General features: G+C 39.2%; 1 protein-coding gene across 1 annotated transcript; it reads right to left on the bottom strand.

The window, feature by feature from the left end:
- Positions 1 to 28,592: 28,592 nt before the first annotated feature.
- On the bottom strand, positions 28,593 to 34,788 carry LOC149210572 (uncharacterized). Its single transcript, XM_089399006.1, has 2 exons — positions 32,889 to 34,788; positions 28,593 to 32,620 (listed from the first exon to the last, which is right to left on the bottom strand). Exons 1-2 carry the CDS (start codon positions 34,786 to 34,788, stop codon positions 28,593 to 28,595), a joined length of 5,928 nt encoding a protein of 1,975 aa, XP_089255132.1.
- Between the last annotated feature and the right edge of the window lie 37,301 nt (positions 34,789 to 72,089).

Raw genomic sequence — 72,089 nt, 5'->3', positions numbered from 1 at the left:
GACCTTCCCTACACACTCAACTGCAAGGGTTCGTGTGCTCAGCTGCGGACTACTAGGCCTCTGCGCACTCAGTTGCAATGCCTTCTCCTACTCTACGACCCACAGAGACACTTTACACTTTGACTCAATAACTTGGACTTCACATGCTTCCATTCTATTAGTTGTTTTATACACTTAGAGCCTCGCTCTATTTACACAATCCCATGGTCCGCAAACCATGGGTAGGTCATTCCAGCTGACAATACATTACAAAAACTAGGGTGGACAACCCTGTGACTCTATTATACTTAATTTGCAAAGCTTTTACAAAAAGATTCGATCAAAAGTTGGGCTTTAAGCCCCAAAACATGCCTTGGGGGGATCCCATGCCCAACAATGTTAAAGGGTTGTGCGTTAGATATAAATCGTAGAGGGTGGACTCTAACGATATCCATGACAGATGTGCAAAGATTCAAAACAGGATGTGAGGACTTAGCTTGTCATCTGGCCCTCCTTCTAGCACCTAAAATGTTGATGATGTTGGACTTGCCAACATGTTAGGGGATCTCCCTGGTAAGAAGTCCCAACTATACCTCAGACCGTTTGGTGTAGGAGTCCCAACAGTGGATAGTACGGTATCACCTTGACCGGAGTTGCGCGCAGAGGTAAGTATGATGTCCTTGTTGGTAGCAAGGGTGTTACCTTTGCAGCAAGTCAAGGAAGGTGCATGAAGGCTCTAACATAAGGAACGGTGGATGAGTGCGCCCCTTAGACACCTGTGATAACACATAGCTTGAAAGGGAACACACAAGCAGCAGGACATCACAATATGGAAATCAAGATAGCCGACGATCCAAAGTGAAGGGTCATACCAACAACACATTTTGATAAGATTCATACGAACATATACATAATATTCCATACATATATGCGTAAATAACAACTACATATATCATTAGAGTAACCAAGAAAGCCGAACTAGAATAAAAACATATGTATGAAATGTGATGCCTTTGTTATATTAAGAAAGTGAAAGATCCAATCATGCATTTAACCATGACAACCACTAGTCTCAATAGTGGAATGTTACATTCATTGTCACCTGCTCGTCCAAAGAGATGTACTAGCTCTACACTGTGGAGAATCCATGGCTCATTACAATACACTCCAAGCTTTCTCTAAGTTATCCCTATAGGAAGCTTGGCTCCCAAAAGCCTATACAATGAGTTATGAGGTTCTATAAATAGCAAAGGGCGAGGTGACCCTTGACATTCCTCGTTTGTGACTCTTCACCTACCATCATGACTCTTCAACTACTACACAACTATTACATTCTATTATTGACACTTGGTCTTTCACTTTTGCAACATGTTACATTAAAATCTGCACATGTACCCATGTGAGAGAAAAATAGGCTTAAGTAAGCCATGCAATACATCACTAAGACTCAGATAGTTGTAGGATGACCAACTCTTCGACATTCTCGCAACGATCGACGATGGTGAACTAATTACAAGCTTGGTAGTCTATGATGGTGTTCGCGTACTCTATGGTGACATCCTTTTGAAAGTGAACTCTTTCTTTTGTTGCATCCGGGTACATTGATTTGGCACCTCTATCCAACTCATCTGATAGCATGTGCATCATGGTCTTGAGTGCGGTTGGACCAACAACATATTAATGCATAGTATATGCACTAATCTCCAAGTATGTGTTGGTGGCTACATGCATCGGCTAATCAATGTACATGTCCCTCTCAAGTCAGTCTTTGTTCTTAATCTTTGCCTTGGTTAGTGTGCCAATGGATGTGATCGTATGCATGCATGCAATGACATCCATACTCTTGAACACCTGTGCATGTGAAGCCTACAAAATGGTGATGAGCTGCAGGAGTTCCTTATAGTTTCATATTTGACTCCAGATGTGTGCCTTCAACTCTACCGCCTTTGGCTTCATCATCTTTGCCAAGTGAAATGGGGCTCCCTTATACCTCATTGTCCATATCTACATGTGATTGACAGTAGTGTGCAAGTATGACAACATGCGTGCTCTCCTAGCACAGTGTTGTTGGTAACCATTAAGATGTACAACCGACTTATGAATAGTGAGGAATCTAAAGTACAACTTCCGCTTGACTGTCTCAAGAGATGATACTTCATCAAGTATTTCTCTCCTCAACTCTGCTCTGGCGGACGTTGCGACCTATTATCTTCCCTGCTTGGCCGCTTGTAATTCCTTAGCCATGTGCTCGCTCTCAACTATCAATAATCTAGCACTTGAGCTCATGGCTTCAGCATATTATTTGGTAGCATCGGTCAACGCGGCAAGATGTCTTTGCACATCAAACACTATCACTCATTCTTCAAATTGCGCAGGAGATACATGGACATCCAGAGTAGACACTTTGCACGACTGTACAACTCTGTGTTGTGACTCATCGAAATATATGTTGTGCATCTATGCTTTCAAATTGTCTTCAAGTATTTATGTGTCTCCTTAATTGCTTGGGACTTGCTCTACTTCCAGATCTGGTGAAGCCAGTGAGGTGACCTCTTAGTCTTGAGGCATGAGATCAACATCTTGATCTAACTTAGGTTCCACCATATCTATGTCCATCTGCTCTAACAGATGTTCAATCTTTTGAGCGAAGTCTTGCTCCTCCGACTTCTCACCCTGTCTGCTCTGTGTCAGCTATTTGGATGAATCTATAACTTGTATGGACACAGTTTCATCAATTTGTGCATGTTTCACCTCCTGATGTACCTATTCTTGTTGCGCTTCCTTCTCTCTTTTGTGTAGCTCCTATTCTTCCTAGAGTTTCTGCTTCAACTCTTGCAACTAGTTTTCTGTTTCCTCCATCCTTTGTTTCACCCTCTACCTATGTGCGATCCTCCTTTCACGCTCTCGCCTCTTAGCCTCAATCTCCAAAGAAGTTTTCATCACAAGTGGATCTGCTTTGAATTTACAGCTTTGCTCTACCTCTGCGTTGTCAACAACCTTCCTCTTGTCTTTGTCACATGTAAGTCTGATATCCTTTGCTGCTGCTGATGATGCTTCTCTCTTAGATGTTGCTGCCTTCTGCTTTGCTAACCACTCTACAACTATTATGATCGATTCATTGAGCCTAGATAAGTGATAGTAGTATCTCCATGGGTCTTCCTCAAGCCAATGACACGCCCGGTGGATCCAAGGATGTTTCACTCTCGTACTGTGGTCTTTCACTAAGAAATGTTGGTCATACGGATTGAAACTTTTGGGCCAGAAGGTGAACCTTCCAAATTCCTCCGTCTGAGCCTCAACATGCTTGAGATTCTAGATCTCATACAACCCAATCTGCAAAGGAAGACCAGGCCAAGGTGCTTTCTTCTTCTTGTGCAGTCTAGTTGACAACCCTATCGATATGTGATATGACACTTCTTGGATGATGAGCTTATCCATGGTAAACATCGATAAAACATGCGTAACCTTATCCACATTGTACATCTGTATAAAGGTGCTAGGGGGTGAGGCATACGAATTTTCTTTGTCGATCAATGCCTCCATTTTTTCCCACGACATGCAAAGTGGATCATGTTCAAAGATCATCTTGTACACTGGGGTGATGAAGTAGCCTGATAAATATATGATAACTCCATGGAAACTACATTTTGATAACAACTTGCAATAAGTGTGCACAAAGGTTTCTGGTGGTGTCCATGTCCAACCCAAGCCTAGGAACTACTGATGGGCACAAATCGCATCAAGTTTGTAAGCAGACATGTATAGCTTCGCTTGTTGACCCTTGGGCGGATGTTGGGCTTTTGTTATCGTTTCCTTCAACCTAAGATCCAACATGTCAGACCAGTTGAAAGGTCTTCCTTCACTTGCCAGTTGATCCAACGCAATCACCCAACTCTGCGGGAAGGTTTTAATGCTCTCTTGGTTGTATAAGCAACATGAAAATATGACCAAGAGATGATATGGCTTCCACAGTATCTTTGTATTGTAGACTTGGCTGGGTGTTGTCCTTAGCTTGGATCGCTCTTTCACCTAGCTTTTGAACATGTCTCTAGAGTTTTCACTGTTGTTAGGTCTGTTGAAGGGTGTATCCATTATCGTCACCGACTGTGGCAAGTGATACATCTCCTGAAGTCCTTCGCCCTGAAGGTAGCAAGTTTTGTTCCACTGATATGCTCAACACCATTGTCTTCAGATCAGTATGCAAGACAATTCAGTGGATCATGTTTGCACATGGAAACGCAGGATACCTGCATTCAATCCGGTACAAACCAGACTTGTTAACGTTGACATAGACCCTGCGGTGTTCAATATCTTCCTCGAATGTGCCCGCGAAGGTGTCATTCATGTCCTACCTTTTCATCTTGATATCCTTGTCTATGAAAAACTTGGTGTCTGCATAGATAGGCAAGCTCATAGACACTTGCTGAACTACGTCTCCAGTTGCACTCTCAACAATGTCCTTTGACCTTGCTCTCTTGGAAGCCATTGTACCTGTACTACTGAGAGACAGACGAACACATGTGATACCTAGAGATAGAGAAAAACTAATGGCAAGCAATTTGTCATTTGAAAACCAAAACAACTTTGAGGACTGACATGCAACATACCCGGGTAACTGACTGGGAAGATTACAATTTTGACCAGGAGGCTAGGAGACTGACTGCTAAAACTACGCAAAGCAAAATCCTGACTATCAACGGGCCGACTGACTGCTGAGGCTGCACAATGAACAGTCCATCCTAGCTTGCTCAGGACTAAAACTGCACAATGCACAATTTCAGTCACCAAGGATTGCAAACCAGCAACTGCATTTGCACAATTTCTGGGGCCAACAAGGCACTGCCTCTTAGAATTTCACATAGCAAGCTTGGATGCTAGTGTTGAGCCTGCTTTGCAAAATTTTTGGAAGGAAGGCAAAGCCTTCACTCTCAGAAATGTGCATTGCTAGCCGAGCAAGGCAAGTTCTGGGCCAAGGCAACCCATACCCGCTAACGTGCAACTAAAAACATGAAACGTTTGAATGCATGGCGAAGCTAAGTGCAAACAAGAGTGAATGATCATGCATGAAATCAATGAGTGCAATATTCAGAAAATAGGAAAAAAATCATGTGTGTGAAGTGAGTTGCCACAACGACGATCGTTAGTACAGAAATAGTGTCATGCATGCAACAGTAGTGAGATGTAATGAAAAATTGAAACAGTGCTTTTACAAGTTAACATGCATCAAAATGATAGCAACCATTCATTGAAACCAAGCACAAAGCATTCACACAAAACGAAATACAAAAAGCAATAGAAAAGCAGCAAAAGACATGAAAAGTGGACTTACTTGAAAAAAGAGGAGTTGAATCTGCTGAATGCTCATAGTTGCGATGTGGGATGTCAGAGCTCCAAATCAATGTGAGGAATGATTTTTGCAGCATCAAATAAATAAGTTTTGATAAGATCAAGGGATGTGATGCGCATGCCACAAATCTAGGAAAAAAACGACACTTGGTCGAAGGTTTCTAAAATGGTTTTTGCATGCAACCTCCAGCTACTAAAAGTGGATCCCTAAAATCAAGGGATTCTTTTTTTCTTTTTACTTTTTTCCTTTTTGGGAAAATCATCCCATGCACGCAAATCAAGATTTCTCAGTCCTGGAGGGTACCGGTCAACCTAAGAGCACTTGCAACAGTCTAAAAGCCTTGGAATGACATTTGCGCAATTTTTGAGCTAATCAAGTCTAGTTGTCAATCATGCATTGTGCAATTTCTTAACTAAAGCCCTGATTGTGAGTGAGAATTGCATAATTTTTTAGATGAGGCCCAGTGTTGGGCTACATTGCGCATTTTCAGAGGGAAGCATGTCTGGTTAGATTGCGCATTTCTGGACCATAGCAAGCACCCCATATGGATTGTGCAATTTCCAGAGGGAACACTGGTTCCCCTCTAGGATTCTGCAATTTCCTAGGTGAGCATCACAACCAGAAAATCATTGAGTCTCGAAGTGTCAGATTGCGGGTGGGAGGCAACCGAGTTGACAAGCATAGGCTAGCAAGCTATTGAAATTCAGCTAAAGCATATGTACTTAGACAATGCAAGACATGCTCCTAACGCTGGTTGGTACGGAGACTCCAAAATGAAAGTAAGACAAAATTTTGGAAGGTGGTTATAGCTACTACAACAATTTGAAATGAGCATTGCTATTGGAGCATTCAAATCTCATGATATCACTAGCATAGATTTATTTTAAGTATGGATTTAACATGAGCCCAGAGATCAAATTTCTTCACTTGCAAACTTTTTTAGAATGCAAAATATAATGAGTTACTTTTCATTGTTTAAATTGTATTTTTGAATGCTAAATAAAATATATATAGGACCAAATGAGAAATTTAACCATAAAAACTTAATTTTTTTCTATTTAAAACATATTTTTTTTATTATTATTTTTTAAAGAGGCAGAGATAGACTTCTGATTCACACATTTTTTTTAATTCTAATTACTTTACAACATATTTATTTTTTTTATTATAAAAAATATTATTTTTCTATTTAAAACATAATTTCTATTTTTTATTTTTATTTTAAGTAACACAAGCTGACACACAAACTTACACATCTCTTTATATTGTGTCATAAAATGAGCCTCTTTATATTGCATCGTAAAATGAGCCTCTAGGCTTGATAATTTTCAACTTAAATTGATTGAAAATTTTGGAAATATTTCGAAATCAAATTATTGATAATAAAATCTAAATAATAAAACAAAAAAATTCTTAATAATAAAATCAAAAAAATTAATGTGATAAATTAACTATACTAATTAGTTAACAGAATATTTCAAAAATCGACAACCTGTTGAGGGCCCGGAAATCGGGTCGACAACAAGGGGGATACCCACCCAGTCTAGAACTTGGTTGGCAGCTCCTTATCCATTTGGTATAGCGGGTCCGATTGGGGGTAATGGGACCAATTTCCCAATCTAAGGTGTGTGTGTGTGTGTAGAGTTTGATGATGTTGATATAGAAGTATATTTCTAAGCTAATTTAATTCTAACTTCTAAACTGACTCTATGCTATTGTAATCTAATAAAAAACAACATATCTAATCTACGCTAACCCGGGGTAGATTTCCTCTATTATGCGATCTAAAAAGATTTCTAACAATAACTGGTAATAAAGATCATTCAGCTATCATAAGAATATAAATCAATTAAGATAAACCATTTTGCATAAAAAGTTAGACAAAACAGTTGTGAACAGCATATTGCATAATAAGTTATTCATATGTCAAGCATAAATAAATGACTCCACCGTACAGAAGTGCCAAATGGTAACCCACACATTCATACGTTAAGATAAAAACAACTCAACTGCATATCACTCTAAGAATATAAGCAGAAATTGGTCAAGAGATAAAAGTACCATTTATGACTGATTTCACTCATAAACTTCAAGCAATAACGATTTATCTCTAGTTGTTCTAATATCTACTAAGAGTATAGAAGTGCAACATCAGTAGCAGACATTAAAATGCAAACATAAATAAATCTTGATCCATCCATTCATCAAAAACCCCCTCCGAGGGTGCAAAAGTGCATGTTCTGAGGACAAGTTTTTTGACAAATTTCCGAACCCTTCTCCAAATGCCATGAGAAGGGTTAAATACTACTAACTAATTAATCTTGATTACACAAATTTAGGAAACGGCTTCAAATGACCGCCCTTTTTCTAAAACAAATTTATTTCTAAAAACTGAATCTAATTTCTAACCGTTTCTGTATTTGCTCCTTAGCGCTGTAAGAAATGCAACGTTCGCCTAGAAAGAGTCGGCTGGTTGTCTTTTCCTTTCGTTCGAGCGATAAAAGTAGAAATAACAAGAGATGGCTCCTCTTTCTGACAAACTAGGAGATATTTTTGAAAATCTTCCTCTAGCTGGGTGTATTCGCTGTGTGTATACTTAGTGTAACCCAGATTTCTTTCAAACTGATTGTGCTGTTGCTATTTCGGTTTCCGGCCGTGCGAATGACTCAATGAGTTAGGGATTTTGTTGCCTGAACAATCTTCTGTATTGAAACTTGTCTCCATTCTTTTTTCCAGGCTTTTCTGGAGCGTCTTCCCTCTTTAGCGTTTTTATTTTTGCTTTACCCAGTCTGAGCTTCAGGATCTTTTGCAAACATGATGCTTTTGTGCGCCTTTGACTCTGAGTCTTGAATAGTCTATTTCCATCAGTATCTGTTGAGTGATACTCTAGAATCCGCGGCCCCACTGCATGCGGCAACCATTTGCGAAGGCATCTCCTCTCTGTTCTCCTAGTATTGGCACTTTCCCTTTTTCCTTAGATGTTTCCTGCATATTGATTTATATTAGTCGCTGCCTTACAGTTTACGTAAAGGAAAAGAAGAATTACGAAAAGATTGACATGAAAGCGTTAAGTTCCAATAAATGCATAATCATGACACTCATAATGACTTGACTCTTCGAAAAACGCAACACAATCACTCTTGGATATTCAGGCGTACAATCATTAATTTCCCTTAAGGTGCGCGCTCAATTTCGGGTTTACAGACTATGTCGAGGAAATCTTGCGATGAGTGGTTTTCGCGATTCGCATCGCAGCATCGAGGATTGTGATGTCAAGAAGTGTCATTGCAGGGATTGATAGTCTCATTCATCGCAGATCGCAAATCGCAGGATCGCAGATCGCAGGATCGCAGATCGCAGATCGCGAGATTGCATTTTTTTGATAGACAGTATTGGCAAAGTCAGCAAATTATAATATCTGTGATCATGATAAGCCGGCTCGTGATGAGACCTCTTATTCTTTGAGATATAGTGTTTTCTCGGATTGTTCCTCTGAATGCTGCGATTTCCTTTAGCAGGGAGGAAGTCATTGTTTTTCCTTAAGAAAGCTCTGGACGACAATAATAGAGTTTGAAAACAGCAGCTTTTACAGAGAATATTTATTTTATTATTGATGATACCTTTCATTGTGCTGACATGAAACAATTTTTTACCAAAGGTTGCTTTCGTCAAAGTTTTTCTTTTAAGGTTGAAACTGACATCATATTCAGGATAAAGTTAACTCTACTTGTCAATAATAAAAATCATATTTTTCGAAAGGTTTTTCTATTTGTACAAGCGGAATCAAAATCTGATAGTGTGCTCTTTCATGAATCCTTTTTGATGATCATTTACAACTGGTTTTATTTATAAGAAAGAGAAAAACAAATAAAAACTAAAACTATCCTACACAAATAGAAGAATGATCTTCTATGGAAAATACATTTTAAGAATCTATCCATTCACAGGCAAAGAATCTCTTCTACCTGCCAAATCCTGCAACACAAACGTCGATGGGCCTATGACTTCTACAATCTGAAAAGTACCAAGCCATAGCTTCTGAAATTTCGTATGTTTGCCCTTTTCTTCATGAGCCTTATCCCATTTTAAAACTAAATCTCCCATCTGAAAGTTTTTTCTGGTCATTATGCTTGAGTCAAAAGAGGATTTTATTAGCGCGTGGTGGTGAGCATGGGTTTTCTTAGCTTGTTCTCGTCGTTCTTCTAGTTTGATTATTTCCATTTGTCTCAGTTGTAAGGAGGAAGTAGATACTTCATCGATGTATTGTACTAAAGACAAAGAGGGGATGACTAAGTGAGTTGGAAGAACCACTTCTTTCCCATAAACTAAATTAAAGGGAGAAGTGCCAATTGAAGCTTTCTTCGTAATTCTATATGCCCATAAATCATTTACCAGCGCTTTGTGCCAATTCTTTTGGTTTTGGTCGACTGTCTTTTTAATAATCCTGATTAGGTTCTTGTCTGTCGATTCAGCAACCCATTACCTTGTGGATAGTAGTTGGCAGAATACTTCAGTTTGAACCCTCTTTTAAGTGTAAACTCAGTCATTGTATTTCCAGAAAATTATGAGGCATTATCAAACATTAAGGCCGTTGGCAATCCAAACCTAGTGATGATAAATTGATCTATGAATTCAATAATGTTTTCAAAATTAGATGTCCTGAGAGGAACTGCTTCTACCCATTTAGTAAAATAATCCGTTGTCGTGAGGATATACCTATGCTGCTTAGAAGAGTGAGGAATGATCTCACCTATTATGTCCAAGCCCCATTGGCTGAATGGTTGCTCGATGTTAACCGGCTGCAGTGGCATTGACGATTTATTTTGTCTCCCTGCAGCAGTCTGGCAGACTTGGCATTTCCTTACGTAATTGTATGAGTCTTTGAACAGCGTGGGCCAATAATATCCTGCACGTAAAATTTTGTGGGCAGTAGCTTCTCGAGCATAGTGTCCACCTGCTGGTCCATCGTGGAGTTCCTACAAAACCTTTTCGGCTTCAGTTTTCTCAAGACACCTAAGAAGTACAGAATCGTAATTCCTTTTAAACAGAACATCATTTATAAGCTGGTATTGTTTAACTTTCAATCTCATAGCTCTTTTCTTGGTGTGGTCCAGGTGTGATGGAGCATACCCGTTCTTAAGATAATAAATGGTGTCAGCATATAAGGATTCTACGTCGTTTAGGCTTACCTCATACGTATGTACCTCTTCAGATGAGTTCTCAGGAATTTGCGATGCTCCAGCTAACATCTTGCAGAAACTTTGACCTCTTACGATGTTTGCTGGCTTGATCTCAAGATTGTATTCTTGTAAGGCGGTAATCCAATTTGCTCTCTTTTCGCCCACATCCTTCTGTATCAGAAGGTTTCTTACCGCTAGAAACAACACTATGACTTTGGTATGGGCTTTAAGTAAGAAAGGTCTGAAATACTTGATCGCTTTGAAAATAGCATATGCCTGTTTCTCCACGTCTGAATAATTGAGTTCAGCACCTTGTAAGTTTGAGCTAAAAAATGCGATTGGAGCTTCCGCCTTCTCTTGATTTGCTTGAGTTAAAATCGCAGCATAAGATTTTTCTGAGGCAAATGTGTATAAGATAAAAGATTCTGAAAAATTTGGGGTCGCTAAAGATGGAGCGTTGATGATAGCTTGTTTGATCAAATTGAATGCTTCATGTTCGTCTTGACCCCATTTAAAATTTGAATTATTTTTTATCATATTTTGTAAAGGAGAAATAATACGTGAAAAATCCGGGACGAACCTTTTTACAAAATTGATTTGACCAAGGAAAGATTGCATGGTCTTTTTGTTATGGGGCATGGATATTTCGGAAATTTCTTTGTTTCTGTCAGGTTCAATGTGAATACCAGATTTCGACACTATGAATCCTAGTAATTTCCCTTCACTTAATTCGAAAAAAGATTTCTTTGGGTTAAGTGAAATCCCATACCTTAAACATCTTTGAAAGATTTGTTTCAAGTCCTTGAGATGGTCGCTTCACTTCTTGGAGTACACTGTTATATCATCCAGGTAAATCACTACAGATTTATTGACTAATCCTTTAAACGCGATGTCCATGGCTCTCTGAAAGGTAGCGCCGGCATTGATCAGACCAAATGGCATCTTCCGATATGCATATGTGCCGCATTTGGTTCAGAATGTGGTTTTTAACTGATCATCGGGATGTACCAGCACTTGATTGTATCCTGAAAATCCATCCAGAAAAGACATTAATTCTGAGCCTGCTATTTCCTGTAATATTTGTTCCATAGGTGGGAGGGGAAAATTGTCTTTTTGACAGGCCTTGTTGAGATTCCGAAAATCGATACAGATCCTAATATTTCTGTTTTTCTTTCTAACGGGCACCATATTGGATACCCATTTGGAGTGTTTGACGGGGAAAATTATTCTGGCTCTCAACAACTTATTTAACTCAGTCTTTATCTGATTTTCTAAGTTGGGGTGGATTTTTCTGATTTTCTGCTGGACAGGTTTTTCATTGTCAATCATAAGGATATTGTGTTGAATGATAGAAGTGTTGTATGTCTTCAGATCATCGTAATTCCAGGCAAAAACGTTTTTGTATTGTCTCAGAAGATGGATATATGCTGATTTTTCTTGAGGGTCCAGGCCGTGGCCTAGATTAACGTTTTGTGGCTTCTCATCGGTTCCTAGATTCACTAATTCATAGTTCAGAGTCGAACTGTAGAGTTTGGAATTGGCAGACCTTTTAAACCGACTTTTTAGATCATATAAGTCTTCTAACTTAACCACCGATTTAGGTATAGCATTATCAGTGCTATTTTGTTGTATTTGGTGATCATGATGGTCTTCGTCAATTATTTGGTTTGAGTAGGATCCTTCAGAAGTGAGGAAGTTTACAATGTCAGGATCGTCGTTGAATACTCTCCAGTTGGTGATGTTGTCAGGGATGGATGGTCTAAAGATTAATTCTATTGAGAATCTATCTGGACTAAAATCTTCGGAGGGAATAAGTCTAGAGGCTACGTTAGCTAACAGGTCTGCGCTCGCATTTTGGAGTCTTGGGATTGACGAAATATTGAATGCTATGAAATGTGCAGTCAGATCTTGTACTAAAGATTGATAGTGCTTCAAATGACTTGATAGGCAATGTATGGTGTTACGTACCTGTTTGACGACGATTTCAGAGTCTCCAAAGACTTGAAGATACTTAACGTTCAACCCGATTGCTTTGTATAGGCCTTGCACCAAGGCCTCGTATTCCGCTGTGTTGTTAGTGCAATCGAACTCAAGTCTGCATGTAAGCATGGTCTTATTTCCGTCTGGACTAATCAGAATGCATCCTGCTCCTGCTCCCTTGTTAGATTTGGAGCCATCAAAATATAATTTCCAAAACAAAGATGTATTTACAGGGTTATCTAAAAAATTAACACATTTTGAATTATCAGTTTGGGAAAAATTTTCAACTTGGGACAAAACTGAATTTTCTAAGGCGAGGTATGAGCATTGAAATTGCCGAGGAAAGAATCTACCGACTAATTGGCTATGATACTCCTGTTGTATGCTATTGCTTCATTCTCTCCTTCCAGTTCCGTCACTATGTATTTTTGGTGCAATTCTCGTTCAACCTTTATTTGATTCAGTTTACCGTTGTAGGGTAACCACATGTGCGACCAGTCGGTTGAGAAATATCCGTGGAGTTTTTCGGACCAATCCCTGCTAAGAATCAAACCATAGAATTCAGGGATATCAGCTACTAGAATGTCGATAACCTGGCATACCTTCGGGTTAGACGACAATCTTATGGTCACTTGATTAAGTTCACCAATCACTTCGACTTGAGATCGATCAAGTTGAACTATGTGCACTGCGGATTTTTGTGGTTGAACATTCAATTTGGCACATATTGATCTGGGTAAAATATTCGTTGAAGCACCAGAATCAACCAAGCAATTGTGCACGTTTTTATTGAAAATTTCATAAGTGAGAAGAAAAGGAGGAGTGTGAGATCTTGATCTTCCTCCAATCAAGGCGATGTCATTTGGATCAATCTTATTGATCGTGTTGGTTGGAGGTCTTCCCATGTTGTGGGAAGCTATGGCTGTAAGTAAGGATGTAGTAGGCACGGCATGTAATTCCTTCATCATTATTTTCTGTTGATGTTTCAATTTACTCAACTCGTAAAGCGTGATATTAGCCCTAGTCTTTTTCATGTCATCGATAATGTTATATTCCATTTCATCCGACACTATCAGTGTTCTTGATGGAGGTGCTTGATCTGATTGGACTTAGGTCGCTCTAGCGGTTGTTTTCTTTGTTGCGACCTTATCTTTTGTTGCAGGGCTTGCACCCTTCTGTTTAGGGGTACTTTGGGGAGGATCAAGCTGATTTTTGCTTCGTGTGCTAACCGGGAATGCTTCTTTATCTTCTTCCTGTGGGAGGATGAAATCCCACATTCCTTGTAGTTCCACAACTTCTTCATCATCGGTCTGCCCTTCAGTGGTATTCTCTTCTTCTTGTTCTTCTTCAGATTCAACGTTTGAGACAACATTGGGTGGTCTGACATCCATGGGAGGATTTCTTTTAAAAGCTCTGTAGGGCTTTTTTGAAGAAGTTTCTGCTGCTTGTTTTTTTATGTCAATCATCTCATTGGACATGGCCTTTAACACTTTTTGTAATCCTTCCAAATCGAAAGGATCTTTCGTTTGTTTCTTCTTGGTGTCTTCTTTGAAAGAGATTTTCTTAGATTTGCGTTCTTCTATGGCAGATCTCTTTTCTAAGGCCACTACGCACTTTTCTACTGCTAACGCCTCTGTCAAGTTTTCAACTAAGGTCGTCTTGTTTGCCCTATCTACGAAGATAGCCAAGTTTGATGGTAAGGCTGTGATATACCATTCACATCTTACTTCCTCGCTGGGTTGAGAAGCAGCCGGAATTTTGTTGAGGATCTTATTGAACCGTAAATTGAAATCTTTAATGGGTTCTCTAGCCTTAGCTTTAAGATTGGATAGGTCATTAATCAATGTCGCTGTTGATCTGTCATCACCGAACTTGGTAAGGGATTGACTCTGAAAAATGTCCCAGCTTGTGATAGACCTGGAAGGTAACGAAAAGTACCATGACCCGGCTGTTCCTTGCATTGTATAGGGAAAAAGTCGGACAACAGCATCTTCGTTGGTAACTCCATTGAGATTAACAGAAAGCATGAAATTATTGATATGTTCTTCAGCTAGCATGCCCGTTTCTGGATTGAATTTAGGTAGCCATTTCTCAGGATGGGTCGGTAGTGGGCTCAGGGGTGGAGGCATTAAAACCCCCCCAGGGTTGTTCCATGGAGACTGGGACATCGTTGAGCTGCTAGTTAATGAAAGTGCAGGGGATGATCCTTTATGCTGAGAAGATGAAGATATTATGATGTTTGATGATTGAAGAGGAAGGGTTGTGGAAGATGGATGAGTGATTTGGAATGAAGATGTGGGTGGTTGACTTCGCGGTGAGGGAGTTGAAATGGACGAAGTAGATGAAAGAGTCTCACTGTCAGACTCTGGTGGTGTTTTCCTTGCTCTTTTCCTAGTGGGGAGAGGAAGTTGAGTTGGCTGGATGCCAAACTTTTCACTCTTCAATCTGGTCAGGGGATGAGCAGGATTGTATTGCGAAGTCACACTGCTTTGAGATTTATCAGACCATTGATTGAAAATAGAGAATCCCTGGAGTTTACGAATCAGAGTTTGAATTTCAGGGGGTTCAATAATAAGTTGGTCTGATATATTAGGGTATGTAGCAGTGGTGGATACTCGAGCAACTTCTGACTCCGGGTTTAACCGTATTGGAGAAGTCAGGGGAGTTGATTAGGGTGATTTACTCTCAGAATGGTTTTTAGATTTTGATTTAGGTGCCATTCATAGTTCGTGCCCTCCTTCTAGTGCCAAATATGTTGAGGGCCCGGAAACCGGGTCGACAACAAGGGGGATACCCACCCAGTCCGGAACTTGGTTGGCAGCTCCTTATCCGTTTGGTATAGCGGGTCCGACTGGGGATAATGGGACCAGTTTCCCAATCTAAGGTGTGTGTGTGTGTGTAGAGTTTGATGATGTTGATATAGAAGTATATTTCTAAGCTAATTTAATTCTAACTTCTAAACTGACTCTATGCTATTGTAATCTAATAAAAAACAACATATCTAATCTACGCTAACCCGGGGTAGATTTCCTCTATTATGCGATCTAAAAAGATTTCGAACAATAACTGGTAATAAAGATCATTCAGCTATCATAAGAATAGAAATCAATTAAGATAAACCATTTTGCATAAAAAGTTAGACAAAACAGTTGTGAACAACATATCGCATAATAAGTTATTCATATGTCAAGCATAAATAAATGACTCCACCGTACAGAAGTGCCAAATGGTAACCCACACATTCATACGTTAAGATACAAACAACTCAGCTGCATATCACTCTAAGAATATAAGCAGAAATTGGTCAAGAGATAAAAGTACCATTTATGACTGATTTCACTCATAAACTTCAAGCAATAACGATTTATCTCTACTTGTTCTAATATCTACTAAGAGTACAGAAGTGCAACATCAGTAGCAGACATTAAAATGCAAACATAAATAAATCTTGATCCATCCATTCATCAAAAACCCCCTCCGAGGGTGCAAAAGTGCATGTTCTGAGGACAAGTTTTTTGACAAATTTCCGGACCCTTCTCCAAATTCCATGAGAAGGGTTAAATACTACTAACTAATTAATCTTGATTACACAAATTTAGGAAATGGCTTCAAATGACCGCCCTTTTGCTAAAACAAATTTATTTCTAAAAATTGAATCTAATTTCTAACCGTTTCTGTATCTGCTCCTTAGTGCTGTAAGCAATGCAACGTTCACCTGGAAAGAGTCAGCTGGTAGTCTTTTCCTTTCGCTCGAGTGATAAAAGTAGAAATAACAAGAGCTGGCACCTCTTTCTGACAAACTAGGAGATATTTTTGAAACTCTTCCTCTAGCTGGGTGTATTCGCTGTGTGTATACTTAGTGCAACCCAGATTTCTTTCAAACTGATTGTGTTGTTGCTATTTCTGTTTCCGGCCGTGCGAATGACTCAATGAGTTAGGGATTTCGTTGCCTGAACAATCTTCTGTATTGAAACTTGTCTCCGTTCTTTGTTCCAGGCTTTTCTGGAGCGTCTTCCCTCTTTAGTGTTTTTCTTTTTGCTTTACCCAGTCTGAGCTTCAGGATCTTTTGCAAACATGCTGCTTTTGTGCGCCTTTGACTCTGAGTCTTGAATAGTCTATTTCCATCAGTATCTGTTGAGTGATACTCTGGAATCCGCGGCCCTGCTGCATGCGGCAACCATTTGCGAAGGCATCTCCTCTCTGTTCTCCTAGTATTGGCGCTTTCCCTTTTTCCTTAGATGTTTCCTGCATATTGATTTATATTAGTTGCTGCCTTACAGTTTACGCAAAGGAAAAGAAGAATTACGAAAAGATTGACATGAAAGCGTTAAGTTCCAATAAATGCATAATCATGACACTCATAATGACTTGACTCTTCGAAAAATGCAACACAATCACTCTTGGATATTCAGGCGTACAATCATTAATTTCCCTTAAGGTGCGCGCTCAATTTCGGGTTTACAGACTATGTCGAGGAAATCTTGCGATGAGTGGTTTCTGCGATTCGCATCGCAACATCGAGGATTGTGATGTCAAGAAGTGTCATCGCAGGGATTGATAGTCTCATTCATCGCAGATCGCAAATCGCAGGATCGCAGATCGCGAGATTGCGTTTTTCATTTAACCACTGTGTGTTGATTTATGCGATGTTGCGATATGCGACGTCGCATATCGGTCGTCGGCGATTCCTTCAGATTTTCATTTAAGGGCGCTTTCAATATATGCGATGCGATGGATTTCGCGTCACTCTTTTGCAGCTTATTTATGCGCATAGGAAACGCTTCACTCTCTCTTCGCGATGCGATCTAGCTTTAGGGAGTTAGAATACAAAAATTTTGATAAAAATATTTTTTGGATTTCTTGCTAAGGGTCCCCCTTTGCTTGGTGTTATCGCTAATATCAAACAAAGAGGGGGGTTGTTGGTGACCACAACACAACCCAAGAAAATGAGACTGCAATCGAAAAAGAATGAGACCAGACGAGGAGAAGCTGGTACAAGAAGGGGTGCATAAACATGCCTATTAAGTTTCGATGCAAAGACCTGTGGAAAGTGCCTCAACCCTGGCTGAATCTCCTCATTCCAAAAAGAAAAATCGCAGAGTTCCATGCTGAAGTTTTCAAAGACATATTTCGAAACACTAGTAGCCCTATTTTCATCTATCCAATGAACAGGAGCAAGTGGGATGTCAAAGAAAGATGTCGTAGATCTTCTGCTGCCCTGCAGTGGCGATGCTTTGGGACTGTCACTCTAAGGTAGATCGCAATGCATTAGTGTAATGATGCTTTGGGACTGTCACTCTAAGGTAGATCGCAACGCTTGATCGCAATGCATTAGTGTAATGAGATTGTTTTTTTTTTTTTTCCTGAAAGTTATGTTGTTATATTTTGAGAAAATCTGGCAGGGATTTTTGTACATTTAAGTTACACTCATTAAATTTCAAAATTTTAGATGTTCCGTACGTTTATTTTTATAGTATTGAATACATTTCCACCATAAAACAAGATTCAAACACTACTTTTACAAAAAAAAAAATGATTCAAACACTACTTAAAAAAAAAAAAGTGATTTTTTACCCAAATTCGAACCACTTTTGACAGTCTAAGCCTTCAAGACCATTCTTTATCTCAATAAACTACTCCTACCACAATAACCACCACACCCCTCCATTAATCCCTAGATCTTCTGGATCTAACACCAGATCGAAACCACAGCCGAAAAATTTCTTCAAGCTGAGAAAACAGTCAAAATCTGCTAGTAAAGTAAAGTGAAAAACTGTGCCCAATCAGATCTAGACCTGTGACTCAACCAGAAATATAGACCAGTGACTCAACAAATTGGAGAAGCTTCTGAAATTCAGAGCTCACATTCAAATAAATTTTGGAATTATGACAAACCAAACCAAACGATTGTTCTTCTGATGTCATGTTAGAACACTCTTTTTTTTTTCAGAGAAAAAAACCATCATGTTAGAACACTCTATTATTCGTTATTTGGTGTAAAAATACCTAAAACGCTTCCATTATATAGTAATGGGGTAGTAGGCCCAATGTGGATTGACATTAACTATGACATCAGGCAAATACAAATTTCTACATAAAGTTACAACTCACCATAATTAACTCCTTAGGAAAGGAAGGATTTGTTGAAATACTAATTTAAACTGCAGCGTCTGTCGGAATCCGCCTTTGAACAGTGACTGCCGAAACCGCTAAAGTTTCCCCGCACCGCTCTTCACGAAATAGTGGTATTTGTCTGGAGGGCAACGATCACAATCAACAACTGCCACGTCCCTGAGTGGTTTTGCAAAGTCAACCTTCCCCGGCGGGTAAAGTTCAGTAAGAAGGGACCTCCGGGTAATAGCGTCAACCATCCAGGAGAGACAGAGTAAAGTTATAAACTGCTTCTGAAGCAGGCTTGGTGTAATCCCTCTGTGAGAGAAAGAATCTTTTGTAATAGTCAGTTTTATAAATGAATAGAAGTCTTTTGTGTGTGTAAAACTCTGTCCTCTGGAAACAAATTTTTGTTCCTCTGTGTTAAAAAACAGAGCATTATTCTTTTTTCTTTTTGTTCTGGAATTATCAGAAATTCCCAACAAGATTACAAAATCCCAACTATAAAATTTATAGAATTCTATTTCCCCTCGATTTAATCAAGTGTCTAAATACTCCTCATTTGGTCTTCCTATGATTCTTTATGACCGTGATTATGGTTCTTCCCGTATGGCTTTTAGGTTATAATTATCTACTTACAGTTACAGCAGCCCCCAGTTTGGAGAAGTAAGAAAATAGCATGAAGATAGAGATGAACCTTGATGAAACGCAATAACTCCAATATGTAGTTGGTGAGGTCACTGAGATCGACATCAACATTTTATTTATCAAGTGCCTTAGCACCCCCTATTATGGTCTTAGCATGATCCAACTCCTTTGCAAGGCTGCTGGAGGAGGATCCTACTTCGAAAGTCATGCCATGAGAAGGCTGGGCAGGTGGAGAAGCAGTGGTTTGAAAAGAAGTGGGGAAGGTAGATGATGTGACAGTAGGTTGAGATGGGGAGGGTGCGGCATCTGATGGAGCGATGGGTTGAGAGTCATTTTTCATTTCTGGACCGCCTGCAGAAACATTAGCTTGAGAGTCATGATGCGTTATTGTATCATCTGTAGAAGCATTGGTTTGAGAGGAGGTGGCCGGTGGTGCAGAACTAGGTTGGAACTCACAATCTACAATATAATCTGAAGCATTTGGAGGAGCAGAAGAAGAAGTTGCTGCTGCAGAACAAGGATTGGCAATCACAGTGAGAGGAGAGGGGGCAATTTCAGACGAATCAGGTTATGGAGACTGTCTGGAATTTCTGGTTATTCCAAACAAAATACAGTGGAAAAAATCCTTTGTTTCCACTGTTGAGAATTTTCTGCTAAATTCCGAAACAACAAAAATAATATGAACAGAGAGTAATACTCTGTTTCAATACAGCGAAAACAAAAAAAAAATCGCTTTGTTGTAACTGGTGTTGCAACAACGCAGTTTTTTTCAGTTGCTGTAACTTGTGTTGCAGCAACTCAGTTTTTTTCAGTTGCTGTAACTTGTGTTGCAGCAACACTGTTCGTGGTGTTTCAGCAACGTAAATTTTTTATGTCAAGTGTTTTTTGAGTTACGGTGTAACAACAATGGTGATTTGACGTCAACCACTTTTGGTGTAACAGCAACGGGGATTTTAAGTCAACACTATTTTTGACTTTTGATGTAACACCAACGGGGATTTTTTTTTACGTCAAGTATTTTTTGAGTTACAGTGTAATAGCAACAAGCAAAAAGAAACTTCTATTTATAAAAAATAAACTAAGTGAAAAAAAAACTAAGTCTTCCTCACATAGAGGGATTTCCACAACTCCTATTACAAAACATCTTCCTCTTAACAGAGGGATTTACCAATCTATGCTAAAGAGCATATTCCTCTTTAACAGAGGGATTTACTAGTCTATGCTGAAAAGCATCTTCCTCTTGATAGAAGGATTCACCAAACACTATGCTTAAAAAGCACCTTCCTCTTGACAGAGAGATTCACCAAGGAACACCTCTGTTCCACACAAATAACATTTACCTCTTCACAGAGGAATTCCAACATGCCTGCTTCAGAGGCACTTCAATCTGTCCAAATTGACATTGTTATGTCTGCTTGATATTTTACACTGTCGTGTGTAAAACTTTCAATACATTTATGCTGCTGCATATACAGTTGTCTCAGCACTGTTTGTCTCAGCAACTCTCTCTCTCTCATCACTGCTGTCTCAGCACTGTGTCTTAGTACTGTTGTTTCAGCATCTCTGTCTCAGCACTCTGTTTCAGCAACTCTATCTTAGCACTGTTGTTTCAGCACTGATGTTTCTACCGTTTCTCACAGCAAACAATCTCAAAACAAAAAACATTCAAATCTGCACTGCTGTGCGTTTCACTGTTCTGGAAATATTTTTCTTCACGCTGCTGCGTGCTCTCATCTGCTCTCTATATATTTCCCCTGTTTCTATTTCTATTTTTATTTCTACTTCTATTCTTTCTTCACTGCTGTGTCTGCATTTTATAGTGCGGGAAAGGGTCATCACCGCTTTAACTTGCTGATGAAGTTTCTGATGTACTCTACTGCTCATAATGAATAAAATCTGATCTTTCTGACATTCTGTTGTGCTTCTTGAGTCGGTTATGTGGAAACCCATAACTGATAAATGATGTGTCGGCTTGAGGCTGGTTCTTTTCTGTTTCAGCCGTTCTGCTCATTAATACAGTTGTTGAGAAGTAATGGTGTAGCGCTGGATCTAATCTTTCCTCCTTCGGGAACTCAAAAATAATTAAATAGTGAAAAGATGGTAATGGCGGTGGCTTAAAAGATCAGGAATAAATGTGGGGTGCCGGATCAGGACAAATGAATAAAATTGATGCTGCTATTCAACTGTTCACTGCAGTTCTGCCTCAGATACGCCGACTCTTTTGTAAGTCCTCTATTGCGGCTCGCTGATGCGATATCGGCGATCACTCATCGACGATGTCCCGCATCACTACTGCTGCATAGCAGTTGGAATTAATATTCCAACACTTCCCTTTTAATTTCAACTGCTGGGCGTTCAATCATACCCAGACATTTCATAAAAAACTCAAAACTTTTCTGATCCAATGGTTTGGTCAGAATATCAGCAACCTGCTCCTTCTCTGTTGTCATGGGAGATTTAATTCCATATCTCTTCCTTATAAGAAGATCTTCATCAAAGAATGACTGTTAATACAGTTCAGCAATAATGATAAAAAATTACAGGCTCCCCTTTAGTGTATGCATTATCTTCTTTCGGCAGAATCTTCTCAAAAGAAACTTAGATCGGCTGGAGAGCTCAAGGGACTTTCGGACTGTATTTTCTTCCTTCTCCATACTTGTGTAACTTTCTTCTTTTGCATGGGTCTAGCTTGTGTAAAGGCCCATGTCAAGTTACAGTCACGTGCCATATGCCCAATGTTATGACACTTGAAGCATTCAACATTGTTCATGAATAAAAATTCATGATTTCTTCTTGCAAAATTGTTTCTGGAGATTGTTGGAGACTACAACATCTATCTCTATGAAATGCTCTGCAGTCTTTTGCCATATGACCAAAGTTGGAACAAGAATAACAATAACCAAAAAATCAACTTTGATACCTGGTATATGGAGGTTTCCTTGATGTACTTCCGAAGCCTTTCTGCCTTGAAATTATTTGTTGATAACCATTGCCTCTCGCATCTTTGTCGTCATCAACATTTCTTCTTGGAGCTAGTTTTCTACTTGGAGTAGGATTTCTTCTATTGTAGCCTTGATTTTTCTCCTTGCCTTTGTTGGAACTAGGGGCATCACAATTTCTTTCTGCCTTCTTCACATCTCCTTTGCTTAAAGCATTTTCATTCTTGTTTGTGGGTTCACATACATACCCGAGTCCTGATTTATCATATGGAGGTCTGTGATAGCTGAGCATATCATCCAAGGCTTGAGAGCTATTCAAGATTTTGTTCATCCCTTCAACCCTTTTTCTAAGGAGGACAATCTCTTCTTCCAATCTTTCACACTCATCATTCTTCTTTGTAAGTTGTTCCTCAGTTTCTTCCTTGCTACGAGTAGTTTCAGCTGCTACTACTTTAAGAGAGATAATATCTGACTTCATTTTGGAGATTTCTTCATTCTTTGCTTGACTGCTCTCCATTCTCTTCTCAGCTTCTTGTGCCTGCTTCCTAGCTTATTGTAATTCAGCCTTAAAAGAGGAGACCTCTACCTTGTACTGTCCAATCTCTTCTACAAGTTTGTTCACTCTCTTGTGCCTTTGTTCAAGTTGATTTGACAAGATATCTTCCTGCTTCCTTGCTTTATTCAACTGATTTGTCATGGATATGACTTCTTCATGATGCTTCCTTTTGCATTGATCAAGTTCCTTCTTAAGCTTGGCGAGCTCTTCATCCCTTTCTTTTACTTGAAGCTTGATGAGGTCAACCTTCTCATTTTCAGCTTCTATGATGGGTTCATAATTTCCTTCTTGACTGATTTTCATGGTCAGTGCTCCCTTTGCATGAAGGTCATGAAGTCTGTCCCATATATCCTTTGCTGATGAATATTTTCCTATATTCTTCTTTAAAGAATCAGGGATCCCATCCAAGATTTTCTTTGCTGCTTTTGCATTGTGCTCCTTAGATTCTCTATCCATCTTGCTATCATCAATTACTGATTCCCAAATTTCAATTCCTTGAGACTGTAAGACCGTCCTCATTTTTATTTCCCACGTATCAAAATTTCCATTAAACCTTGAAGCCTCAAATAGAATGCTTTCAAGTTGATTCTCTTCTATTTTGGGAGTAGAGGGAGACACATTCTTAGCAGGATTGGTGACTTTCTTCTTTGACCTTGCCATTTGAGTGAGTATCTTAAAATAACTGATTGTTTCTTCAACAACAACACAGAAAATTAATCTGAAAAATACTTTGACAACGTTTTCACTTTGCTGGATAATTTGCTGCAGCAAGAAATCTTCTTTCATCTTCTTTGATGTCTTCAAAGAGCCTGGACAAGATCTGATACCATGTCGGGAATTTCTGGTTATTCCAAACAAAATACAGCAGAAAAAATCCTTTGTTTCCATTGTTGAGAATTTTCTGATAAATTCCGAAACAACAAAAATAATATGAACAGAGAGTAATACTCTGTTTCAATACAGTGAAAACAGAAAAAAAATCGCTTTGCTGTAACTGGTGTTGCAGCAACGCAGTTTTTTTCAGTTGTTGTAACTTGTGTTGCAGCAACGCTGTTCGTGGTGTTGCAGCAACGTAAATTTTTTACGTCAAGTATTTTTTGAGTTACGGTGTAACAAAAACGGTGATTTGACGTCAACCACTTTTGGTGTAACAGCAACGGGGATTTTAAGTCAACACTATTGACTTTTGGTGTAACAACAACGGGGATTTTTTTGATGTCAAGTATTTTTCGAGTTACGGTGTAATAGCAACAGGCAAAAAGAAACTTCTATTTATAAAAAATAAACTAAGTGAAAAAAAAACTAAGTCTTCCTCACATAGAGGGATTTCCACAACTCCTATTACAAAACATCTTCCTCTTAACAGAGGGATTTACCAATCTATGCTAAACGACATCTTCCTCTTTAACAGAGGGATTTACTAGTGTATGCTAAAAAACATCTTCCTCTTGATAGAAGGATTCACCAAACACTATGCTTAAAAAGCACCTTCCTCTTGGCAGAGAGATTCACCAAGGAACACTTATGTTCCACACAAATAACATTTACCTCTTAACAGAGGAATTCCAACATGCCTGCTTGAGAGGCACTTCAATATGTCCAAATTGACATTGTTGTGTCTGCTTGATATTTTACACTGTCGTGTGTAAAACTTTCAATACATTTATGCTGCTGCATATACATCTGTCTCAACATTGTTTGTCTCAGCAACTCTCTCTCTTAGCGCTGCTATCTCAGCACTATGTCTCAGTACTGCTGTTTCAGCATCTCTGTCTCAGCACTCTGTTTCAGCAACTCTATCTCAGCAACTCTATCTTAGTACTGTTGTTTCAGTGCTAATGTTTCTACCGTTTCTCACAGCAAACAATCTCAAAACAAAAAACATTCAAATCTGCACTGCTGTGCGTTTCACTATTCTGGAAATATTTTTCTTCACGCTGCTGCGTGCTTTCATCTGCTCTCTATATATTTCCCTTGTTTCTATTTCTATTTTTATTTCTGCTTCTATTCTTTCTTCATTATTGTGTCTGCATTTTATAATGCGGGAAAGGGTCATCACCGCTTTAACTTGTTGATGAAGTTTCTGCTGTACTCTACTGCTCATAATGAATAAAATCTGATCTTTCTGACATTCTGCTGTGCGTCTTGAGTCAGTTATGTGGAAACCCATAACTGATAAATGCTGTGTTGGCTCGAGGCTGGTTCTTTTCTATTTCAGCCATTCTTCTCATTAATACAGTTGTTGAAAAGTAATGGTGTAGCACTGGATCTGATCTTTCCTCCTTCGGGAACTCAAAAATAATTAAAGAGTGAAAAGATGGTAATGGCGGTGGCTTAAAAGATCAGGAATAAATGTGGGGCGCCAGATCAGGACAAATAAATAAAATAGCTGCTGCTGTTCAACTGTTCACTGTAGTTCTACCGCATATACGCAGACTCTTTTGTAAGTCCTCTATTGCGGCTCGCTGATGCGATATCGACGATCACTCACCGGCGATGTCCCGCATCGCTTCTGCTGCACAGGAGTTGGAATTAATATTCCAACATAGACTGGGTGTATTTCTTATCAGAAAAGCATGGAAAGCATGAAATAAAACCGCAGCAGCAACATTTCTTTGCGGACATGTTTGATAAATTTTTGACGAAGCTAGAACGTTGATGCGCAACTATGAAAGAGAGGAATGAAAAAATGACGCCAGTCACTAGCTCCAACTCGTCGCACACGGAGTCAAGAATGAAAATTTTGAACACAAGAATAAGGAGTTGTTTGGAAGCTTTTCCGGTAGGTTTTTCCAGTCAAATTTCTCTAAAATCCGGCAGCAATTTATTGAAATCTCAAGTTTGATAGGTAATTTCTGCACAATCAAAGCATCCTAGGAGTTTTTCAGGGTGCAGAATCCAAATATGCAGTTAAAGAACCATTTTAAATAATACAAATCAAAATTTAACTTCAATTTTTTCCACTGATTACGTCACCGGAATCTCAAAAAAACGCACTAAGGACCACTCCCAAGAATAATAAGAATAATATGTACAGTTTCACTGGAAACCATATCTTCAGGGATGTCAGTAGTAGATTAATTATTTCGAGCCTTATTTGCAAGGCTAGCAGCCTTTAACACTGACAAGCATACATAACATAACCAATGTATCTTCATGTCGTTTGCTGAGATGTGACGCGCTGACAGGACCAGTCTACCATGGGATGTCAGTAGTAGATTAATTATTTCAAGCCGTATTTACAAGGCTAGCAGCCTTTAACACTGACAAGCATACATAACATAACCATGATATCTTCATGTCGTTTGCTGAGATGTGGCGCGCTGACAGGAGACCAGCCTACCGGCGATTCCTATTTCCACCACAATATTTTAATTAATGCCCCTGACATGGGGGACGATAAAGAAATATAACGCGCCGGGTCATGACTGGAGGACCAAAAAAACAGGCGAGCGTTATATTTCTTTATCATCCCCCATTTCAGGGGGCATTAATTAAAATATTGTGGTGGAAATAGCAATTTCCCCAGCCTACCATGGTATGTCAGTAGTAGATTAACTATTTCAAGCCTTATTCTTATGGATTTACAATGCTAGTAGCCTTTAACACTGACAAGCATACAGAACATAAGCATGGTATCCTCATGTCGTTTGCTGAGATGTGACGCGCTAACAAGACCAGCCTACCATGTCATTCGCTGAGATGTGAAGGCGCTGACAGGACGAGCATACTCCGGGCGGTATGCATGCCATCAAACATCATGCATGGCATGAACATGTGCTATGTAGATTTCATTGAGGATTTGGCTATGGCGTCGTTGTCAAGTCACCGCATAATTCGTGCTTATTAGCTTCCAAATTTTGAATTGAATAATGACGCTCATTCAAATTCGAATTTTGAATTTCTAAACCCGTCCTACCCTATTTTGTTTTATTAGAAATTTGAAGCAAAAAGCGGAGGGGCTCTTACATTTGGGCTCACAAGTTTTGGCATTGAGCAAATACCGAGTGCTGCTCGAGCCTATTTATAGCTATCTAGGTTTGGGTGGGCGTCCGTCATTATCACTAAGCAACGCCTTGCTTCTAAACAAGGCAATGGAGTTATGCAGAGACATCACTGAGGCGGAAGAGGCCGGCTGCCCGAAGGGTTTGGGAAGTAGCAATGTGAGATAAAGATTTGGAAGTGTGGCCATCAAAACTCTCTCAGTTTCTGAGTAGAGAGCAAATTTGGTATTAAGCATTAGGATGCATTAGGTCTCCAATACTGTAGATTTATGTTCCGTAAATTGCAGAGTTGTTCCTACAACGAGGAGGTGTGCAAATGATCACCAAGGTTAAAATGATGTCGCATTCTCGCTTATGGCTGTGTTTCTTTTATGTGTAGACCTTAGCCTCATTAGCCTCTTTATCTTACATGTAATTTTGGGCAAACTACTTCCGTTCAAAACTTTTAATTATCACTATTATTATTTGGATTCTAATGATTAGCCTGCAATAGTTTGAATTAACTCTCTGGATTATGTTTTTGTAATCCTGAAGAATTAATGTTGTGGCTTGTTTCTATGTCACCCTTTATTTTTTGATGCGATTTTTTTAGCTACATTTGTAATTACTGGTCCAATTAAAATTTGAATTTATTGAATTAGGTATGCCCATGAGACGCATTTAGATTTTAATTCATCTAAAAGGAAGTACAATTAATAGACTCTCTCACCCATCCAAGTTGTATACATTTTTTATTGGTAGGATTGTGAAACTTTGCTTTGAATTTATCTGCAAACTTTCTCAGATTTCTTAGTGTAATGAGGTCATGATCTTTGTGCGCAGGGTGAGAGCATAATATTGATATTAGATTTGTTTGTGTATCAATTAAAAATATTTTATGAGAGATGGAAAGAATATAAAGTTCAAATCAAATTTGCAGATTATTAGTCTGACACCGTTCCAGAACAAAATTTCAAATGCTATGATTTCAATATCCTCTATTGTCTTACTTGCATATACAAAATTTCAAATGCTATGATTTCATTATCCTCTATTGTCTTACTTGCATATAGTACCATATATATGAGAACAAAATTTCAAATGCTATGCCATTTCATTATACTCTATTGTCTTACTTGCATATAGTACCATATATAATTACAGTGTCAGCCTTGGCTTTCTTTTCCGTCAGTGGGATTATTATATTTAACAGGCAACGCATTCTGAAAGCAATTAAATGAAATTCAAGAAGCTGGAAACTGAAATGCTTTTGATGTCGATGTATAGTTTTTTAAATTTGTTTAAACATTAAAATTTAAATTTAAATTTAAATTTAAAAGATAATCAAGGAATTAGGCGTGACAGATTGACTTGTAATTTCATCAAAAATGTAATGGAAATGTATATTTATTTGAATGTATATTTTTAAAGTTTAATTTAAATTTAACGATAATCAAGGAATTAGGCGTGACAGATTGACTTGTAATTTCATCCCAAATTTAAAGGAAATGTATTTTTTTTTTTTTTTTCCGAAGAAAAAGCGAACTTTTTATTAAGAGAATAAAAAGTTACATTGCATATGCTGAGCATTTCCGTAAGTAACTGCTTGCTAGACCAAGCATACAAACACAAAAAGGTCTCATGGGTCTAAACAGCTATGACCCATGAAAGACTCGTCTTTAAGAGACAGATCAAAAAGCAGTAATACAAACATTACATTTCAGCCTTTGGGCCTCCTCAACAGAGAGGAAAACAGCCCACAAAAAAATATATAGAACCGAGTTTTTATATAATAAAGTCTGAGTGACATAGTCTAAGAAAAAATATATAAGAGATAATAAACAGAAATCAAAAGCATCAGCTGAAGAGTTAAATATAAGGCGGCACATCTGATGAAACTATCTGTCCTTGACAATCTTCTACTATTTTCCACCCTCCCAGAACTTGCTGCAAACCTTCCTTAGAAAGCTTGTCCGCGTCATCATTGCTGTCCCTGTAGATATGGCATATGGAGAAAGAGTTAAAAGATGACTTTAATACCTGTATTTCTTGAAGCATGGGTTTCAATAATAGGTTTTTGCAAGAACTTTTTCCATTGACCCAGTTTATAACATTGAGGGAGTCTCCAAAGATCTGAATAGTGAAGGTGTTTCTTTGAATAAGCCAACATAGGAGCAGTCTTAAGGCTGATAATTCAGCGAAGTTATTTGTACCAGACCCCAAACCGACAGAAGCTTTGAGGGAGTGGTGAGCATTAATGTGAATGACGATTCCTGCACCTGCTGAGTTGTTTTGGGAAGCTCCATCAAAAAACGCCCAAGGAATACCATCTTTGATTTGGACAGTTTTGACATGGTTTTGAGGTCTTTTTTCTTCAGGTTCTGGGATGGAAGCGTAAATGGATACTACTTGAATGGCTGTGATGGAGGGCTGGGTACCCTTGTCTTGAAAAATTGATATGTTTCTAGCAAGCCAGACTCCCCAGCAAATGATGGGTGGGAGGTTCCTCAGGTTCCCTTCCGGATAATGCTGCCACCAGCTTGACCAGGCCTCGTCCAGATTCCCATTTCCCCATTGAAACTTTTTGTTCATCAGCTTTTCAACCTCCCTCCAGATTTTTACAGTTTCCGGGCATTGAAGGAACAAATGGGATATTGTTTCCTCTGCTTCTTTACAGAGGGAGCACCTCCCCGGGCCATACATGAATCTAGCCTGGAGGATGTCCCATGTAGGAACTTTTCTTCTAAGGAGACACCAGAGAAAGAGTCTAGCCTTAGCTGGGCATTTGAGCTTCCAAATATGTTTGGCCCACCACTCTAGATTCACCCACCCTTTCCTGGATTGGATGAACTTGTATCCTTCTTTTGGGGAATAGTCGCCTATTTCTCCGTGGGCCCAGATCAGGTTGTCTGGAGAGTCTGATATTCTAACATTAGAACGAACAAGTTCTTGAGTGAAGGAAGACCATTCATTCCACCACCTCTGATCGAGCTGCAGATCCTCACCATCTTTCCATGCCTGGCACCAAATGCTCGACTGTCCCACCTTTTCCACCTGATCTAGAGTGAGAATGTTTTTATCTTCTAAGTGTCTAATTAGATCAGGTGAAAGGGCGTAGTTTTCATTGCAGCCGATCCACGGGTCTTTCCCAATCTTCAGATTTCTGCCATTCCCAATCTTCCATGCCAAACCTTGTTCAATAACCTTGAACGAAATTACTGTAGCCTTCCATATCACAGATGCATTCTGCAAGTTCTTGACAGGGTTCCTTATCCAGTCCTCCAAAGGCATCGGGTCTATATATTTCCTTCTTATCACTTTGGTCCATAGATTTTCCATCTTTATCAACCTCCAGCCCGACTTTGCTGCCAAAGAAAGACTGAAATCTGGAAGATTTTTAATCCCCCAGCCTCCCCATTCTTTGGACCTTGCCACTTTGTCCCAACCCACCCATGGGAGCACTTGGTTTTCCTTGGAGCCGTCCCATAGAAATCTACTGCAAAGTCTTCTAATCTTTTCCATAATCCCTTTGGGGACCCAAGTTAGAGCAGCCCAATACACTGGAATATCCAAAAGAACAGACTTGATAAGTGTCAAACGGCCTGCTCTCGAGAGCCATTTGAAACTCCAATGAGAGATTCTGGATTCTATTTTTGCAATCAGCCAGTTCCAGTCCTCCTTCTTATATGCATTTGGCTTTAGCCAGAAACCCAAGTATTTGAAAGGGAGATCCAGGGAACTTGGCTGGAAAGGTAGGACCGATTGAAGCCTTCCTCTCTCCTGAACTGCCAGGCCTGTCATTATCAGCTGGGATTTTCTATGATTTATCTGCATGCCTGTTGCTTTCAGAAACAGATCTAAAATAGAATTTAGTTCCTTTATTTCAGAGAGCTCAGTATTTGTGAAGATCAATATATCATCAACAAAAAGGAGATGAGAGATAAAAAGATTTGTGGCTACCTCAATACCTTTTACCTTCCCCTCTCTTCTGGCCTTGTGGATCAACTGGCTGAGACCTTCCGCAACTAGTAGAAAGAGCAGGGGGGACAAAGGGCACCCCTGCCTCAGACCCCTTTGCCCTTTGAAGAAAGGGGTGGCTGCTCCATTGATGAGAATTGCATAGCTTACATTTGAAATACAGCCCATTATCCAACTGATAAAAGCAGGTTTGAAGCCAAGGTGAGTTAGCAGCAGCCTGAGATATAACCAATTTATCCTGTCATATGCTTTTGATAAATCGATTTTTATAACAGCTCCCTTCTTATTCTTCTGCTTCACACTGTGCATGACCTCCTGAGCTACTCCAATGGCTTCATGTATTTGTCTTCCCGATAAGAACCCAAACTGTTCCAGTGATATATGTCTTGACAATATTGGTTTGATTCTGTTTGCTATCACTTTTGCTATGATTTTGTAGATACTATTACATAGCGAGATTGGCCTGAAGTCTTCAAAACTTTCCGGGACTTCCTTTTTTGGGATAAGGGCTATAAACGTGGCGTTAAAAGGACTAATGATTTCACCTTTTTTCCTGGCCTCCTCCACCACTTCTGTAATTTCTGTTCCTATAATTTCAAAAAAGTGGAGGAACAGCTCTATGGACCAACCATCTGGTCCAGGGCTTTTCTCTTTTTCCATGGACTTGATTGTAGCTTCCACTTCCTCCTTGGTAACCTCACAGATAAGGTCCTCTGCTTCATCCTCCTCCAAGAATCTTGGGAAGAATTGTGCTGTCCTTATTACCTCCGCAATAGTAGTTGCTCCTGGATCTGCAAAGAGATTTTGGAAGTGTCTCTGGCCTAAATCTGACAAAGCTCGAAAAGTCTGCACTTCCCTACCTTCTTCATCTTTTAGGCCCCATATAGTATTTGCCGATTTCCTCCCTTTGGCATAATTATGAAAAAACCTGGTATTTTCATCTCCAGCTTTAAGCCAGATTGCCCTACTCTTTAAGCGCCATTCTTCTTCTTTATCCAGGAGGAGCTTAGTTTTAAGTTTCTCAAGATGGAGAATTTTTTCCTTTGAATCCTGCGATAGATAGCCCTCCTCCTCTATACTTTCCAGCTTTTTAAGATCCTCATTGATCTTTGTGAGTTCCTCTTTCTGAGCTTCCTTCCTATCCTTTGCCCAGCTTATAGTAGCTTTCTTCAGTCTTTTGAGGTTTTCCATAAACCAGAAACCTTTATCCTCTGGTGCATTGGCTTCCGGGTGCTTCCATGTTTGCTTGAAGAGGTTTGAAAAAGACTCCTCTTGAAGCCAAGAAGAATTAAACTTGAAAGGAGCAGGGGGCTTGGGGGGAGGGGAGGAGAGTTCTAAGAATATAGGAAAATGATCAGATAGCCCTCCTTCTTCAATCCATTGTCTAAACATAGGGATTTTGACAGCCAGCTCCTCATTTATGAGAAACCGGTCAAGCCTTTTTGCCACTCTAGCCTCCCCAGTTCTCCTGTTCCTCCAAGTAGGCTTTAATTTGAGTAAATTTATGTCTAGGAGGTTATTGACAGAGAACATATTTAAGAAGAAGTCTGTCAGGGGGTCTTCTCTGGCTGAGGGACCCCAAGCCTCCGCTCTCCCTATAGAGAAATTTAAATCCCCTCCCAGCACCAAATTTTTGTCCTTTAAAAAGGATTTTGACATCAGATCATTCCAGAAAGATACCCTATCCTGGCAGGGCCCATACACATTGCAAATGGAAAGAGGAAAGGAGAGTTCTGTGGACTGAATTTCCATTCCCATGGCCTGTTTCATCCCCCACAAATTACTGACCTTTATCCTTCCTTCCTTGTAGCCAATGGCCAACCCTCCAGAGTGGCCTTCTGAATCTCGTGCTATGAATCTCCATCCAGGCATCAAAGCATTTAAGGCAGCTTCCACCTCTATCCCTCTACTGAGAGTCTCTTGGAGAAAAAGGATATCAGTTTTAGAGTTAAGAAACATCTCCCGTAGAACCAGTTTTTTAGGCTTACTGGCTAAACCCCTACAATTCCAAGAAGACAAGATCATTTGATAACCTCTTCTGGGGGTTGCACTGCTCTAAGTGCCCCTGGGATAGATTGTTGTTTCCCATCTGCTACATCAAATTTTGCTTTAATCTGTGCCATGGAAAAATTGGATTTCCTACCTCTTTTTTCCTGGATTGACTTTGGGAGGGAAGAGGGCCAATACCTCCTACAGAGACGGGGATAATGGGCTTTTGATCGAGGGAACGAAGATTATAAGGGCAGGAGGGGGGGGGGGGAGCCGAAGGCCCAGGTTCAAAGGAAACACCTTCACAGTTCAGATCAAGGGAGGGTAGGGTGGCCGAGATATCTTCTACACCAAATCCTTCTTTAATTTCTTTATGATTTGAAGTATTATCCTTTATATTTAAAGAAATAAATTTTTGCGAAGGGGAAAGATCCATACAAACATCCATGGGTTCTGCATTATGAACTGGAGGAATATATGGATCAGAACACATACCCATTACTTCTTCAGAAGGTTGTGGTGGCCGTTCAGATGGCTGTTCTATTGCGGAGTCTTTCTCCAGATCGATTTCCTTTTCCAGCGGGGTGGCCTGATTATCCAGATGGTCTTGTTCCGTCGGCAGCACTTCCATTTGGGCTTTTATCTCCTTATCAGCATCATTCATCTCCGAAGAGAGGTTCTGACCTTGAAAGTGTTGGAAAGGACTATAAACGTTCTCCCACTGTGCCGACTCCTTTTGATATATCCACCTTCGCCTTCCAAGGGGGCATTCCTTTGCCAGATGCCCGTATTCGTGACACCTATGGAATCTAAAGGGCAGGTATTCGTAATCCAATAACTGCTCAAAAACCATATCCTTATATTGCAGGTTAATTTTCTTTGCAAGACCTTTGCCGGGGTTTAAACTAACAAGAATTCGAGCCATGGCTTGGTCCCGAGTTTGTTGGAAGGTCATGTCAGCTTCTAGAAAGGTTCCCAGTCTATCCCCTATGGCTTTGAACACCGCTTCCGTCCATAGAAAATAGGGCAGGCCCGGAGCCCTAACCCAGACAGGGTAGACATCAGTTTTCTCTCGTCTTGCATCAAACAGCGGTGTCCATTTCTTCAATAGGATTGGGATGTTCCCAATCACCCAATTTCTAGCAATAACCCAATCGGCCGCATATTTGCTCTCAAAACTGAATAGAAACCATCCTTTTGCCAGGGTTGAGGCTTTGAAAACTCTTTTTTCTCCTACCATCCAGTTCTTTTCTCCCCATTCTTGCAGAAAGCTAGAAGTGAATTTCTTCCCTCTAGCTCTTCCCACCACTGTGCAGTCCGCCACCTCCAGAGATTCTTCAATACTCACCTCCATTCCTAATACCAAGTTACCTTCCAGCTCCTGTTCACCAATAGGTCTATTTTTCTTGCGCTTTTTGCCTCTTTTCCTCCCACCAATATCCTCTGCCCGAGCCTCTCTATCTGCTTCGACCCTTTGTGAACTAGGGTTTGAAGGATTTGGTGCATGAGAGAGAAGAGGATCCTCAGTCTCTCGGAAAGAAATTTCAGTAGGGGGAAGGGTTACCTGAAAACTCGGGATCTCTGCATGAGTTCCCTCTTGTGAATCTGAGAAAGCTGCTATCGCTTTATCCGGCCATCCACCATACCCTTTTGGGGCACCCAGTTCTTTCCCGATAGAAGCCCTTGTTATAGCCGATACTCTACCGGTCTTTTTCTCACCCGACCGCTCTGCACTTGTGATGAAGTTTACAATGTCTTCTAGGCCCCCGGATAGCACTGGCTCTTCGAAGGGCATATTTCCTTTGCTACCATGGCTCGAATGGCGGATGCTTGCATGTAGAGGTCCTTCACGAGGGCTGGATGGTCGTTGTGCACCAAGAAACCCTTGCTGTAGAAACTCGTTCTCGTCAAATCCTTTGGTCAGTTGAATGAACGATTGATGAATCCTATGCGATTCTGGCGAGAGGGCACCAGTTCTGCATGACCCAGACTCTCCAAAGTACCTTTCGATGTTTTTAGCTGTCGGGTCTTTGCCCCAAACAGACAAAATGTCTTCCATTACCGGGTCCAAATCCACGAGCTCCTTGGAATTTACCATAGTTACAAAGCGATTACAGGGAAAAAACAGAAATGGGTTTCCGCCAGCGCTAAGGTCAAAAGGGTTTTAACCCTTGTTCCCAGCTGTCCGCCCGATCCAATGAGGTGTTACCTACAGCTGCCCGTTCCGCCTTGACTGTCTACTGCAAACGCCTGTGCAAATAGTTCCCTTCCTCCGGTCGTCGTGCCCAACGGTGGCCCATACCCTGATCAGTCAGGCCCCGGCTCTAACCAGACCCGCGATCGAAACCTCCGCCTTCCCTTCATCGCTCCTCCTTCAGGACACATTTACAGCGAACCAAAGGAAATGTATTTTTATTTTAATGTATATTTTTTTTAATGGGGTGACAATATTGGGTAAGATTGTAAATTCTTTAAATGTATTATTTTCGTGGTTTGAAAATATTTTTAAATGTATAAATAAATTTGAGTTTTAGACAGCGAAATTGTACATTCATATTTTACAAAAAGTATAATTTAAATTTACAATTGCAATAAATATTTATTATAATTTGAATAAATATATAAAATAAAATAAAAATGACATAATTAAATAACTTTATTATTCTTTCCAAAAACTATTCTACCATTACCATTAAAGTGTGATGGCCAAGGCCTTTATTTTGTTGAAACAGGATTTGTCAATACCATCTCTACCCAAAACAATGCATAGTTACATACGTTTTCACTTTCTTTAGTTATATTTCAAATAATTTTATTTAATATATTTAATTATAATAATAATAAATCATATATATATAATTTCAAAATAATTTCTAATAACACTCGTGTCGCTATTATTGCCATATAATTAACCAAAAATTATTCTTAATTAAATTATCATTGACCAAAAAATATCCCTAATAAAATTATATTATTATAAAACTATGGTATAAGATGCCAAGGTTGAATATGTAGAAAATTTTGAAACAATCCCCGTGTGTGTGTGTATATATATATATATATATTCTTGTATGTACTTAAATTCTATCAATGAACAAGAGATTTTGTTGAGTGATCGTTTTACTTTTTTTTTCTTTCGTACTATATTTATTTTACACATTTTTGCAATTTTTTTTCTGAAGAGTTTATTTGCTTCTTGTAATTTCTAGTTTTTATGGAATGCGTACAAATATAGTTTGTTGCAATCTAAACATGGAAAACCAACGATTTATTAAGATGATTAAAGATAGTTCTACAACTAATTTGAGTATGTTGTAAAACTACGAAATGTAAAAAGGTAAATTAGTTTTGGGTTGTCCCAAGATAATGCTACCCAATCAAAGTAATTAAAAGAAAATAATATATTACAAGTCCAATCTATATGGGGAGGGGATTTAACCTCCATTTCAACTTCAAAGTAAACCCTAACTCAATTATTTTAAAATAAGAAATATGAACAAAAAAATATGAATTAGTTCCAAATGCAATTTTATGATTTCAAAGTAAAAAATAGATGAATGACATTGTAGAAAAGGAGAATTGCCTAACCTATCAACTATGCTCCTTCTTATTGATCTATAAATGAATGATTTATAGCCCATTTGCTACACCAACATGGATACTTTATAGAATTTAATTTATGAACTATGTTTTCGTACCCCACACAACTACCTGACTAGCCCACTATTCTCTAATGTAACCTACACATAACTACTAGTTAGAAACCCAATGGAAACAAGTAACACAATTAGCAATCATTTTTTTCCTCAAAACCCTAAAGAAGGTAATCCCATGTGAAATCATGTATTTTAGATCTAACCCAAAGAGGTTTCAATATAATAAAGAATCTATAAATTCTTATCCATGTCCAATAGCTTTATGATTATTCACTGAATTCCTTTAACAACTAAATTGTCAAATTGGTGTGTGAGATCCCCTTGTTTGTGGAAAAATGGATTTGACTAATAAAATCTACATAGGTGTACATACTCTCTAACTACTTTAAAATTAAACCTTTAATCTCTCGAAGGAAACACATGTTATAATAGTTATGTCCACAACAATTATATATATATATATATATATATATATATATATATATATATATATATATATATATATATATATATATATATATATATATATATATATATATATATATATATATATATTAACATTGTTATTTTTTTGCAAGCCTCACGATTCCTTTCTATTCATTTCAAAAAATAGGCAGGTTTTACATCCATGTTCAACTCGGTCAAGTGGCCTCAACCTACCCACTTAGAACCAAGTTTGTTGGCCACCTTACGCGTTATATGCCATCCAAAAACGAAAGATTTTGACACTATCTAACAAGAATATATGTACCTGATTATCTTTAATTATCCTAATGAATATATATCTTTAATAATGTATCAAAGTCTACAATTTAGTCATTCATACATATCAAAATTTTGAAAACCAAACTATGCAAATCACACTGCTACTCATCAAAAAAGTTAATAGGTGCTAGATCTTTTGCACTGGACCCTGGAAGCTCAGTTTGGGGAAGGCATTGAATATGATTCTATATGCGATTGAGGTGGGGTTTTGTTGTTGAATCTGTGATCGAATAAGTTGAAACTCCTTATGGATTTCCTAAAATTCATTATTTGTCTTCGATGTTCCAACAAAAGAGGTTGCCAAGGCTTTAGCCACAATGCTTTTCATCACCCAATAAAGATAAATTGTCTATTAAAATCGAGTGTACCAGCCTCTGGAATAGCGAGGGTCTGGGATAAAATCTCCCCATTCTTCCATATCTAATTCAGTATTTTCAGTCTGTTGGTTTAAGTTGGACTCCCATCCTGAAATTAATTGTCGAATCTGAGGATGAGTTTTTCATGGTAAGCTTGTGTTGCTTCACGAATTAGGCGTGAGGTATTTATGCGACCCCATCCCCTTGCTAGGCATGGTTGGGATTGGCATCTGCCACGCCCCTACCCTCTATTTTCTTACTAATGCAATATACAGATAGCAGGGGTTTTTAGTTGTTTCTTCATGATTTCAAGATCATTTAATTATTTCCGCTTATGAGTAGAGTAGATTCAAGTCTATTTTTTAGTGAATTACAATTAGCAGTTTGAATCTATAAGGAATTTCTACATGGTATAAGAGAAGAAATCACTCTAGAAGAGGAGAATATGAATTTGTCTTTTGCAGGCGAAATGAAATTTGCATTATCATTCTTTAAAGCAAGTAGGATGTCGTTCTATGGATTGAGACTTGAATATTCCCTTGAGGGTAGTTCAAACGATATTTCCCCGAAGGACATGATAGAGGCACTATTAGAAGACAATGGTCTTAAGGAATTCATAGACAAATATATTCCTAAGCCTCCATCAATTGATGCCCAAGATCTGCCATAGTGGAGAAAATGTGTTGCAAAGGCGAGAATGATTATCCTAGAAGGAGTTCAAGATTATATTGTCTCGAACCTCCACGATAAGGAAACTCCATATGCAATGTGGAAGGCCTTGACAAACCTGTTTCAAAACAATAATGACCACAAGAAGTTGGCATTGAAGGACAAGCTCAGGAAAATCAGGATGTAGAAGGGCAGAAAAATACCAAATTACTTGACCAAGTTCACCCAATGTTAAGATGAGCTTGGAAGTGTTGGTATTATAGTGGTTGAAGATGATATGGTCAGCCTAGCAGTTCTAGGAATTCCTAAGAGCTGACACAACTACCAGGATTCAGTAAATGGGAGGGAGAAGCTACCAGAGTGGGAACGTTTATGGTTTGACTTGGTGTAAGAAGAGATTCAGTGGAACACCACATATGGATCCTGATCCAAGCATGATGATGAGTAGAAGTGTGCCTTAACTGGAAAGGAAAAGAAAGGGAAAGGGAAGTCATCCCATTCCAAATCAGATTCCAGTCAGGAAAGAAAGAAGAAGGACTTGTCAAAGATTAAATGTTTTCACTGTCATGAGCTGGTACATTATTCCATGAAGTGTTCACACAATAAGTTCAGCAAGAATCCCTCAGGAGGAGCAGCAAGTGAATCTCTTTCTTCACAATTCGAGTTGGATTTCACCCTCATCACTTGCATGGTGACATTGGTGATGGGTAGTGTGTGGTATCTGGATAGTGGAGCCTCATTCCATATGACCATAAACAAAGAATTCTTCAGTGACTTGGAGGAGAAGGACCTCCAAATGCACATCGAAATGGGAGATGATGGAAGTTATAGCATGATCGACATTGGTACTGTTACTTTTTAGAGGGAGTCTAGTTCTCCTCTAACATTAAAAGATGTCATGTATGTTTCAGGTCTGAAGAATAATTTGGTTTCAGTTGATATGTTGGAGGAACATGGCTACGATGTGATATTTAGAAAAGGAAAGACTTTCATTCGTCACATAGCCTTAGGGAAAGTTACGAGGATCAGGGTCCAGGTGAAGCACCTATATAAATTGGTTGTATAATATTGTGCTACTTTGAGCACAAAAACAGAGAAGGTTCAAAGCCAAGACATTGGTGAGTTGTGGCATAGAAGATTGGGCCATTTACACCATGGAGCTTTGAAGATCATGCAACATATTTCTATAGGACTTCCTAAGGGTGCACTAGAGTAGCGAGATACATGCAAAGGGTGTACATTGGGAAAGTACACCAAATCCAACTTTCATGATAAGGACAATCAAGTGCAAGCGATCCTTGAAAGAGTTCACTCAGATGTGTGTGGACCATTATCCACAGCCTCCATGACCAATCACAGGTATTATGTAATATTTGTAGATGATTTCTCATGTAAGTGCTGGATTTTATTCATGAAGAAGAAAGATCAAATGTTCTCTAAATTTTGTGAATTTAAAGCACTTATTGAGAAAGTCATTGGAATGAAAGTGAAGGTTCTTAGAAGCAATAACAGTGGAGAATATGTGTCGAATGAATTCAAGAACTTCTATTCATCAGAAGGAATTCAATGAGAGTTAATAGTACCCCATAACCCAGAACAGAATGGGGTTGTTGAAAGGAAGAACGAAAGTATTGTGGGAGCTACATGAGAAATGTTACATGATCGGGGCCTATTGTTGCACTTGTGGATTGAAGCATTCAAGACAGATGTATATTTGCAGAACAAAAGTCCCCATCAAATTCTCTGGATGAGTACACTAGAAGAAGATTTTTTAGGTAAGAAACCAGATGTGGCACACTTTAGGATCTTTGGTTCATCAATTTACTATCATGTTACCAAGGATGCAAGGAAAAAGCTAGAACCAATAGTTGAGTTGGGCATATTTGTGGGGTACACTGATACACCTCACAACTATCGGGTGTACCTGTCATCTCACAGGATGACAGTGGTTCGTAGAGATGTGAAGTTCAATGAAGAGAAGGCCATGAGATGTTCCATTAAGAGGGAGATTCAGTTAAATGAAGATGAGGAGATTTTAGCTCCAAAGGAAAAACCTCAGGATGATGTGGAATAACCACATGTAGAGAAGCAGAGAGTGGAAGAACCCACTCATGCATAGACTTTTAGAGATGGAAGGAAGCCCACCAGAGAGGCTGACATATTAATGCATGATGCTAGAGATAATGTGGAAGCACCCACATCATAATGCAGGCAGAGGAGGTCACCAGACCAGTACACTGGCTACATGGCTATGATGAGCGAGAGTATAAAGATTGAGCCATACTCATTCGAGGAATAAATTCAAAAGCCAATATGGGTTGATGGCACGGTAGAGAAGTATGAATCCATTATTAGAAACAATGTTTGGGAAGTGGTCCCAAGACCAACAGACATGTTAGCATTGAGTTCCATATGGATTTACAAGGTAAAGCAAGCAGTAGATGGGAGTGTGGAAAAACAAAAGGCCAAATTTGTGGCCAGAGGGTTCTCTCAGGTGGAGGGAATTGATGACGAGGATGCCTTTTCTCCAATAGTAAGGTACTCTTCAATTAGATATATTCTAGCACTTTCAGCACAGATGGGATAGAAGATACATTAGATGGATGTGAAGACAACATTCCTGATCAATGGTGTAATTGAGGAAGAGGTGTACATTGGGTAGCCAAAGGATTTGAAACCTTAAAAAAAAGTCACATGTGTTCATACTCAAGTGTGTAGGATGGATTGAAACAAGCACCTCATGCTTGGTACACCAGGATCAACAATTATTTCACCAGGCTGGGCTTCACCAAAAGTAAAGAAGATGAAAACCCTTACCATATTATGGTTGAAGGTAAATTGTTGATTATATTATAATATGTCGATGATTTAATTCTAAAAAGTGATGAAAAGCTAGAAAAATCTTGCAAACAAGATCTTGCAAGAGAATTTGAGATGAAGGACCTAGATCTCATTCATTATTTCCTTGGTATGGAAGTATGGAAAGGAGATGAAATTTTTGTCTCTCAGGGAAAGTATGCCAATGAGATACTAAAGAAGTTCCACATGGAGAGAAGAAAACCCATGGAGACTCCTCTAGAAAGAAATTGGAGGAAGGAAGATGATACTTCAGATGATGTCGTGGAGGCTACTATTTACAGACATCTTGTGGGTTCACTTATGTATTTGGTGAAAAAACAACCATATATATGTTTTTTAATTAACAAACTTAGTCAAGCAATGGTTAATACAACCAAAATATATCAGAAGGTAGATAAACATGTGTTGAGATACCTAAGAGGAACCACTCTGTTTGGTCTTTGATATGGATGGACAAAGGGAGTGAAGCTTCAAGGCTTCACAGATGTAGATTGGCGAGGGAGTCCATCAAACAGGATGAACACATCAAGGGAAACCTTCTCTATTATGTGAGCAACAGTTTCTTGGTACAACAAGAAGAAAAGATCAGTTGCACTCAGTTCAGCAGAAGCATAGCACATCATTGCTAGTCAAGCAACTTGTGAGGCTATCTCGATGAGGAATATCCTTGTTGGGTTATTTGGTGAGTAGATGGATCCTATAGTTATTTACTTTGACAATCAGAGTTGTATCAAACTCTATTGGAATCCATTTTTTCATGATCATTCCAAGGATATCGAAATCAAGTATCACCATCAATGAGATTGTGTGCAAAGGCGAATCATGTTGTTGGAGTACATTCCCACAGAGGAATAGGATGCATATATTTTACAAAGGCATTGTAAAAATGAAAATTTAAGTTTCATAGAGGTAGGATCGGGGTAGAAGATAATCCCTTTCTTGTTGAGAGTGAGTGTTGAAAATGCAACAAGAAAATCCTAATTTAATTTTGTCCTTGAATTAAATTAGGAATGAAATTGTAATTCCACATCACAAGACAACTTGTGCAACTTAACTAAGTTAATTTGACTTAGTTGGCTAAGTTGATCTGAGTTGAGGGTCTAACTTGAGTCATGTGGAGTGTCTCCTACATTATAGGAGCCCTAGTTGAGTGTATTTTGAGTTGTAATTAATTAATTTAGTTTAACTAAGTTAAAGTCAATTGAAATAGTTCCAACTGTTGGAGGAACTAGTGGGAGGTCTAGAAGTGTGGTGATGTCTGCATTGATCAACCAGTTAACAGATGATTCACTCATAAATAACTCATGCATGTTAGATATAATAGTTACCCAGTTGATATTGGAGTTCAAGGACAATGTATTATCAGTTGTATAATCATCTAAATTATGCAGGTGGTGCATGTAGTCAGAGGAAGGCCTATGATGGGTTGCACAATTCCTTTGAGTAACTTCCCTAATTAGCAGGGGGCTAATTCTGAAGGAAACAACGCAAGGAAATATGGACTTGGGAAAGCAAAAAATTTGTTAAGTATTGTCTTAGGCTTGTCTAGGAAGATATGAGACAGATAGAGATACTGCAGAGGTTGCTCAGGCTTGAGAAAAGCATTGTGATCTTCTCATATTTTTTTACTAATGCAATATACAAATAGCATGGGATTTTAGCTATGGCTTTCCTTAGGAAATAGTTGTTTAATGTGTTGATTGAATTATTTCTCTTGTATGCTTTGTGATTTCGTGATCATTTAATTATTTCTGTTGATGAGTAGAGTAGATTCAAGTCTATTTCTTTAGTAAATTACAATTAGCAGTTTGAATCTATAAGGAATTTCTGCAAACCGTGTTACTTGTTTCCATTATGTTTCTAACTAGTATTTATGTGTAGGTCACATTAGAGAATATTGGGCTATTGGTTTCCATAATATATGCCTTTACATTTGAGAATAGTGGGTCATTGATTGGTATATTATATGTCTTGCAACTATAGAAGTAGTTGTACAAGGTACATAAACATAGTTCATAAATAAAATTCTATAAAATATCCCTGTTGGTGTAGCAAGTGGGCTATAAATCATTCGTTTATAAATAAATAAGAAGAAGCATAGTTACATGTAATATAATTAGCCTGGCCTCAATAAGAAGAGGCATAGTTACATGTAAGATAGTTGTGCCTATCTAAATGATTCAAGGTCAAGAATAAAGATAGAGAAACATTGAGAATGTCACCTTCAAAGATTTTGATACCCATCTATCTTAGCATGAACTCATTGAAGGTTAAGCATTGAGAAAGATAGTGATATTACGAATCAAGATAAATAAATATATATTAAGATGGATATGTGCTTGGATCCTTGAATATGGATAATGTTTATCACAAAAAAAATTATTTGTGTGGTAAATAACATGCATATGGGTGAGTGTCTAGCATTAACAATTTTTTTAGTTTGATATTGCTTAGGTTGTTTTCTATGAGTTTGATATTGCTTGAGCTGTTTTCTGGGGTTGAATTGTGTCACATTTTTTAATTTTCTTATATTTCGAATCTGATATGTACAATTTTAAGCAAGAAGCCTTGATTTTCATATGTTTTTCATGGACCTATGAAGAATCCTTCTTAACATGGATCTATTTTTGAATGGCCTAGATTTCTAGTATCTCCTTATCATGGACCTATTATATATATCTATATATATATATATATATATATATATATATATATATATATATATATATATATATATATATATATATATATATATATATATATGCTCTCTTCATGTAGATGATACATCTATTATTATAACTAAGCAAAGCTCCATGGTAATGATATGTTCGTCCATGCATGCAACATCGAGTGAGATATAAATATAAAAGTAACTTAACTTGCAAACTTGAAAATTTGTAAATAAAAATAAATAATTCTATTCTAACTACATTAATCAAAATTAATTTAACATTGATAGAATATAAAATCAAATCCACATCATGAATTTAAAAGTCATTGAAGACTTTGTCATATACACAAGTCCAAATTAATATATTTGTATTCAAAATTGGTCCAGCTATACATTTTTATTTTTTACAAAATGGAACTTCATTCCTGACATAGATAATGGAATATCATACCCATAAATGACATAATGGCATCATCCCTAATCTAGAAAATGCGTCTATAAGTCATCTCACAACTCTTGGCACTCCCAATTTCATTTCCAAATTGATGTTGATGCTCAAATCCACATCATGAATTTAAAAGTCATTGAAGACTTTGTCATATACACAAGTCCAAATTAATATATTTGTATTCAAAATTGGTCCAGCTATACATTTTTATTTTTTACAAAATGGAACTTCATTCTCGACAATAGATAATGGAATATCATACCCATAAATGACATAATGGCATCATCACTGATCTAGAAAATGCATCTATAAGTCATCTCACAACTCTTGGCACTCCCAATTTCATTTCCAAATTGATGTTGATGCAAAATTTAGAATAATCAATTAGTTGTAGAAACTAAAATGCATAGAATCAATTTCATTAATTCATGATAAGATTTTGATCAACTACTCATTCTCACTATGAAGAACTAAGGCAATGGAGAACTCAAAAGAGTACCTTCCTAGGTAGATGGTGATGCACTTGGTGATGGATATAGGTATTGTTCAGGGGTGATGGATAAAGGCGTGATGGAAGTGAAATAGGAAAAAGGTACTGGATGTGGGTGGTGATACACCCCCATCAATTGTATGATAGTGGGAATAACCCTAGGGCAAAGGATCACCCTAGGGGGGAAATTGGAATGTTAAGGGTTGATGATTGAAACAATGAGAAGGGTGGATGAATAAAGTGTAGGGGTGTCCATTAGGAAGGTTTTGATGAGGCGATTATAGGCATGGAAGAATTTATGAAGGAAAAAAATTGGTGGTTGTGGGCGGTGATACATCCTCATTAGTTGTACAACAAGGGGAAGAACCCTCAGGGAGGAAATTTGGATGCTAATTGTTGGAGCACTGTTCCAAATGCTAGAGTTTTTTTCAACAATGTGCTCATCAAATAATCGAAGTTGACAAGTTGGAACGTTGTGAGATGTGGGTCCCTTGAATGTAACAATAAAAAGTTCATATAGTTATGCAAATGCATTGAAAATGATAATATATCGTATTTCATGTAAAACAATGCATAATATCAAATTCCATAGCAACTTTGTGTATAATAGAATGTTGCACTAACTCAGGAATGTGGTCCACATTTCTTTGTTTTTTACAATATAACTCCAATTATTCATCCATGCCTTTTTTTGCACGAACTCATCCAACCCTTTCAAATTGTAGTTTATCTTTCCATGATTTTAAATTGTGACCACACTGCCTTTCCTTGTTGACTGGGCTCTAGAAACTACGTTTTTTCTTAGTAGTGATATTTGATGGAGTTATAGTTCTGAAAAATATTATGTTTTATTATTGGCATGCTTTATCTTCCAAGTTGTTCAATTCATATTCCTACTCCAAATTTGTAGGTATTATGGATCTCAATTTCTCAGAATTTGATGAGTTAACATGTTTCATCTCATCATCTACAGAGAATGCTCTATCTAGTCATACATTGCTTGATTCAACATTATATGACAAATTCTCTAAATCATTAATGCTCGTTTCATTATGATAATTTATATTGGGAGGAGAATCAAAGCATGGTGAAAGCTCTATTTGGCTTTTTGGGCCCAATATATATGTTTCATTCAAATAAAATAAAATTATAGTTCTTTCTATAGTAGGATTAGTGACATTAGGTAGCACATTTTCACACAAAATAGTCTCACTCACTGACATCTCAAATTTCAACACATGTTTACAGGGATTCCCATTCAAGGCCTAATCGCAATTCCAATCTACATGTTTATAAATTTAAATTCTTAGTTTTATTAACATTTTTTTAAGATATTAATTTAATGATTTATTAAATTATAATTTTAAATTAAATGAGGATGATTATTCATATTACAATAATAAAATTAAAACTTACACATAGATTTAAAGATATATTTGAAATAGATTTAAAGCATATATATATATATATATATATATATATAAAGGCACTAGGGGCGGTGCGAATAACAACCCTCACACATACCCGCTCATGTGCAAGATCGCAAGGCATGTGATAAGAATTAAATGTTTGAGAAGAGATCTATGAGACAGACTACCATCGACATTCTATGCAATGAATCACATTTGGCTTGCATGTATTGCAACATGTTTTCTAGAAGTCTCCAGGGTGATTGCGTTGGTAACTCACCAGGTTATCCAGCTAGGTGCGGATGACGTCCCCCCTTTCTCAGTAGGTGACTGATGCAAGTATGTTAATTATACTCACTCTCTATTTTCCCTTTCCCCTACGTTCATATGCTATTGCATAATTAGTTGGAAGGTCATCTTTGAGATAGCATCTTGGGTCAGAAATGAAACCTTCTGAGAAATTTGGGAGGCAATAATTTCTTATTTTGTTGGGTTTCCTGAATATTAACGAAGTATCCCTATATGTTATGGAATTTTACTTTCTATGATGTGCATGCATTCGGGGTTTCGACAGTGGACCTCCGTATGCATCTTTTGCATGGGGTCTTTTGCTAAATATATAACATTATTTATGAACCTAATTAATGGAATGAGATGGGGATCATTGGGAAATAAAGCCCTTGAATTGACGAAGGTCCATATCTCAAGAAAGATACAAGACTTGTGGGACGTTATTGATGGATTGTTTTGCCGAACCAAGTTCAAAGTCGTGCAAAGAGATTTGACATCTAGATTATATGATTATTATCATAGTGCACTATGTTCTTTCATTTATACAAGTCTTAATCCTCATTGGCTACATCAGGACCCTATGTTGGGTTGTCTTCATGTGCATTAGTTCCCAGACAGAAAGAGGTCCTTGGTGCTATCGGTCGTGGCTTTTGAATATTTTTTTTTCTCTTACCTTTGTAGTTGGAAGTGATATTATATCTCACATCCCTCCTCACAATGGTAATTCCATGAGGGGAGGTTACGGGAGGAGATGAGGTAGAGGACAAGGGTTGGTGGATGCTAGTACCAACCATGCCCAGCCAAGGGATGAGGTCGTAGAAATACCTTGCGCCTAATTCGAGAAGCAGCACAGACCTACCAGGAAAAATTCATCCTTAGATTCAACAATTAATTTCAGGATGGGAGTACGACATAAACCATCAAGATGAAAATATTGAATTGGATATGGAAGAATGGGGAGATTTTATGCTAGACCCTGGCCATTCCAGAGCCTGGTACACTCGATTTCAATAGACAATTTATCTTTATTGGGTGATGAAAAACATTATGGCCAAAGCTTTGGCAATCTCTTTTGTTGGAACATCGAAGACAAATACTGAATTTTAGGAAATCCATAAGGAGTTTCAACTTATTCGACAATAGATTCAACAACAAAACCCCACCTCAGTCACATATAGAATCATATTCCATGCCTTCCCCAAACTTAGCTACCAGGGTCCATTGCAAAAGATCCAAAGCACGTTGTCTCATCTGATGAGTAGTAGTGTGATTTGCATAGTTTGGTTTTCAAAACTTTGATATGTATGAATGACTAAATTGCAAAATTTGATATGTTGTTATAAATATACAATCATCAGGAGAATTAAATACAATCAAGCATATATAGTGTTGTTAGATAGTCTCAAACCCTTTCATTTTTGGATGGCATATAATGCAGTAAGTTGGCCAAGAGGCCTGGTTCGAAGTGGGTAGGTTGAGGCCACTTGACCAAGTTGAACGTGGATGTAAAACCTGGCTATTTTCTTAAATGAATAAAAAGGACCTCCCAAGATTACAAAAAAATAATAATGTATATATATATATATATATATATATATATAGTTATGTATATATGTATGTATGTATATATATATACATGCATATATATACCTACACACACACACACACACACACATATATATATATATATATAATTGTAATGGACATAATTACTATAACATGTGTTTCCTTCAAGGGATTAAAGGTTTAATTTTAAAGGAGTTAGAGTATGTATATCTATGTAGATTTTATTAGTCAAATCCCAACACGGGGATCTCAGGCACCAATTTCACAATTTAGTTGTTAATGGAATTCACTAAATAATCATAAAGCTATTGGACATGGATAATAATTTATAGATTTTTTATTATATTGAAACCTCTTTGGGTTAGATCTAAAAAACATGATTTCACATGGGATTACCTTCTTTAGGGTTTTGAGAAAAAAAATTGTTGCTAATTGTGTTACTTGTTTCCATTGTATTTCCAAACAGTAGTTATGTGTAGATTACATTAGAGAATAATGGGCTATTGCAGGTTGCCATGTTATATGCCTTTACATTGGAGAATAGTGAGGTTTCCATGTTATATGCATTTACATTGGAGAATAGTGGGCTAATGGTTGGTCTATTATATGTTTGCAACTATACAAGTAGTCTGTGGGGTACAAAAAACATAGTTCATAAATTAAATTCTATAAAGTATCCATGTTGGTGTAGCAAGTCGGCTATAAATCATTTATTTATATATCAATAAGAAGAAGCATATTTGATAGGTTAGGAAATTCTCCTTTTCTAGATTGTCATTCATCTATTTATTACTTTGAAATTGTAAAATTGCATTTGGAACTAATTCATATTTTTTGTTCATATTTCTTATTTTAAATAATTGATTTAGGGTTTTCTTTGAAGTTGAAGTGAAGGTTAAATCCCCTGGACAGATAGATTGGACGGACTTGTAATATATTATTTTCTTTTAATTACTTTGATTGGGTAGCATTAACTTGAGACAACTCAAAACTAATTTACTTTTTTACATTTCATAGTTTTACACCATACTCAAATTAGTTGTAGAACTATCTTTAATCATCTTAATAAATTGTTGTTTTTCCATGTTTAGATTGCCACAAACTGTACTTGTACCCACTCAATGAGAAACTAGAAATTACAAAAAGAAAATAAACTCTTTAGAAGAAAAAATATTTACAAAAATGTGTAGAATGAATATATTACAAAAGAAAAAAAAGTAAGTGGATCACTCTCAAAGAAATTTCTTATTCAATTTAAGTACATGTGAGAATATATATATATATATATATATATATATATATATATATATATGAGAGAAATTCCTTACCAAGTGATAGATTGTTTCGAAATTTTCTACATATTCAACCTTGGTATCTTATACCACAATTTTATAGTAAAATATTTTTATTAGAGATATGTTTTGGTTAATGATAAGGCAATAATACAGACATGAGTGTTTATTGGAAATATATATATATATATATATATATATATATATATATATAACTAAAATTAAAAAAGATTTATTGTTATTACAATTAAATATATTATAGGATTTGAAATACAACTAAAGCAAGTGAAACCCTTTGTAACTATGGCATTTTTTTTGGATAGAGATGGTATTGAAAAACTCTACTTCAACAAAATAAAGGCTTTTGCCATCACACTATAATGGAAGGAATAGTTTTTAGAAAGATAAAATTATTTTATTTTATTTTATTATAATAATAATAATAAATAAAATAATTTAGTCCACATGGGGTAGCTCAAGTGGTGCTGGCCATAGAAATGAAGTCTCATGGAACCGGAGATCTTGGGTTCGATTCTTGTGCTACCCTCCCTGGAAATGGGGTGAATAACGGACATGTAAAACTAGAAAAGGAGAGGGTCCTACCTAAGCTTACCAAAAAAAAAAAATAATAATTCTCCTTTGTATTTAAACTTGTGATCTCTTAAAAAAACGTATACACAATTAAATAATCACTACAAATTCATTAAATATCCCTTTTAAATTTAGAATATTGTTAGCCTTATCATTTATAAAACTTGTTCAAAGTACCTATGTAAATATATTAATATATTCCTCATTTTTCATACTTACAATATTAATATTTTCTACTCTCCACAAATTTTCTATTGTGCACTTGGGAGACCACACTTGTTCTACCAATCAAAATTATTAATTATTGGCTTATTGTGAAAGCAAGTTCCTATATAATAATATTTACTTTATTTAACATTATATTTTATGTCAATATATCAAATAAATGTATTATTATATCTTATTTAATATTAAATTTTATATCAATTTATGGTATAATATTAAATTTTATGTTAGTTTATCAAATAAAATAATATAATCTAATTATTAAATTTTTTAATTAAATTTTATATAACATTAAATTTTAAGTCAATCTATTAAATAAATGATTCACCAAATTTTATGTGGCCTGAATTTTTTTGAATAATAGTGATGTGTCAACTTGGATGAGCAATAGCAATTCCCCACTTCTCATTTGATAACTCTCACACACACACATATATATATATATAAACTTAAATGTAATATAGACTTTCTTTGTTTTGATAATATTTCTCATCAATTTTATCTAAATTTCATAAGCCTTTTTTAAAATTATAAATTTGTAATTTGTAATCTATAAAGTTTGAAGGCCTTCAAAATCTTTGAAACTTATTTTATGTCAATATATCAAATAAATATAGAATTGACTTTTTATTTTTTATATATTATTTAGTATACTTTATTTATATTTTATAAAATAAATGTAATTTAATTATAGTTTTTTTTATTTTATTTTATATATTTATCTATATTTCAATAAAGATTAATTGCAATTGTAAATTTAAATTTTATCATTAATAAAATATGAATATACAATTTTGTTTTCCAAAACCCACATTTATTTAAAAACATTTTCAAACCATTGAAATAACACATTTAAAAAAATTACAATCTACGTAGCATTATCACTCCATTAAAAAATATACATTCAAATAAATATAAAGTCTTTTAAATTTTTACTGAAATTACAAGTCAATCTGTCAGCGTCATTCTTGGATCACCTTTAAATTGAAATTGAAATTTTAATTCAATCTGATGAGCGTAATTCCTTGATTATCTTTAAATTTAAATTTAAATTTTTAAACAAATTTTAAAAACTATACATCGGCATCAAAAGCATTTGAGTTTCCGCATCTTGAATTTCAATTAATTGCTTTTGGAACGCGTTGCCTGTTAAATATAATAATCCCACTGCGGAAATCCAAGGCTGACACTGTAATTATATATGGTACTATATGCAAGTAAGCATTTCAGTTTCCAGCTTCTTGAATTTCATTTAATTGCGTTTAGAATGCGTTGCCTGTTAAACAAAATAATCCCACTGACTGACGGAAAGCCAAGGCTGGCAGTAATTATATATGGTACTATATGCAAGTAAGCATTTCAGTTTCCAGCTTCTTGAATTTCATTTAATTGCTTTTAGAATGCGTTGCCTGTTAAATATAATAATCCATCTGACGGAAAGCCAAGGCTGACACTGTAATTATATATGGTACTATATGCAAGTAAGAAAATAGAGGATAATGAAATGGCTTAGCATTTGAAATTTTGTTCGGGAACGTGTCAGACTCATAATCTGTAAATTTGACTGGAACCTTATATTCTTTCCATCCCTCATATAGTATTTTTACTAGATGCATAAACAAATCTAATCTCAATATTATGCTCTCGCCCTGCACACAAATACCACGACCTCATTCCACTAAGAAATCTGAGAAAGTTTGCAGCTAAATTCAAAGCAAAGTTTCGCAATCCTACCAATAACAAATGTATACAACTGGGATGGGTGAGACGGTATATTAATTTGACTTCCTTTTAGATGAACACAAGTTTAAATGCGTCTCATGGTGATACCTAATTCAATCGGACGAAACTAAGTTTAACTTTAAATTTTTCGGCCAGGCCGACTTTATTTTAGTTGGGCCAGTAATTACATATGCAGCTTAAAAAATCGCATTATAAAATAAATGGTTACATAAGAAATAAGCCACATCATTAATTCTTCATGATTACAAAAAACAAGTCCAGAGAGTTAATCAAAAGTTTTGAAAAAATACGGAAGTAGTTTGTGTTAGAAATATTCAGCAAATTTAATTTTCGCTAACGCGTAGAGGTCTTTGACTTTCGTCGCACTCTGCGGCGCTAATTTCCCGCACTTACCTTTGCGCACCACAAAGCTATTTCACATACCTGGATTTCACCCACAGCACAGCTATTTCAGAGACTTATGAATAATATTTACTTACTGCAAAAATCACCAAGTAGGTTTTGGAGTAACACAATAAAAAAAACTTAGTATTATATTCTAAAACATGAAAATACATTCACATAAGACTTCAACTCATTCACAAAGTAAAACACAAGGTTTTACGCAGTGAAACATAGTAACTATTATTTTTGAGGGCCCACCAAAATTTGCTCCACTATTTTCTCCCCAGAGACTTGCACTCTTTTTTCTCTATCCTCTTACTCTCTCAAACCTCTTACAAAATGTCTTTTACATTCATATATAACTCAACATATAATTTTTACATTTAATTCATGACAGAGTGAAATTAATATGATGTTGTTGTTGAGTGTGATCAGAATCGCGCAGGTGTTTCTGGAGTGTGAGAAACGGTTGTTGAATGAATGCTTGTCCATATCTATCTACCAAAGTACATTGACTACTTTAAATTCCTTGCTGAGTTTCAGAATGGTTCATGCCTGTCTTCAGTCCTTCCATCTTCAAACAAAGACGCAACCTGCAAAATACGTCTGACAAGTATCGCTGCTGTCAGGCTGTTTATTATGGTGGTTGGGATTATTATTTCCAACACTCCCCATTAATCACAATTGCTGCCATTGACAATTCCCAATCAGTTTCTGAGATAAACAAAACTTTCACATGCCAATGGCTTTATGAAGATGTCAGCGAATTGTTCCTGTGACCTGCAGTGCTGCAACACAATTTCATCATTGCTAATTATCTCTCTAATAAAATGATATTTAGCATCAATATGCTTGGTCCTCTTGTGGAAGACAAAATTCTTTGACAATGCAATTGTTGAGGTGTTGTCACAGAAAATAGGTGTCACGCCCTCTTGGTCATGACGAATATCCCTTAACATCCTTCTCATCCAAACTGCCTGACATGCTACTACTATTGCTGCCACATATTTAGCTTCTGCTATTAACAGTGACACTATTGGTTGCTTCTTGGAGGCCCATGAAATGGCTTCGGAACCCAAATGAAAAACATATCCTGACGTGCTCTTTCTATCATCGACATTGTCCGCCCAATTACTGTCAGTGTAACCAACCAGCTTGAAATCACTTGTTGCTATGTACAAAATGCCATACTGTTTTGTCCCATTGACATACCTCAGAATCATTTTCACTGCTTGCCAATGTGCCTCCTTGGGTGTCTCCATGAACCTTGACACCAAACTTACTGCATACATTATATCTGGCCTAGTGGCAGTCAAATACATCAGGCTGCCTATCATGCTTTTGTATAATGTCGGATTGACATTGCTATTGCAATCTTCTTGCTCAACTTCAACCCTATGACAGTTGGAGTTGGTGCGGACATGTTGTTCTGCATTTTAAACCTCTGCAAAATTTCTGCGACATACTTTGCTTGAGAGATAAAAATGCCATTTTCTATTTGCTTCACTTCTATGCCCAAAAAATATCTTAACAATCCCAAGTGAGTCATTTCAAATTCACTCTTCATTACTTGTTTGAAATCAGCAATGAGGAAATCATCACTGCCTGTAAAAATCAAGTTATCTACATATAAGACGACAACGAGAATTGTACCTTCGCTCTCTTTGATGTAGAGAGTAGGTTCACCATCACATTTGTCGAAACCATTGTCCAACAAGTAAGCATCTATCCTACTGTACCACGTGCGCGGTGATTGCTTCAACCCATAGAGAGCTTTCCTCAACTGATATACTTTGTCTTCTTGGCCTTCAATCTCATAACCAGGCAGTTGCACGACATACACTTCCTCTTTTAACACTCCATTCAAGAACGTTTATTTTACGTACATTTGATACACTCTCCATTTGTGTTGTGCGACAATCACCACAACTGCATGCACTATCTCCATCTGTGCGACTGGCGCGAACGTCTCCACGTAATCTCTTCCATGTTGTTGCTTGTATCCTTTGACAACTAGCTTTGCTTTGTGCCTTTCAATCTTTAGAAGGCTCCAATAACATGTTTTCCTTTTGGAAGGCTCACTAACTCCCATGTGTCATTCCTTTCTATTTCTTCTATTTCTTCCTCCATTGCCACAACCCATTTTTCTTCTTTGACTGCATCTTCAAAGTGGATTGGGTCATCTACATGACAAAATAATGCAAATAAAGAATTCAGACCTATGCCATTATCAACTTCATCTTGCTCATAAATTTCATTTAAATTTCTGAACTTTGCTCTTGTTGTGCTTGCTAAAGATGGGCTTGACATGTCACTTGGTGTCACGCTTCATGATGTGCTTGGAGAAACACTTGCTTGGCTGCGCGAAACTGTCCTATTGTTTGTTGATGGCATTGCTTGCTTCCTACTTTCCTGCGCTTGAATAAGAGTAGAGGGAGTCACTGTTGAGGAATTACTTGCTGCTGTTAATTCTTCTCTGTCCTCGTGTGGTATGCATGCTTTGACATTGACTGTTTTTTCTAAACTTCCATCCCATGCTTTCTCTTCTATGAACTGCACATGTCTGTTGATTATGACCTTCTTGGTTGATGGATTGTAGAGTTTGTATGCCTTGGATTTATCACTATATCCAACAAATATGCATTTCTCCCACTTGTTGTCCAACTTATTCCTCAACTCATCCGGGACATGTGCATAAGTAATACATCCAAAAAATATCATGTGAGTGACACTATGCTTTCTTCCACTCCATGCTTCTTCAGGAACAATGTTTTGGATGCTTTTGGTTGGACATTTATTCAAGATATATGCTGCACAAGCGACAACTTCAGCCCAATAATCATTTGGCAAATGCTTTGCCTGCAACATGCTCCTTGCCAGCTCCATAAGGGTTCTATTCTTCCTTTCTACCACACTGTTCTATTGAGGTGTATATCTTGTTGTAAATTGCTTGTGCAATCCATGCTCCTTGCAAAATCAAAGAAAGTCATTTGAGATATGTTCTCCACTTCTGTCAGTCCTAAGTACTTTGATGAAATGTTTTTTTTGTTTTTCAACAACAACGTTGTATTGGCGAAAGCGCTCAAACACTTCACTTTTATGTTTTAGGAGAAAGACCCATGTCTTCCTTGTGTAGTCATCTATGAAGGTCAATACATAGTGACTGTCACCAATTGATAGTGTCTGCATTGGTACACATAAATCTGAGTGGACAATCTCCAAAGGTGCCTTTTCCCTTACTGACTTTCCTGCTGGAAATGTCTCTCTATGTTGCTTGCCCAAGATACATCCTTCACATATGCTGTCTGGTTTTTCTATGAGTGGAAGTCCCTTCACCATGCCTTTCTGTTGGGCATCGAATCCCCCAACAGCATGTTTTTTGGGCTGAAAGCCCAAGTTTTGGTTAAATGTATTGTAAGACTCCGTGAATTATGGGCGCAGAGTGTGGTGTGTATGGTTGAGTCATAGGGTTGTCCGCCCTAAGTAATGTAAAGTTATGTAAAGTAAGGTAAAATAATGTCGCCCTACCCATGGTCCGCGGACCATGGGATTGTATAAATAAGAGCGAGGCTCTAAATTGTAAAGTAGTGAAGAAAAGTAGAGAATGAATAATGGAGTTCTGAAATAAGCTTGAGTCTGCAAGTCCAAGTCTTGGGTGGTAGTAGTAGGAAGAGGATTTGTAGCTGAGTGCGCAGAGGCCTAGTAGAGTCCGCAGCTGAGTGTGCGGACCCCTGCAGCTGAGTGCGCAAGGCGGAGTCGAGTCTGTAATTGGAAAAAGAGATAATGAAGAGAAGTTTGATTCCAATCTTGCGTATATGGTCTTATCTTACTTTTTGTGCATTTACACTGCTTCGTTTATCGCGCACACTTATATGAATGTTGAACATTGTTAAGGATAATTGGGCTAACACAGATAAGCTAAGTAATTAAATAATAACCAAGTAAGGATAAGGAATTGGGGTAATAACTTGATCATGCCCCGAATAGGGTTGCGTGAATGCAGCATCACAGGCTGCAAAGGACAGATAGCTGCGTGGAACAACGTGTGCGCAGGGTCAAACCGTGAATGGCCAAAACCCATCAAACATCTCTAGGGTGTGAAAACTTGGTTCTAACACCCTCCCATACTACCTCGGGTGAGATCTTAGTCCATGCACCGTGGACTATTGCCAAAAGGGCCAGTAGTTTCGGGATTTTTTTGGCTAAATCATCTCCGAACCTGGGTCAGGCCCATACAAGCCAACAAATGGTTTTGTTGCCGGGATCAGGATCTGCATAAGGGATGTCTAATGTCGTGGCACTAGAATCTGACGAAGAAAGAAATTGAAGAGTGGTTGGACAAGAAGATTCACAAGTTCCCGACGCAGGAGAACAGGAATCCATGAGTATCTAAAGAACAGTGGTTGGAGCACTACTTATATACAGAAATCCACAAGATTTTCTTTGCTTCTTTTCCTTCTGAGCTATATGAGTGGATTGTGAAGCTAGCAGACAGTCAAGGAAGGTGCAGGCTTGATAAACTGATCGCGTGGACTCTGAAATTGGTGCGCAGATTAGAAGACTCGGAAGATAAGATCATGCGCGCTGTGGACCATTGGCTCGATCGAATTATAGGTGGATTTATCACTGAGTTCACGTAAATATGACCGTCAGCTACAGTAAGGCGGAACGACGCTTCCTCAAAGGATCGCGGGGTAAGTATATCAAGTCTTTGACCACTTGGATTAAGATGCTATTGTGTGAAAAGCGGGTTATCCTGATAAATTAATGTTCGGAACTACGTGAAGTGGGAAGACCTATAGAAACGAAGGTAGCGCAGGGATAGAGAATAGCCCTTTGATTTCACCGCGAAGAGAAAGCAAGGAAGAGCTTGCGGATGTTTCACCAAGAAGCGCGGTCATTTTGATAAGACAACAGATCCCGCATTTACCCCCTACACCGCCACCCATCTCACCATTTTCACATCCATCTCCACCCACCCCACCTCCGCAACCCTCGCAGTTCAGTATGGCTAGCGCGATCAAACTTCCGGTATTCAGAGGAGTAGGAAATGAAGACCCGGACCAGTTTTTTTTCGTTGTGAGGACAGTATGGGAAGCACAAGCTGTTGTGGATGACAATATAAAGAAGGCGACTTTGGTAAGTGCATTACAGGATCACACACTAACGTGGTACATCAAACACTCTAATGATCATCCAAATGCAGGAGTCGTAGAAATTTAGGCAGCACTGAATAGGGAATTTAGCAGGCCAAAGTGAGAGACACAATCAATTATTGGATTTAAGGAGATCGTGATTCTCCCGGGCGAGACCCCCGAGGATCTGGATCAGAGACTGAAGAGTATGATTCGCGAAGCCAATATGACATTGACGGATGCGCGGCATCGCACATGGTTTGTAGCATCACTATCACCGCATTTAAGGACGACGATGTCACAACAAAAACTTGCTACACAAGCTGAAGCTTTGGAGATGGAAATGAGATTGCATGAGACCCCTATACAAGATCCTCGATTGGGAGTCCAGAAAATCCATGCATAGCTACAAAATTTGTGTTTAGAAATGCAAAGCCTAAAGCAAGACAGGAAACCGCGGCCGAAGGTGCGCGAGGAAGTATGGTGCATAAAGTGTAAAGTTTAGGGGCACGATAAAGACCATTTTCCAGTTTTCGCGAACTACTTGGCGGCAGGAGGGCCTATGCCAGTAAGACCAGAGGTGCAAGCAGGGCCCAGCGTGGTGCCTGCATTATGGTACGCGATCTGTCAGATAGGAGGGAAACACAATACAGATAATTTTCACCTATTACAAAAGTATACGCAGACGTCCCAATAATTGTTTTGTAAATTTTGCAGGTCAGGAGGTCATGATGGGTGTACTTGCAGAAGCTACGAACTAATGATGGATTAGACTCCTGCTTATGGAATGCAGACCGAAGCACGAGCCCGTGATCCGAATGCAGGGCTGGTGCGTGTTGGATTTCAGGGGCGTGGACGAGGATGAGGAGGAATGGGACCAAGAAGGGGTCGCAGACAACTAATTTGTTACAATTGTGGAGGGCCAAGACACTATGCCCGCGATTGTACGAATCCAACGAGAATATCATGTTTGTACTATACTCAGTTTGATCATGAGACATAAGACTGCCCTACATTGATAACAAAGTTGCACGACAAAGGGGTACTCCAGCCTCCCCCAACTTGGAACATACAAATGATGAGGTCTGAACCACGCGAAGAGGACCCGAATGTAAACATAGTACTTAGAAGTAGTATCACGACAGGGGATGACAAGGGTAAGCAACCTGAAGAGAGTGCATGGTGTCGCAAGGCTCCTACAAAGGAACCTGAATTTGATTTAGAGCGTGCAAAGGAGACATTCATGGAAGCTAAGAAGAGCTTCATGGAGGCCTCCACTCCAGGTAGTAAGGATCAACCAGAATCAAGGATAGACCCTTCAATGCTTACTACCTTTCTGGAGACATACATGAAATTATTGCATGATAGCAAGGCGGTAAGAGGACTACAGGAGCTTATCACCAGGTGCGCGGGGTCAGGAGAACCGCACATGGTCCAGAAAGTTGGAAAGCATGCATTGCGCACAGCAAGGGAAATGAGATTGACGGTGCAGATCAGAGAATATGAAATGGATCAGGTGATTCTGGATTTAGGATCAGAAGCGAATGTATTACCAAAACAAACATGGGAACGCATGGGCAGGCCTACATTGCAGTGGTATCCTATTCAATTACGAATGGCTAGTCAGCAAAAGATCATACCAATGGGGAGACTACAAGGGACAATAGTGGATATTGAAGGTGCGAGCGCACTGGCGAATTTTGAAGTAATAGAGACTGTCGACGATAGCAATCCCTATCCTGCGCTACTGGGCATAAAATGGGCCACTGATATGAATGGAATCATAAACTTGAAGAATCACAAAATGATTTTTGAGAAAAAGGCACTACGTGTCATAGTACCGCTAGACCCTGCGGAAGGAGCGCACGATACACTGAACTGGTGCGTGATGAGGATAGTGATGACGATCTTAATTGCATCTATAAGATAACTACGTGCGAACAGGATTGGGTGAATCCAACTGCAGATAGTAGGATTTAGTGGGAGCGTGAAAGCTCCTACACTTTGGATTTGGATGAAGAAATTGAACGATGGCAGAATCAGCTGCACGAAGTAACAACGCTCAACTGCAATACGATGATGAGATCACTGCGCTATGTGACCACAGAGGTACGCAATATGCCAATGTATGATGGATTGACCGCAGTGAAGGAGTTTTTGAACAAATTTGAGAGAACAGTACCAGAACAATAGTGGTTCGATGTGCTGAAATGGGCATTACGTGCTACGCCCATAAGCTGGTGGGATGCGCATCAAGGAAGTCTTGAGAGATGGCGCGAATGCAAAAAAATGATGCACCTACAATTTGGAAAACCCCAGTTAATGATGAGAACCAGTTGTAAGGGACAAAATAACTTGCACGCACACCTTTCCCGATGGGTGCAGACGTATGACATGCAGCTTGCCCCAGTGCACACCAGTCTCAAAATAGAAAGCCAGAACAAGATGAAGTGGCAGAAAAGGTGGAGTGAGCTACTAATTATCCACGGAGAAGCGTTCAATAGGGTGTGAGAAGTAATGAACATAGTACACCAGGTACGTCGTACAGACTGGGACCTACGCGTTCTAGCAGTCTAATGGGCCTATAGAACAATGTGCAAAACCCTGACTGCGAAATTGATCCCAAGGTCGTAGAATGAAGAAAGGACCCTAATATTTGAAGAACCTACAAAGAGGAACCCGCATGGAATAGTACTTGCAGAAAGGATAGTATGCAAAGCCCAGAATGAAGAAATCACACAAATATGCAAGAGTGAGCATGTAAGACTTCAGGGATCTATTCAGCAAGGGGATCAAAGACTCTGCGAACTTGAAAAAGATCGGGTATTGCTAAAGAAGAAAAGCATGTCGACAGACGCAAAGGTTAAGAAGTTGGAAAATGAAATAAAGTATGCTTTTCTCATCGAAAAACCCAGGGTGGTATAGCAGTATGCGTACACCCATAGTGATAAATGGGAGGACTACCGCTGTGAATTAGTTAGTCCACTGCTATGGCTGGGACCGTATATCACACAACGCAAAAATCAAGAGAGCGTGCTACAACTAGTGGAGCGCACGGCGAGAACAACAGAGGATTTTTCGTGGACTATCCTGAGGGGTGAAATAGAGCTCCGCAAGGGTGGTGCGACCACCTAACTAGCCGTCGAAAGAATAGTCTCACCACTCCAGGCAGTTGAAAGAGAGTGCGGGAATATAAAACAACTTGTTTGGGAACTGTGCGATAAGGGAAGTGCGTGTAGATTCAGGATGTCACAAGGTTCACGTCCACGCACAGTGGGGTGCGCTGCCGCACGGGTAGCCTGGGAAGTGACCGTTGGTGTCACTATTCATGACAAGATGTCAGATTTAAGGAAAAATGGAGCGGGCGGCGGGTAATTAAGACAACAATTATGCACCAAATTTTGGCAAATCTGTCGCCAAGGAAGCATTGATGGCCCAGATTTGGGGGGACCAGTTGCATTTGAATTCAAAAAGCACTATAAAACTCCAAGGGATAACCACGAAACAACACTTGTTCATTTGAGATTTGAGCGGTTGCATAGTGTTGAGTGTCGAGCGATATTAGAGCCTTTAACTTTGCGAAAGATTATATCCAGTGCAAACAAGATGACAGCCACTGGGCCAGGTGTCGGATTTGTAGAAGACTCCACTGGCGAGGCTGCGTAGCCCCATAAGGTAGATGATGATGCTGAAGATGCTGGGGTTGGGCCAGAAATCCCAAAATCACCTTGGATGCCGAGGCCGAAGAAAGAGAAACAGACAATGGGACCAGTCTGAATGTCCCCAAGGAATCCGCAGTTCGGCAAACTATTAATGGAAGAAAAGGGCAAGGCCGTCACTGTGGAATAAAAGGAAGAGGATAAGGAATTACAGGACCTAATTGATGAAATAGAGAAAGGAGAAGACGTGGAGGAGGATTTCCCATCGATGAGTTCGGCAGCAAAATTACTCGTGTATTTCCCTCCACAAAAAGGGAAAGCTAGGGTACCAAAGGTCTTGGAGGCCACGAAGAGTGCGCTCCAGACCCTGCTCCTCCCTGATTGAATTACCTTTGAGGGTCCGCTCCTAATCCGTGTGCCTACCCTCAAATTTGAAGATTGGGACCTCGCGGATAGCAAGAAGTTCCCGCACTTAGCAACGGATAGCCTAATGGAATAGAATTTAGAAGGGCCAGTTATTACTTTGGAGCCGTGGAAATGGGTGCGCGGTGTGGAGAAGGCCGGATTACTTCATCTGCGATGGACACCCCATTTCCACCACACACCCATCACCATTTTTGTCATCAGGCAACTGCTTTGCTTGGTGCATGATGGGTATTTACGGCTGGAGGAGCCTATTCCCATCATGTCAAACCTCATTCATCAAATTTCTTGGCTTCCCTATAAGGGAAAGGACCCCGCGACGATAGCAGGAAAAAGCAGTGACTTGGCTCTCACAGAAGACATGAAGACTAAGTACAAGTTGGAGAAGAAAAAGCCGGGCTATGCAATCACTAGCATCAAAGATAAAGGGGTGCACGTAGCCACCCATCTCCTGGCCGACAATTTGATGAGGAAATGTCACACTGATGAAGTACCAGCACCCGTGGTTGCGTTGGCCAAGCAGTGCACGGAGGGGGTCCAGTTCAACTAGGCTAAGTTCCTCTGTGAGGAATTTTTAATCAATTGCAAGGAGGCCCAAGAGTAGGGTAAGACCTTCCAGTATCGTGGAGGCTCTTATCTATTTTGTTGGTGGTGGGAGAACTGTCGGAGGACAATCAGTTCCAGAGTATTGAGCGAGACCTACCTGAGGCCGCGAAGTACGCTTCGCTCTGGGCCACCAAGGACGCGACAAGGATTCGCGAGACCAAGGTTTTCTAGGTGCTCATGGTGGTGAGCATCCGAATGTGGATAAATAGGAGTCTGCTCTTGTCCCCTACAATGTACACTAGTCTACAGAGCTTTGCAAACTTCAAAGTGGACATGCATAACATTTATGTCCGGGTGCGAAGGGATCTGGCGCCGCAGTGGAAAAAGTTTCCATTCATCGCCACAGACGATGTGATCTTCGCAGTATTGGAAACATGGCCTCCGGAGTGGCGCGCCCTGGATCTGGCCGAACTGGAAAAGGCAGCAGCTCAGCAACGAAAGGAGGACACCAAGAGGTGCGTCACACAGCTAGTTGAAAAAAGGCAGATTGAAAAAGTAGCAGTGAAGGCAGTCGCGAAGCAGAAAAAGGTCGACGAAGCAGCAGCAGCAGTGTAGCCAGCAGCGACCGAAACAACATAGACAGTAGAGACCACAAAAACACCGATAGAGGGGGCCAAGGGGGGCCATGAAATATATACCAGGGAGGAGGTGGAGGATACAAACCTAGCAGATGAGCCCGCGGACCTAGGAACCACACTGACTCAACTAAAACGACCATGCATCTCTGAAAGATCGGGTCCGAGGAAAAAGGTCAAGGCATTGAATCTGGCCATAGAACCGATCACACTGACTGAAGGTGACCTTTATGACATCGGTGAAATGGTTCACGATGTCACCAAGGAAGCGCTCCAAGAAGTGATGACGGAGAAGCAGACTGTGTTGGGGGCGTTAAGGGTGCAGTTGCAGGAACTACATGTGCGACCCCCATAGGAAGGAACCGTGGCCACATACGTCATAGTGGGCACGTCAGCAGCAGAACAGATGCTACGTGCAAGAATGGCCAACACTATAGTGTTACCAGAAGGCGCGCTTGCAGCAGCAAAGGAAGTCGATAGAACTGCGGTGGGCAAGATCAAGGGACTGGGACTAAATGTGGCTGTCCTTCTGCGCAACACACTATACTAGCTGCGGGATGGAGTAACGGTAGAGCTTCACGCTAGGGAAGGCAACGCGCTACAAATACTGAGTGAGAAAAAGATTAACATCGAATAGCTCAGCCTGTAGCGTAATGAACTGGTCACGTAGAATCAGGGGTTGGAACAGGTGGTCGACGATGCTTGCAGATCGTCCCGGAATTTGCCATTCTAGCAGATCTACTAGGAGCGGAGTGGATCCATAGGTTAGCGGCCGGCGTCTGCGAGGCTAAAGCAGAAACGACCAAGGTTCAGCTAGAGCTAAATCCGCATATCTCCGAACTGGGGTTGAAGGCGCAGCCTTCGATGCCACCAGAAGTTAGAGAGCAGCGTGCCAGTGCTATCCAAACAGGGCTGGAGGAAATTTGACAAACGGTACAAGACTGTACTGGTATGTTGGGTCAAGATTTTAGAATTCTCACATCTTTGCAGGAGGATCCCAACATACAGTGCCTAGAAATAGAGGTGTGCGAACTACAGGAGCAGTATGACAGTGTCTGAGGGACTACGCAGACAGTCGTCCTCACTCAATGGATCACCAAAATGCAGCAAGCATGGGCACTTAAAGCGCAGGTGGATGCTGTGAGATAGAAAGAAGAAGTTCTTAAAGCGCGCGTCCAACCATGGATTGATGAGGCCTTCACCATTACGACGAACATTGAAGGAAAACTCGCGCAGATGTAGGGGGTGTACGCATTGAGACAAGGGATCGAGCCTGCTAACGAAGCTTCAGAGGAATGCATGCAGTAGGTACAATAAATAGCAAAGCAGTGCGCTGCAGACCTCCGAGCAGCACAGGACCTGATAGAAGGACTTCATGCCAAGATCGTCGCACCAAAAAAGTGACTCGAGGGTGAGTCACGATGTTTGTGTTGGGGACCTGTTAGGCATCGAATCCCCCCACAACATGTTTTTGGGGCTCAAAGCCCAAGTTTTTGTCAAATGTATTGTAAGACTCCGCGAAGTATGGGCGCGGAGCGTGGTGTGTATGGTTGAGTCGTAGGGTTCTCTACCCTAAGTAATGTAAAGTTATGTAAAGTAAGGTAAAATAATGTCGGCATACCCATGGTCCGTGGACCATGGGATTGTATAAATAAGAGCGAGGCTTTAAATTGTAAAGTAGTGAAGAAAAGTAGAGAGTGAATAATGGAGTTTTGAAAGAAGCTTGAGTCTATAAGTCCAAGTCTTGGGTCGTAGTAGTAGGAAGAGGCTTTGTAGCTGATCTAGGTGGATCTTTAGATACAATGGCATGGAAAAATCTCAAAATTCAAAGTGGCAGAAAGGAAATTATCTTGACATCAGATCGAAGTGCTCATCACCCTAATTCCAATGGTGTGAACGACACTCCAATCCGAGTCTGAATGATGAAGTTATCACCAAAAGACTCTACCTTTGTTCCTATGGAAAATGAGGCATTTTCTCTAAAAAATCGACTTAAAGCCTTTAAAAGGCAAATCGCAATCGGAGAAGTCAAGAGGCGAGCTTAAGGCAGGTGCAGCAGAACCCTCAATCAACGATCTCCGACTAAATCACGATCGAAGGCAAGCGATGGCCGATATCAGCAATTTCAGGCAAGTGATCTGCTATATCGGGATGGAGCGATCGGATTGGCAGATCGGGTCGGCGAAACCAAAGGTATAGGACCAGGACCCCTGGGCCGTAGTGATGTGATATGTTGATGTGATAGGGCCGATGCGATATGCTGACATCGACGATATCAACAATCGGTGATAGATGATATCGGTGATCAATGATTGGTGATCAGTGGTCGACAATCCCCCACCAACAGGACTATTGAACCAGCGAAATGGGGGATGGACCCGATGGGTTATAGACCTCATTTGATATATTTTGAAGTCCGGTTTTTTGGGTTTTCTAGTGTTTTCTGTGTATTATCGCTTTGAATGGAAAAAGAGCCATTTCGGGGTTTTGTTCGAATAGCTTCCATAATAAACACAACGACCTCCGATCTAAGCGTGCTTGTAACAAAAGAGATGATTATAAAACCCGATGAGCATGGAAAAGTACGGGGAGGAGGATTTTTGGCACACAGTTCGAGGCAGAAGCAGTGCAGGAGGGGTGAAAGTGCATTTTGTCTGAATTGGACAAATCTTATATGTTTTCAGCCCCTCTTGACACCACGGATGCAGTGGTGCTATCCATTTCTCCATTTGAGTTCTACATTTCTTAGCCATTTTCCAGAATGGAGGTATAAGAATCCTTTTATGTAACTAGTGATTGTATTCTCTTCTTTTCATGCCATTTAATGAATGAAGGTCTCCCCCATTGATCGAGCAGGGCCCGGAGATGTAGTCCAAGTGGGATGAACTCTGTTATCAAGTCTTGTTGTCTTCTTTCCATGCCTTATGTGTTTCTTCTTTTTCTTTCATGTGCACATTAAATTTCTTGGTTAAGATGCAATTTTCACATGTGATTCTTTTAATATATCTATAAGTAAAATATCCCTCGATCAAGTGGTATCAGAGCACTTGATCTAGGGATCTTTTGCTTATAGATGTATTAAAAGAATCACATGTGAAAATTGTAGCTTAACCACAGAAATTTAATGTGCACATGAAAGAAAAAGAAGTAACACATAAGGCATGAAATGAAGACAACAAGACTTGATAACATAGTTCGTCCCACTTGGAATATGTCTCCGGGCCCTGCTCAATCAATGGGGGAGGCCTTCATTCATTAAATGACATGAAAAGAAGAGAATACAATCAATAGTTACATAAAAGGATTCTTATACCTCCATTCTGGAAAATGGCTGAGAAATGTAGAACTCAGATGGAGAAATGGATAGCACCACTACGTCCGTGGCATCGAGAGGGGCTAAAAACATATAATATTTGTCCAATTCAGACAAAATGCACTTGCACCCCTCCTGCACTACTTCTGACTCGAACTGCGTGCCAAAAATCCTTCTCCCCGTACTTCTCCATGCTCATCGGGTTTTATAATCATCTATTTCATTACAAGCACACTTAGATCGAAGGTCGTTGTGTTTATTATGGAAGCTATTCGAACAAAACCCCGAAATGGCTCTTTTTCCATTCAAAGCGATAATACATAGAAAACACTAGAAAACCTGAAAAGCCAGACTTCAAAATATATCAAATCAGGTCTATAACCCATCGGGTCTGGCCCCCATATCACAATCGGCATATCGCTGGTTCAATAGTCTTGTTGGCGAGGGATTGCCAACCGCTGATCGCTGATATCGACGTATTGCATCGGCCCTATCGCATCGACATATCGCATCGCTATGGCCCAGGGATCCTAGTCCTATACCTTGGGTTTCGCCAACCAGATTGGCCGATTCGATTGTTCCATCCCAATATCGCCGATTGCTTGCCTGAAATCGCCAATATCGGCCATCGGTTGCCTTCGATTGCGATTTAGTTGGAGATCGCTAATCAAGGGCTTCGCTGTGCCTGCCTTAAGCCCGCCTCTAGAATTCTCCGATTGTGATTTGCCTCTTAAAGGCTTTAAGTCCATTTTTTAAGAGAAAATGCCTCATTTTCCATTTGGTGATAACTTCATCATCCAGAATCGGATTGGAGTGTCATTCACACCATTGGAATCAGGGTTACGACAACTTCGATCTGATGTCAATATACTTGCCTTTCTTCCACTTTGAATTTTGATCTTTTTCCATGCCACTGTATCTGAAGATCCACCTGGATTAGCAGTGGAGTGCGCAGAGGCCTAGTAAAGTCCACAGTTGAGTGCGCAGACCCCTACAGCTGAGTGTGCAGGGTGGAGTCAAATCTGTAATTGGAGAAAGAGATAATAAAGAGAAGTTTGATTCCAATATTGTGTATATGTTCTTATCTTACTTTCTATGCATTTATACTGCTTTGTTTATCGCGTGCACTTATATGAATGCTGAACATTGTTAAGGATAATTGGGCTGACACAGATAATCTAAGTAATTGAACAATAACCGAGTAAGGATAAGGAATTGGCATAATAACTTGATCGTTCCCTGAACAGGGCTGCGCGAAGGCAGCATCACAGGCTACGAAGGACAGATAGCTGAGCAGAGCAACGTGCACGCAGGGTCAAACCGCAAATGGCCAAAACCCATTAGAAATCTCTAGGGTGCGGAAACCTGGTTCTAACACCCTCCCATACTACCTCGGGTGAGACCTCAGTTCGTACACCGCGAACTGTTGTGGAAAGGCTAGTAGTTTCGAGATTTGTTTGGCTAAATCATCTCTGAACCTGGGTCAGGCCCATACAAGCCAACACTTTCCTATGCAGCAAATTCAAACCTCCAAAGTTGAGATGTCCAAATCTCAAGTGCCATAACCAATTTTCATCTTTTACCTCTGCTTGAAAGTTTACTTGTATGACAACTGCCTCTTTTCGCGCAGCTTCTTGTGAGTTCATTGAGAGTTGTGCTTGTGCACCTTCTTTCTGCAAATCTGATATTATTTTTAAGGGAAACATTCTATTGTTTGTCATATGAAACTTTGCAATCAGTTGTCTTCTTGGAGGCCTATCCAAAATTGTGCACACATCATTTTTGAAGAATATATTGTAGCCTTTCTGCATGAGTTGTCCAACGCTCATGAGATTATGTTTTAGACTGGGGACAAAGAAAACATCTGAGATGTATTTCTTCTCTCCCTTCTTTGTTAGTATATTAACTCTTCCTTTTCCCATGACGGAGACTTTGCTATCAGTCCATAATGTCACTTCAGATTTCACACTCTCATCTAGATTAGAAAACATTTCTATGTTTCCTGACATGTGGTTGCTACACCCTGAATCTAGATACCATATATCACTCTATTTTTCTTGTGCTACATTACAAGCTAAAAACATGCTATCATGGTTCTGATTTTCTCTTGTGAAATTTACACTTGGTTTGTTACTAATTTCATATTGCTTCTTTCTACATTTATTTGCATAATGACCATACTTCTTACAGTAATGACATCTAACTTTGTGCTTGATTTTGGCTTGGGTCTTGACTTGGATTTTGATTGCTGCCTCTTCCATTTGAGCTTGAAGGGCTACTTCTTCCACCTCTGTGTGTGCTTCTTCCTCTTCCTCTAGCATATGATCTTCCTCTGCCTCGACCTTGACCAAATGATACTTATGTCTTGAAGGCATGCTCCAATGAGGAGCTTGTTTCTCTATTCAGTCTATGTTCATGAGAATTCGGTGATGCATTAAGCTCTTCCACTGAGAACTGTGAGAGATCCTTTGTCTCTTCTATGGCCACAACAATGGCCTTAAACCTTGATGGAAAACTTCTCAAAACTTTCTCAACTATTCTTCTTTCCTCAAGTGTCTCACCATGAGACCTGATTTGAGTAACCAACCCACTTACATGTGTAAAAATGAGTCTATCTATATTCTCAGACTCTTTCATACAAAGTGTTTCAAAATCCCTCCTCAACATTTGCAGCTTTTTTGTCTCGACTTTTTCCATGCCTTGGTAGGCTGTCTGGAGGGTCCCCCATGCTTGCTTGAACTTCGTTGCTACTATAGCCCTTGGGAAAATACTTTCATGAACTGCTTGGAAAATATAAAACAGGGCTTTTGAATCCTTCTTCCTGTTGTCCCTTAACAAATATTTTTCTTGTTGAGATAAGGCATTGTATGCTGCTACATCTGTTGGTTCTGGAAAACCATTCTCCACCAAATCCCAAATATCTTGAGAAGAAAACAGGGCCTTCATTGTAACAGCCCAATAATCATAATTTTTTCCATTAAACTGAGGTATTTGAGGATTAGTCAAGCTTGTGCTTGATGTTGCCATTTCTGAGCGTAAAAAAAAAAAAATTATACCTGCTGGTAAATATGCTAAAAATCAATGCACGCTCAAAACAATTTTCACTGTTAGTAAAAACACTTGTTTTTACACTAACAGAGTTTAACCCACTCTAATACCATGTTAGAAATATTCAACAAATTTAATTTTCGCGGAGGCGCAGAGGTCTTTGAAATTCGCGAATCTACTTTCGCGTAGCTAGCTTCACACACCATGGAGCTGATTTTGCACACCTACCTTCGCGCACTGTGAAGCTATTTCACAGACTTGGATTTCGCACACCACACAACTATTTCAAAGACTTATGAATAATATTTACTCACAGAAAAAATGACGAAGTAGGTTTTGGAGAAACACAATAAAAATCTTAATATTAAATTCTAAAACATGAAAATACATTCACATGAGACTTCAGCTCATTGACAAAGTAAAACACAGGTTTCACTGTGATTTACACTTGCAGAATAACACACAGTAAAACAGAGTAGTGGTTGTTTTCACACACCCACCAAAATTTTCTCCACCATTTTCTCCCCAGAGACTTGCGCTCTTTTTTCTCTAACCTCTTACTCTCTCTAACCTCTTACAAAATGTATTTTATATTCATATATAACTCAACATACAATTTTTACGAAGACACTCTGAAGCAGGAACGCCTCATCCATAGCCAGCTGGAAATTAGAGGAAAGCAGGAAGAAATTCCTTGGAAACAAAAATCAAGGATTAGGTGGCTGAGGGAAGGGGAGCGCAACACAAAGTTCTTTCACAGAACTACGGTTCAGAGAAGAATGCACAATAATATTCCCTACATCCAAAAGCAGTCTGGAGTGAAAGTAGAGACCCATGAGGAGATTGAGGAGGAACTTCTTGACCACTTCAAACAGATCCACCAAGACCAAAGAGAAGACTAACGACAAGACATCCGCAAAATAACGAGCAACATCCCAAAAATCGTTACGAAGGAACAAAATGAACTCCTAATGCGCCAGATCTCTCAGCAGGAAGTGGACGAAGCCATGAAACAGCTCAAGGAAGGCAAGGCACCGGGGCCCGATGGTTTTTCTACCACCTTCTTTCACGCTTTTTGGGATATGCTAAAGGAGGAGGTATGGTAGATCGTTGAGGCGTCCAGGGTGACGCGCTGGCTATTACCATCTCTCAATGCCACCTTTATAACTCTCATACCCAAAGAGGAGGAAGCCATAACCCCTGACAAGTTCAGGCCTATTGCGTTATGCAATGTCATCTACAAAGTAATATCCAAAGTCATCGCTAATCGGCTCAAACCCCTGCTACCTGGGCTCATCTCTCCGGAACAGTCAGGGTACGTGGAGGGACGGCACATAATGGATGGCATCCTGCTTTCGCATGAAATCATTCATTCCCTCAAGCTCTCTAAGCAATCAGGTATGCTTCTTAAACTAGACCTCTCCAAGGCCTTTGACAAACTAAGCTGGAACTACATTCATAGCATGCTTACAGCTTTTGGTTTCTGCCCTCACTGGATCCGCTGGATTATGAATATGATAAACTCCACGCATTTCTCCATTCTCGTCAACGGCCTTCCCTCTCGCCCTTTTAATCCTTCTAGAGGTATCCGTCAAGGGGATCCCCTTTCCCCCTTTCTCTTCGTCCTAATGGCTGAAGGATTAGGACGGCACATCAAGCAGGCCCTCCTCTCTCATCAGATCAATGGCATATCCATGCACAACTCCCCCGCAACCTCTCACCAGCAATTCGTGGATGACACGATGCTTTATGGATACCCCTCTGCCCGTGAAGCCCGTCGCCTGAAATCCCTCCTTAATGATTTCTCTGAAGCATCAGGCATGCACATTAATTGCGCCAAGTCCCAGATCTTCTTTTTCCATACTCCGCCCTCCGTCAAAGCTGCTGTCACGCGCATCCTGGGCTTCCCTGCTGCCTCCCTGCCTTCTAAATACCTAGGCGCCCCTCTTTCAGCTACCGCTCTCAAGCAACCTGCTTGGCGTTCCCTTCTGGAGAAGCTAGAAAATCGTCTAAATCTTTGGACCTTCAGAACTCTCAATTTAGCCAGCCGAATTGTCCTCATCAAATCTGTTTTGCAGGCGATGCCTCTGTACTTGTTTTCCATTCTTGTAGCGCCCAAATGGGTTTTAAAAAGTATAAGAAATCTACAGAGAAATTTTCTGTGGAGCAGCGCAGCTACCAATCATAAATGGGCTCTGGTGAAATGGACCAATGTCTGCATGCCAAAAGAGAAAGGAGGGATTGGATTAAGGGATCCTGAACACAGCAACGCCATTATGAATGCCAACATCTGGTGGAAATGGATCACTAATCCTGACAAGCCCTGGGTTAGAATATGGACAGCCAAGTATGCCGGCAATCGACCTCAAGAAGAGCTCATCCGCTTCATCCCCAATGAAAACGGCTCCTCTATTTGGAATGCGGCCAAGCAACATCATCAGCTAATTCAGAAGCATAGCTTCTGGGAGATAAGGAACGGAAGTACGGAAAGATTTTGGACTGATGCCTGGAATCAGCTGCCTAAACTTCAAGACATTCTCCACCCTACGCTCATTCCTGATGACATGGATCAGCAGCAGAAAACGGTTCATCAATTTTGGTCTTCAGAGACAGAGCACAGCTTCAGACGATGGAAAGGAAGTGACCTAATTCTCCATAATGCAGACAGGCAGAGGCAAGAAGAGCTCACGATCGAATTGAAGAAAAGGAGTATCAGGCAGAATTATGGAAGGGACATTTTGAGATGGGGATACCTACCCAAGGGGTCTTATACCACAGCAGAAGCATATAGGGTGCTATGCAACCTCCCCTCACCCCCTGACCCTATTTGGAGTAAAATTTGGAAGCTAGGACCCTGGCCTAAAATTTCCTATTTTCTCTGGCTGGTGAGCCACCAAAAAATTCTCACCTGGGACAAGCTTCGAAAGAGGAACTTCCATGGTCCCTCAATATGTCTCAATTGCATGCACAATGAGGAAACTCTGCAGCACCTGTTAGATACCTGCCCATTTGCCAATCAATTATGGAATAAGGTTAGTTTCAGATGTCAGAAAAGCGGCAGGGGGGAAGGGGATATCAACAGTACCCTAAGACTATGGCAAATGCAGCCATACAACAGCAGGATCCTTAATCATCTTTGGGGTATGGTTCCAGGAATCGTCCTTTGGAACATCTGGAAGGAACGCAATCAACGTATCTTCAAAAACAAGAAATCTCCTTTAGGGG

The sequence above is a fragment of the Pinus tabuliformis genome, chromosome 1_2 (genome assembly GCF_031772625.1).
Source record: "Pinus tabuliformis cultivar Carrire ecotype Pingquan chromosome 1_2, CPIR1, whole genome shotgun sequence".
NCBI lineage: Eukaryota > Viridiplantae > Streptophyta > Pinopsida > Pinales > Pinaceae > Pinus > Pinus tabuliformis.
Note: the sequence above shows the minus strand (reverse complement) of the source record. Positions and strands in the feature narration are given on the sequence as shown.

What these genes read in the sequence shown, in the direction of transcription:
- LOC149210572 (XM_089399006.1), bottom strand. Translation starts at nt 34,788, where the DNA reads ATGGTAAATTCCAAGGAGCTCGTGGATTTGGACCCGGTAATGGAAGAC. An exon ending in TATCCCCGTCTCTGTAGGAG is followed by an intron (nt 32,621 to 32,888) that starts GTATTGGCCCTC and finishes TTTTTCTCCAAG; the next exon opens with AGACTCTCAGTAGAGGGATA.